The 72,089-nt window shown below is 33.6% G+C and overlaps 6 protein-coding genes and 1 long non-coding RNA gene across 8 annotated transcripts; 2 read left to right on the top strand and 5 right to left on the bottom strand.

Annotated features, from left to right (window-relative positions):
• Positions 1-1,458: 1,458 nt before the first annotated feature.
• Positions 1,459-2,853, bottom strand: LOC133036148 (uncharacterized). Its single transcript, XM_061112643.1, has one exon. The coding sequence runs from the start codon at positions 2,851-2,853 to the stop codon at positions 1,459-1,461; it is 1,395 nt and encodes a 464-aa protein (XP_060968626.1).
• A 5,464-nt stretch (positions 2,854-8,317) lies between these two features.
• LOC115709635 (calmodulin-binding protein 60 A) lies at positions 8,318-13,755 on the bottom strand. 2 transcript variants are annotated; one of them, XM_030637784.2, is made up of 7 exons: positions 13,153-13,755; positions 12,287-12,353; positions 11,154-11,206; positions 10,546-11,036; positions 9,858-10,018; positions 9,357-9,563; positions 8,318-9,276 (listed from the first exon to the last, which is right to left on the bottom strand). In XM_030637784.2, the coding sequence occupies exons 1-7, from the start codon at positions 13,245-13,247 to the stop codon at positions 8,662-8,664; spliced, it is 1,689 nt and encodes a 562-aa protein (XP_030493644.1). In that variant the 5' UTR covers positions 13,248-13,755; the 3' UTR covers positions 8,318-8,661. The 2 variants fall into 2 exon arrangements, with proteins under 2 accessions (XP_030493644.1, XP_030493645.1); XM_030637785.2 differs by lacking the exon at positions 13,153-13,755 and having other exon boundaries at positions 12,283-12,353.
• A 21,573-nt stretch (positions 13,756-35,328) lies between these two features.
• Positions 35,329-38,455, top strand: LOC133035785 (uncharacterized). Its single transcript, XM_061112038.1, has 4 exons — positions 35,329-35,925; positions 36,001-37,036; positions 37,194-37,702; positions 37,850-38,455. The coding sequence occupies exons 1-4, from the start codon at positions 35,608-35,610 to the stop codon at positions 38,294-38,296; spliced, it is 2,310 nt and encodes a 769-aa protein (XP_060968021.1). The 5' UTR covers positions 35,329-35,607; the 3' UTR covers positions 38,297-38,455.
• A 283-nt stretch (positions 38,456-38,738) lies between these two features.
• Positions 38,739-40,203, bottom strand: LOC133036149 (uncharacterized). The gene is made up of 2 exons (XM_061112644.1): positions 40,090-40,203; positions 38,739-39,823 (listed from the first exon to the last, which is right to left on the bottom strand). The coding sequence occupies exons 1-2, from the start codon at positions 40,201-40,203 to the stop codon at positions 39,116-39,118; spliced, it is 822 nt and encodes a 273-aa protein (XP_060968627.1). The 3' UTR covers positions 38,739-39,115.
• Positions 40,204-40,232: 29 nt separating this feature from the next.
• Positions 40,233-41,598, bottom strand: LOC133035472 (uncharacterized). Its single transcript, XR_009686673.1, has 3 exons — positions 41,247-41,598; positions 40,680-40,823; positions 40,233-40,554 (listed from the first exon to the last, which is right to left on the bottom strand). It is a non-coding gene; the product is annotated as an uncharacterized LOC133035472 (long non-coding RNA).
• A 1,220-nt stretch (positions 41,599-42,818) lies between these two features.
• On the bottom strand, positions 42,819-47,858 carry LOC115709633 (alpha-mannosidase I MNS5). Its single transcript, XM_030637782.2, has 16 exons — positions 47,732-47,858; positions 47,312-47,525; positions 46,974-47,016; positions 46,828-46,893; positions 46,676-46,737; positions 46,418-46,517; positions 46,047-46,229; positions 45,352-45,400; positions 45,086-45,265; positions 44,718-44,838; positions 44,530-44,611; positions 44,356-44,441; positions 44,135-44,235; positions 43,732-43,873; positions 43,481-43,631; positions 42,819-43,306 (listed from the first exon to the last, which is right to left on the bottom strand). The coding sequence occupies exons 1-16, from the start codon at positions 47,808-47,810 to the stop codon at positions 43,076-43,078; spliced, it is 1,890 nt and encodes a 629-aa protein (XP_030493642.2). The 5' UTR covers positions 47,811-47,858; the 3' UTR covers positions 42,819-43,075.
• A 19,914-nt stretch (positions 47,859-67,772) lies between these two features.
• Positions 67,773-70,412, top strand: LOC115710444 (peroxidase 65-like). The gene is made up of 2 exons (XM_030638809.2): positions 67,773-68,308; positions 69,861-70,412. The coding sequence occupies exons 1-2, from the start codon at positions 67,880-67,882 to the stop codon at positions 70,410-70,412; spliced, it is 981 nt and encodes a 326-aa protein (XP_030494669.2). The 5' UTR covers positions 67,773-67,879.
• The last annotated feature ends 1,677 nt before the right edge of the window (positions 70,413-72,089 follow it).

Here is a 72,089-nt window from a genome sequence, read left to right on the forward strand (position 1 = left end):
AATTGTACAAATATAGTGACATAGTTGTTTTTAGTACTGTACAGTTTTTATATATGGAAAAGTGTTCAATTTTAAAATTTTTACTTACATGTCGCTACAAAATCGTTAACATGTCGTTTAATGTCGAAAAAATTTAGTTTCTGAGTGTTTGGTTTCATGTCGCTAAAGCACCGCGAACATGTCGTTAAAATGTCGATAGTAAAATCATGTTTTGACTCTTCAGTTGATGTCGTCAACATGTCGCAATTATGTCGCGAAACGTCGATACGAAAGACGTTTCCACATTAAATGGTAATTAATGTGTGACATTTATTATCCCGCCTAACCAACTACTTCACTATATCGATAACATGTCGCCCTGTGTCGTGACATGTCGCAAAAATTGCCCAGATTGCTTTGTGCATGACAAACATGTGTACAATTGTGTAATTCAATTTTTACATTTATTATCCCACATTCCCAACTACTAGTTTTCTCTATAAAAGCCAATTGTCTATCTCATAAGTTACATATTTTCTTAATTTTTACCCCTACAAGATAATTCTCTTAGCAATGTCTACTAGAAGGAACAAGGGCAAATACCCGATTCTTACTCCTGAAGAGATCAAGCAGGAGCCTGATTGTGGGGAAATTACGCCTCAAATGCAAAAAGTGCTTGACGACATGAAACGTTTTGAAGATGAACGGCTTATGAACGAGTGGAGGTTTCTAAAACTTGAAAAAAAAAAATTAACAAAACAGGTGTATGGCCGGCTCCACCACCAGGGTTCCCCGAAGGCTGCCGTCGCTGCAAGTTAGGTTATTTAAATGGTAAACAGGTGAAGCCTGGATCTCTATGCAAATATTGCAAGGCTACATGTCGCTTCATGTCGCTAATGTAATCGTTAAATGTCGCTAGATATCGACTTTTCACTGAATGAATAAAAGTTCCATTAATGTCGCAAAATGTCGTAAAAGTAATCGTGAAACGTCGCTATTTTTAAATTTTTCCAGAATTGATAAAAGTTCTTCCTACATCGCACCATGTCGCTAGTGTAATCGTGGAAAGTCGCAGTTTTTAAATTTTTCCAGAATTAATAAATGTTCTTCCTACATCGCAACATGTCGCTAGTGTAGTCGTGGAAAGTCGCGATTTTTTAATTTTTCCAGAATTAATAAAAGTTCTTCCTATATCGCGACATGTCGCTAGTGTAGTCGTGGAAAGTCGCAATTTTACAACCTTGTCCAGAATAAAATAAATTTCCAAACATATCGTGAAAATGTCGCTACATATCGCAAAATGTCGTGAAATACACAATTATATACAAAAATCTGAGATAGTGAGAGTAAACAACCACATACACAGAAAATAATGTCGAAAAAATATCGATAAAACATAGTTATACATAAAAAAATACAAGTAACATGTCATAAACCATAATAATAATAATGCATGCAATTTAAAAACAAAAATGCTGCTCAAACCCTGGCCTTGTAAGTAGCTTTGTTGTGTCCCAATGCGCCACAGTTTGAACATTTGCGTGGTTCCTTAACTTTTTGACCGTTCGATGGAAATCGATTAGTCCGTAGTCTTCCTGCATTGCTCTTTCTTGGACGACCTACAGGTTTCTTCTCCACTGGTACACCGATTCTCATGTTCTGCATGTGTTCTGGAAGCACCCATTCATCCTCCTCGCCCACAACATTAATTGTTGCATCGTAAGTATTCTTCCACGTCTCCTTTGTGTAATAGGGGGATGACAGAGCGTAGACACTGACATTCTGAGTAAGCGCTGCGGCACATGCATGGGGACAAGGAATTTTCAACAATTGGAACATGCCGCAAGTGCATGTTCTCTCAACTAAGTTCACATCTCTGCCTTTTTTAAAGTCAGAACCGTCAGCACCTCTTCCAACATTAAACAATTGTGCACCGTTACGTAGGACACTTCTACGTCTACCATCCTCGTGTTGCTTTATCAAATCTTCCTCAAAATGAGTTGCCAAAGGGGTAACACACTTACTTGCCTTCTCGAGACGGTTAGAAAACCAATTTTGTAGTGTGAACCTTATGAACTCAACTAGAGTAGTTATTGGATATGCCCGGAATTCTTCCGTCACGTTGTTAAGGCTTTCTGCAGCGTTGTTTGTCATGATGTTGTACCTGTCTCCTAGACAATAAGGACGAGCCCATTTTTCTAATCCTATATTGTCAACATAAGCAGCGATGGGAGGATCCATCTGTCGGAGCACCTGCAAATGTCTATCACATTCCCTCTTCGACCATGCGTAAGCGGCCAGCCATATTTTCGTGTTACATACATCAGTCTTGAACTTGTGGGTGACATTCATAGAAATATGTTTGTAGCATGCACAGTGGCATGCTCCGGGGAAAATAACCTCGACAGCATGTTCAATGCTTTGATGCCTATCCGATACAAACACTAAGTTTTCAACCTCCCCAATCGCTTCCTTTAACTTCTGCAAGAAATACTTCCAAGAGTCATGATTCTCGCTGTCAACAATTGCAAAGGCAATCGGAAACAGTTGGTTATTTGCATCGTACGCTACAGCAACTAGCATTGTGCCTCCAAACCTTGTCTTCAAGAACGTGCCGTCGATACTAATCACAGGACGACAAAACTTAAATCCCCTCCTACAAGCAGCCAGTGACCAGAAACAGTACTTGAACCTGTTATCCTCTGTGATAATGTCTGTAATAGTACCTGGATTCTTCTCGTTCCAAGCACGTAAAAGTAACCAGTGTAATCGACTATAAGCCGCCGCCGGCGTACCCCTCGAATACATAAGTCCCTTCTCTCGGCACCTCCAAGCCTTCTCATAGCTCATCTTGATCCCATACTCCTGAAACATATCCCTTTGTATGTCTTTAGCTTTGTACTTAGTTCCATCTGATTTGAACTTGTTCTTAATGAGGTGGCCAACAACTCACGGTGCTGCTTGACGGTTATCAGCATGTCTAGAATCCAGGTTACATGTGTGTTCGTTGTGGAATACAGTAACCTCAAACATGTCACAACGTGCCCTCTTCCTCCCCCTCACTCTCCATTTGCAATCTGAACCCCTGCAAGTTGCATAAAAAACATCGGTCCCAGACTTCTTCACCATGAACTCAAAATTCATTTTCAATGCAAACCTTCCAACCACATTTTTCAATTCAGTCTTATTTGTATACAGCTTGCCAACATATATTTCCCCTGAATGTGTACCAGTAAAAGAAGTTGTATAAACATTATTTTCCTCTATGTCTTCCCTTGTCCACACAATAGGTTTGAATTTTGTACAAACTTCAAAATCAGATGGTACAGTACTACGAGGAGGACCTGGGAGGCTGCTACTGGTGCCTGGTGTTTCGTGATTTTCACTCTGAGGGGTTCTTCTTTCTTGGTCTTTCCTTTGCTCCCTTGGACGTGGTGGAGATGGTGGAGATAGTTCTAACCTTAAAGAAGGTACCTCTATAGGTTCATGAACTTCCAACTCCGCATCACCATCCTCGTTCAAATCTACTATAGGATCATTGTTGTAAAATGCACCATCAAACTCATTGAACTGGTCAAATCCATAGTCAACCCTATTATCCTCATCTATATTAGTAGGGGCCTGCTCATTCATCCCTACGGCTGGATCTGTTTCTGGGACAAAACTCCCAACAACACTTCTTGGGAGGACAGTTGGCGGAGTAGGCCCCAAAAGCGCATGCCTTTTAACCTTAGTCACAAACAGTGGCAGCAAGTTCTCCACACTCATTTTTGCCTTCATTCTTAAGAACAATCTTACTTGACTATCTTTCACTAAAACTTTTGGCGGTATCATATTGCCTTTCATGTACATATAACACACCTCTATTTTCAGTTCATACACAATAGGGTCTATATCCAACTCTTCATACAAAATATCATTCATCTTTTCTAAAGTAGTGTCAACCTCAAACATTAACATCTTACTTTTTGGATTATTGAATATCTAGTTGAAACCTTCAACTGCCCAAGCCCCATCATATAGTACAACTACAAACACATTTGAATCTGCAAACCAAAATGACCACAAATTATAACAAACCAAGATGTCGCAAGATATCGCGAACCTATCGCTACTTATCGCGAACCAATTACAAAAAAAAAGTATGTCGACAAACGTCACGAACTTGTCGAGAAAAATAAAAATATCCACAATATAACACAATAATTCTATGTGTCGCGACTTGTGTCGCGACATGTCGCGACATGTCGTTAAATGTCGTCCCTAACCTCTTGTCAGCTAGTAATCGCTAAATGTCGCTAACTATGTCGAAAAATATCGCTAAAATTGCAAAAATACCAGTAAACACGCAGACTTGCTGCATTTCGTGTTTCATTGACAAAGGGTGTCAAAAGGGTACATAAAAACCACGGATATGTGTAGATCTATTACTTTCAACATAAATACATCTAAATCAAACAATAATTACCAAAGAAATTACATACCCATTATTGTTTAAAGGAATGACTTTCTTAGAGCTTTGGTTGGGTTTCAAGTTCCCTTTGAGTAAGGCGGCCGAACACTAGCTCCGGTGGTGGCAATGTGTGTATTCTAGAGAGAGAGAGAGAGAGAGAGAGAGAGAGAGAGAGAGAGAGAGAGAGAGAAATGCGAGAGATAGAGAGAGAGAGAGAGAGAGAGAGAGAGAGTGTTATGAATATTTTTTATTTGTTTTAGGGGTAAAATTGTAAGGGAAAAATGTTTTAAGTATAGTTTGCATAATGTAAAAAATGCTAGCATAGTTTTAGTGTACCATTTATTTTTAAGCATATATTGTCAAATTTCCCTAATGAATTATATATTAAAAAACTCGTATTATTTTATGAATGTGTGTATATAATACGTAAATACATCAAATTATAATAAAATAAAACAATGAATAATTGAGATTTTAAATAAAAAAAATAAGAAGTAAAACTAATTTAATAAAATTGTATATTAAATATGTTCAAAAATAATTATATTATATATGTATAGTGTATAATATATATGTTCGGTCGGTTCTCAGTTTAATCGGTCAGTTTTCCATTGACCCTAAAATCGACCGTGTTAAGGCGGTTTTAACTGAAGACAGTTTTTCGGTTTTTAGTTTTTTCGGTGTTCGGACGGTCGGTGTACTCGGTTTGATCGGTTTCTAGAATTTTTTGCTCACCCCTAGTACCCATGGTATTTAATCCGAATAGTGAGAGGAGTAACCATTCAAATAGAAAAAATAATTAGAACGAAGAATAACCGCACTGCACATATGCAAGTATGGTGCTAATGCAGTATTAATATACTACACCCCATACATATATATCTTTAAGTTATTATATTTATTTGTTACCTTATTATAACTTTGATTTTCTGTTTAGAACTTTTTTAACTATAATTATTGTGGTTGATTTTTTTTTTAGTATTTTGATTTGTTCACCAAATATTTTTTGAATAGTAAATATATATAGTTGGATTTTTAGTTTAAAAAGCATTTAGAATGTTGTCTAATTAGATTTTATTAAAATTAAATTAACTAATTATAATTATTTTTAAAAAATCGCTACTTTTAATGGTTAAGTGTAACTATAGTTTTTCTTCAATATTCTATTGGTTAATACCTACACAATTACTGATGGTTATTAGAGCGAGTATGGTTACATAATTAAAGGGATGACAATAATAATTTAAAACCGTCCCCAATCCGTACAATTGCCATTCCTATTTAGTGATGCTACACATTTACTCAAAAAGAAAGAATGTATCATGTTGTTGATCATTCACACGAAGCAATCACCTCGAATAGATTCCAAATTAATATAAGCATTAATCAAAAAACTCAAACAAACTTTCACACACACAATGTTTAATTGAATCAAACCCGACCTTGAATTCTCTTAGGATACTCGTTCTCTTTTTATTGAGTTATGAATAAAAGTATTACAATAATGCATAAGTTACAAAAGGGTTAGATAGAGCTATTTATAGATGTTGTTATATCAGTCCTAAATAAACTTACAACAAAAGACTAAGATGGCATGGTATGTTTTAAGACACCTCAGCTTGGCCTCTCTAGTTTGCTACTGTCTTTCTGTTATTTTAAGTTAATTAATTATGCTATGTAACTACTTTTGTAATCAAGATTCTTAAGCTATATAAGGAGGTCTTGACTCATTTGTTATTAGTGCAGAAAATATATTGAGAGAAAAACAGAGAGACTTATGTATGGTGAGGTTTTATTGTATCTTGTAGCAAGAATGATAGATATGAATAAGAGAGGAGCAGAATTGAGAAACCAGAGGGAAGCAAGGGTGTTTCCTAATTGCTCTAAGCTTCATGCTGAATATTGCTCGAGGGAGAAAATCACCATTGTAACAGTTCAAGTTATCTTGAACAAAGTCTTGTAATCTGCCATTATTCATAGTGAAAAGGATTCTTTGAAGGGAGTTCAAGAGGAATAGGCTCTCTACACATTGTAGAGGAAAGTTCGAACCCCTCTAAAATTTCTTGTGTCTTTTATTGCTTTCTTTTCTTAATTTCTTGATGCATTACTCATATTCTTCTTGCTGGTTTTTATTTTTATTTTTCTAGTTTGAGTGTTTTGCTGGTTTCTTAATTCAATACAAACTGAGGTTGTTAATTGCAACAAATAGTATCAGAGCTAATGGTTTATGTTTCATAAGTTTTTCAGTTTGGTAACATTGGCATCAAACCAGAAGAAATAGAATAGCAAGTGTTTGAATCTTGGTCTGAACTGAAGCTTCAAGAAAATCAAGAATCAGACTTAAGGAGAACAAAAAATCATGTCCACTACCAAGATGGATATAGAAAAGTTTAGTGGGAAGAATGACTTCTTCCTTTGGAGAGAAAAGATGAAAGCTCACCTTGGAAACATGGGATTGGATGAAGCTTTGAAAGGAGAGGATAAAATGTCGGAACTTTGGAAAAATCCAAGAAGGAGAAAATTTGGAAAAAGGCAAGAAACACCGTAGTGTTGAGCCTTGAAGATGAGATCTTGAGGAAGGTGGTTCGAGAAGAGACAATAGCTGCAATGTGGAACAAATTGGAACAAACCTTCATGACAAAATCACTGCCTAGCAGGGTCTACTTAAAACAGAAATTCTATGATTGGATGAAGGTAAATCAATTGATGAAAATCTAAATGAATTCACTAAACTTTTATCTGATCTTTACAGCTTAAATGTGACTATTGAGGAAGAGGATCAAACCATATATCTCCTCAACTCTCTACCACAACAGTATGATCAGTTTAGGGATACAATCTTGTATGCAAAAGATAGTTTGGTGTTAGAGAAAATCATTGGGGCAATCTATTCAAAAGAAATGTCATTAAAGAATAGTGGAAAGCTTTCAAGCCAATGGGGAAGTTCACTTCACAAGAGGAAGGAACATACAAAGATCCAACAACCAAAACAGAAATTACAACAACTCAGGGTACAAGAAGAAAGGAAGATAATCTTCTAAAGATTCAAGTAGAGATAGCTCTAAAGATGACAATAAGTGCTATGTGTGTGGAAAGACTAGCCACTACAAAAGAGACTGTTATTTCAACAAATACAAAAATAATAACAGGTTCAAAAAAGAAGGTAAAAGTGGAAACAAGCATGAAGACCATGACTCAGCCAACTTCACAGATGGCTATAATTCAGGAGAGGTTTTGATGGTGACTTCCAAGTGTTCTAATGATAAATGGATACTGGATTTAGGCTGCACTTTCCACATGACATACCAGAAACCATAGCTAAAGAACTTCAAATCTACAACAGGAGGGAAAGTTGTTCTTGGAGATAGCAATACCCACAGCATAAAAGGAACTGGGGATATTAGGATCAAAATGTTTGATGGTATCATCAGAACACTCAAAGATGTAAGGTATATTCAAAGATGTAACTACTTTTGTTTTTTTTAATTTTAAAAATAGAAAACAAAAGTGTATTTTATTTTATTTTTTAATTTTATTCAAGTCGAATCTAAGTCCGTGGTCAGATTCGGGTCAGAGGTCAGGTTCAGTCCCAAGGTCGTGGGGGAGATTTGAGTTCAGGTCTAGTCGGAGTCTAAAATATTGATTAAGAAAAAAAAACTATTAAAAAAATATTAAAAGTGATTTTTTTTTATTTTTAAAATTATATGTTTTTAAAAAATATTTTTACTTTTATAATTTTAAAAATAAAAAACTGATTAAAAAAGTGTTACTAAACGCCACCTTAATGTTTTAAGATTTAACTTCAAAATAATAATAATAACAATGAAGAAGAAATAGAAAATAATAATACCAAAAAAATCAATGGAAGAGAATATAAAAAAATAATAAAAAAAAAAAAGTGAGATTTATTGTGCAAAACTTGTACAATAAGTTCCACCATGAAAACTAACTACTACCACTACTAAACCTTCAGCAACTCAGGAACCTGAGCTTGTATGTAAACAAATTTATATATACAGCTCAAAAAAAGACGCCAGAAAGAGGTTTACAAGCTCTTGCCACCATAGCCAAGATATTAATAATGAACTTGTCAAAGATGTATTTACGACTTATAAACCTCCAACTTTTTCCACTTCTATACCTGCACGCGAAATCTAAATCCGGCAGCACTCCTATTCCCTATTTCCAAACTTTAACTGGGCAGCTTTGTCGAACATAGCTAGCTATGACTAAAATCTTCGAATTTTTCCAACATGGGTTCTTTTCAGACTCATCATTATTAGAAACCACTTCAGCACACTGACTAGCTTCGTCCATCTTCTCTGAGCCTTGCCATTGGCAAGAGTCGAACGGGGAAAGCGAAAGCCATCTACTGCACTCTGTAAATCAGCTGGTGATTCCAAACTCATACTCTGAGTCTGAAGATCAGTATCAAAAAACTGTAGATGATCCTCGTCGCAGAAAGCTTGAGTGATTCGTTCCGAGTCACAGATCAGGGAGGTACTGACTTGACTTGGAAAATTTAAAGCCTGATCAAATCTAAGATCCATGCTGTCAATTGTGTGCAACGCGTAATCTTCCAAGCTACTTGTTCCGCCAACAGAATATATGGATGACATGATATCCGGTGAAGAGGCAGATGATGGTGGTATATAATCAAAGGCACCAATCTTATGTGAAGCCAAAAACTTGCTCCCAGCAGAACCCTCTATCTTGGGTGAGCTTGAGGTGTAAAGCACATTCGTCAAGAGGGCTGAGCCAGCAGTAAGCGAGGCCTCATCGTCAAAAGATACAACCTCCTCCCAGTGTTCAAATGCAGAAATTAACATATTATGTGCATCAGCCTGATCAAGAAGTTAGATTGTAAGAAATTAGACTACACAAAGTAAAAGAAAGAAATGTTTAAATCTGGTAAAATCAATACCTTCTCGGTTTCAGATAGCTTATCAATGGAAACATATTGGCCATCTGAAAGTTGTCCCAGTAATTGACCCACAATATTGAAGACAACCCCAGTTTTATGCTGTGAATTGGAAGGAATGTACAAGAACATACTCTTCTCAAGTACACATGTCCGAGCATGCTCCACAGTTACTTCCCACATCTTAGCAGACATACCTGTGCCAAGGATCTGTATTTTTCCAAATGAACCACCATTTAACAGCTAGCTTGTGAAATTTCAAATGCTAATTTTACTTTATGATTCACTAATTGCTTGTTTGAAACATTTTTGTTTTCTGTTCTAGAAGATAAAATGAAGTAACAGGCCAATCAACACCTCTAAATTACAAAACAGAGAAAACATTATATGTGCAGATCACAACTTTCTCTTTTTTCAATTTTGGAAAATGAAGAAGTAATGAATAAGAAATATTGGCAGAAAATTTTTTTTCAAAGGTAGAGGGAAAGAAGAGTTTCTATTTACATTTCGGAGTCTTTGAGGATCCAAAAAGAGTAAGGTAAGGAAATCCTTCACAGTAAGGATCTTTTCCCGAGTCAAACGCTTATGGAATGCTCCATCTTTCCCAATCTTCTCTAATCTCCATACTTCATCGTATAGAGAAGGAGGATGGTGCTTCTTGTACACTGCATAAGAACAAGAATCACATTTACCAAATTGTTTACAATTCTCAAGCTAGCAAGAAACCTCACAGAAAATAAGAGAGCAATTTGTTCAACATTCAATGATGCAGCTTAAAACTTATGATTGAACTTTTATATGATATATTCAGCTTCATCTTACAAGCATAATCAACATATATCAATGAAAATTATTTCTCATTGCAATTAAGAAAGAAAAAAGAACAATAAGCAAAAGGATTCATACTAAAGCAAAATTATAAAGGATGCAAATCAGAATTCAAAATTACGAAGAAACAAATCTAAATAATGTAAGGAAAACTAAAGAGTAATGATGCAACGAGGGGAAAGGTGAAAATAAATTATACCAACCGTTAAAGGAATGAGTGACTAAGGAAAGGTTCCAAAAGATTGAATACTAACCCCCACCCCACCCCACCCCATCCCATCCTAAAGAAATTGTAAAGGAAATAAATTCCAGCACTTTGAAGCAGTATACGATTAGACTAAGTTGGATAAAGATAAGAACTCACATTCTCCACGATGATCCCTGACAATAAAGGATTCTGTCTTCGCTTCTCTTATTTCAACTCCGTCAAAGTTATCCACAACTCTCACCCCTAGCCTGAATCTACGGCTCCTTGTCCAGCTTGAATTATCTGTAAAAGAAATTTCACCCACAGAACCTTCTCCGTCTTTAAGATTCAGAACTGCATCTCCAGTAAGAAGGGGTTTCTTCCCTTCCCTCTCTCTTACAATGTTATTCTTGAACTCTTCAACTGTCCAATTGTCTCCCTCATCACCATCAAAGTCACCCTCAAGAACAACAACTTCCACCTTGGCTGTGGATTCTGGCCCAGAATAAATAATTTGGCCAGTAAAACAATCAACTAAAGCTACTTGTAATGGGAAGCCTTCTTCTCCTTCAATTCGAGCTCCAGTGAATACAGGAAGAGAGATATTATTTAAGAAGCGAAGCTTTAAACTCTTTGCAACAGTAGAATGCATCTCTTTCACGCCATTCCTAACATAAACAAAATATTCACTGGTTATCAATTGCGACACAAGGTGGTCAACTGAACAACTTTTGTCGCATCAGCGAGGTGATGATATTTGGAAACAAAATATTATTATTCCTTACTGTTTCATATTGTTTAAATGTTTTTTTAAGGCTATCTCAACTTCCTCTTTAACCTGAAAGAAACATAAGAATATGTTTAGTAAAATTTAATAAACCTCCATTTGATATGGATATACAAATACAAGAGTTAAAAACGGCACATTATAGATGTAAAGCATAAATCAACAAAAATTCTAAGATTAAACAGATACAAAGACTATGATATATTCTATGTCACCAAACTCCTTTTCAAGTAAAGAAAAAAAAAAGAAAATTAATTGTTTGAAGTTACTTAAGGAGAAAGTTGAGTTATGTTATTTTATGAAAAGCGATAAAATTATTAATAAAAAGAAATAAACCCACTACTCTAATAATTTGCAAAGAGCATATTGCAAAATGATATAGAAGAAAGACAAAGCAGAGTAGCAATTATTTCCTTCACAGTTCTCTACCTTTATATCAATCATTCAACCGATGACGTTAACATAATTTTGACATTTTATACAAGGCAATCCAGCATACCCAAATGAACAAATTCACGATAACAACTTATCACGTCCTATCGCCAATGGACGTTGTCTCTTTTAGTGCATCATTACTCAAAGTTTACAACTTCTAAGTAGTTGCTTAACAAATTTAAGTGCGTTATAGGAATTATGCTAATGCCTGTTAAAAGATTTCCTATTAAAAGTAACAAAGGTCCTTGGTCCAAACTAGGATGATGAGAACTGATTACAGTAAAACATCATAACCATTTAACTAGGCTAGCTGGTATGCCAAGCAATAATATACATGGTATTACTATTAGGTGTATAAACATGCCAATAACATTCATGAGAAAAGCCATGTTCAGGACCAAGTGGCAAGTGGGGTTTAAGAAACGTTAGGTCTATTTCAATATTCTAGGGTGAAAAGGACTACTTTAAAGAAAACATAAACCTAAAGAAGTGAAAATGATAGCTGGTAACAGGCCAGAGGTTGTTCCACATGGGTTGAACATGCAATGCATTTCAAAAGTTTTTCAGCCTAACATTTAGAGTGTTGTTCTCTAGTTAGTTAGCAAAGACATAACAAATAGTCCACATGAGGATTTCACATAAGTGGATGCTGATGACCCCATGATCGCAAAGAGTTGAAAAATCGAAGATACCTACCACTCGACGAATCAAAGGCTCCAAGGAGCGTTCAAATGTATGCAACTTCATTACCTCCAAAACAACACTGAAAATCAATGAAAAGAAAATCATTAAAAAATAAACTCATTGTAGAAATTGTAGCAATTATGGTCTAAAGTGCAACACAGCCTTGAAGAGTTTTACAAAGAACTTCTATTAACTAATCATCCAATTGCATAAACCTCAAAATGCTCAAAAAAGTTATCCTACATTAAGATGAAAAGTAGTTAAGGTCAACTACAGTAATTGTCGAATATATATGTTCTTTTCTTCACTTATATATAGTATAAGATAAACAATTCATCTCTCCTTTTCACTATGTCAAGTAAAATAAGCTAGATAATATAATACACACAAACCGCACTTTTTTTTCCCTTGAAAACAAAATAACATTAGTCACTTCACTTTTCACAGCACATATTTTTTTAATCATAACTCTTTGCAAAGTAGACTTACTGACTCACTCTCAGTGGAATTTACTTACACTTGCAAAGAATCATCAAAGCAAAACCATTTTGCAAATTGACAAAATAAAAAAAAAATCAAATTTTCCCCCAATTACATATTATTATTCCCAACATGCCTCTTTTCCTAAGGTTATTAATGCTACATATATAATTTAACTCGAAGAAAAGAACACAACCTCAAAACCCACCTCAGCCTTTCAACCTAAGAAATGCAATTAATTTAAGCTAAGGAAGAGCAAAAAAGCCACAAAACGAACTCAAACCACTAAAACCAAACCTCATCGAAAATAAGAACAGAAGAGAGCCCGACCCAGTTCATTTCCCATCCCAGAAAATCAAAGTGGAAAGAAATAAAGAGAAAGGAAGAGAGTCTCTTACTTTCTGAAATTGGGAATCTTTCTACGCTTATCGTCAGAATTAGTTCCTTCTGGTCGAGGAGCTCGACCCTCATCGGGGTTTCTCTTCTGCGACATTATCGAAGCTCCCAACAACAAAAACGCTTAGGTTTAAAGAGAAGGGCGTTACAAATGAACATGAACGACAATAAAACCCAAGTACTAGACCAACATGCGGCGGGCACATCAAACGATAAGATTGTACAAATCCTCTTATTCATGTCCTACTAGTATACACACAAATATATATATATATATATATATATATTATGTAGAGAGAGAGAGAGAGTTGGAGATAACAACAAACTAGAAATAAATGGGAAGAATACAAAATTTCCTTTTAAAAGAAATGATGAAATGAAAAAAAAAAAAGAATAGGTGTGGTAAGGATGAGAGAAGTGGGAAATTTTAACTATCCATTAATAATTTGAAATTTGGATGTTTCATGTTGATAGGTAGGGGTGTGAAGCTTCCCCTCCATGAGTGGGTTTTTGGAAGTTTTGAGTGTTTTTGGAGCGATCACCATAAACAGAGGTTGGAGAGTCTCTCTTTCTCTCTCCTTCTCACTGGAACTAACTAGGTGTAGAAGAAAAGAAAAGAGAAAGAGAAGAAGATTAGTTGAGAGAGAAGTGATTTGTGGGGTCCATAGTAAAGCGCGTTACGGGACTAGTAAAACTGGGGTCCACGTCTTATGTTTTTATCTCCGCGTGTATACTGACTAAGCTTAATTAATCTAATCATAATTTTTGTTGAACCCCTTCGTCTTCCTGATGTCATCAATCTTGGTTTAGTAGGTTAATGAGAATGGGAAATTTTATTTTTTATGGTTACATTTGGTTAAAAAAAAATTTCTAAATAAATAATAATTAATATTTGTAGGATATGACAATTTTTATGATATCTCTAAAATACTCTTATTTACATCAATCTCATTTATACCATCGGACCATCCATCGGGCTACCCATCAGGTGACCATCGGACCACCATCGGCCCCATCGGACCAGATCTGCAACCAATTTTTTTTATGTTTTTGTACATACAAAAGTAACATCAGGTGACCATCGGACCACCATCGGACTATCAATTTTTTTTTATTTTTTTTTATGTTTTTGCACTAAAAAAAAGTATGGGAAATTTGAAAGGGATATTTTTGAGTTTTAAATAAAGTGGTCATATATTTTCAATGGTGATATGTATTAGTAATAAAATATTAGGTATATGTAAGTATAAAAAATCAAATTTCTCATAAGAATTTAGTATCATCTTTAGTTTGTTATTGCAATGAATATTAAGAAAGGAAAATTTTATTGATTCATAATAAAATACATTATATTAAATTTGACTTTCCTTATTAATTTGTACTAATTAATTCTTTTAATAATATAAACTTCTTATTTTACTCTTTTTTAAAATTAAAAAAAAAAAAAACTGAAATAGTTCATTCCTCTCTCTTCCCTCTCGTGTGGTTCTCTGTCTCTCTCTACTTCGACAAAATCTGAAAACCACCACTCCTCTCTCTCTCTCTCTCTCTCTCTCTCTCTCTCTCTCTCTCTCTCTCTCTCTCTCTCTCTCTCTCTCGGTGGTGGAAAACCAGACCACACCCCCAATCACTCAAGAATCATTCACTATTATAATGGGTAAGTTGTGTTTTAAGCATTTTATTAAACATTAGTAATAGTATGTAATTTACTTTCGTTATATATGTGGTATTTGTCAGAACTGGTATTTTTTGGTTTGAAATGGTAGATCTGGTTTTTCTGTCAGAATCTGGGTTTTCCAGAGGTTATCGACAGTTTGTCGATAGAATATCGATGAAATATCAATAACATGTGAAGGAAGGTCAGAGATGACCATTATCGACATGATATCGACAGTTTGCTGATATCATGTCGATAAAAAATTAATTTTAATAATTACATTTATTTGGCAATGTATCGACAGATTGTCGATATTATGTCGTCATTTTTTGACTTATGTTTGTCGACAATATGTCGATATATCGTCGACTTTAAGACAAAAATGAAAACTTTTAAACAGTTGACACGAAACAAGTGAAATTTTGTAAACATAAGTAAAGACTAAACAAACATTAAAACTAACCACTAAACAATCATATCATAATAATTTAAAAGTTTTTATTGTGTCGGTGAGACTCGTAATACGGGCATAAAGATCCAGGCTTCACCGGTTCGTCATTAAAATAACCTAATCTGCAACGACGACATCCTTCGGGGAACCCTGGTGGTGGATATGGATATTTCATCTAGGGGTGAAAGTCGGCCAGTTATGGTCGGTTTTCACAATTTTATAACCGACCGGTCGGTTACGGTTTTTATTTTATGAAAACCATAATCGACTGTTTAGAAATTATAACCGTATAAAACTGACCGTACGGTTTTTGACGATTTTTCAGTTTGGCAGTTTTGGCGATTTTTTGGTTTAATTATGTTTTTATTGCAAAAATCGAAATTGACCGCCATGTCAAAAAAACCAAAACCGAAACCGACAGCCAAATTCGGTGATGACGTGGAACTGAAAATTTGGTTACGGTCTGGTCGGTTTCGGTTTATCAGTTTTTATGAACACCCCTAATTTCATCCACTGATCATTTATTTGATTGCGTAGGAACCTCCATTCGTTCACCACCCTTTCATTTTCAAAACGTTTAAAAGTATCTATATATTCTTGCATTTCTGGAGTAATTTCGTTACTAGGTTCCTGTTTGATCTCTTCGGTTGATAGAAGTTTGTGTTTGTTCTCTTTGCTAGACATTTAGAAGTATAAGAGAAAAACACAATATGGTTTTATAGAGCAGAATACTTTTGAAGTATAAAAGAAGTATAAGAGAATAACACTTATGAATTAGAAAAGAGATTTTCTTTTATAAAGCAGAATACTTGTTGGGAAAGTAGAAAAAATTAATTAACATTAAATGTGTAATTGTACACGTGCAAGGCATGCAATGTGCATTTATCGATAAAATGTCGATAGGTTGTCGATAATATGTGGATAGGAGAAATTGAGGCTAAACATCGATGTTATGTCGATAGCCTCAACAGATAGAATAGAAGTTGGAAAGGTGGAAAAAATTAATTAGCATTAAATGTCCAATTGTACACGTGTATAACATGCAATGTCCATTGTCGATATGATATCGATAGTGTGTCGATATTTTGTCAATAGGACAAAAATTCCACAGCTTAATATTATCGACATGTTATCGATGATATGTCGATATCTGTCGGCGATGCTGCCACTTGAAATCCTAACAGTTCTTATCGATGAGATATCGATGGAATGTCGATAGTTTGTCGAATATGTTAAATTTTTGCTGTTTTTTATTTTTTATTTTTATAATTTTTTGGTACTTTTCCCTAACTTACCTTTTTTTTGTTTAAAATTGTAGGATCGACTGTGTTTCTTGTTGTATCGTATGATGGTGTTTGGTGTGTTGAGGGTTTTAATTGGGTTTATAAAGCTGAAGGTAGTTTGACGTTGACAGTTGGAACTGACACAACCATACAATAAATGCGTCAAATTTTATATGAAGAGTTGGAGGTTGATCCTTTGGCGTATGATTTAAAAGTGGAGATTTGTTCCTTGTACATGAAGGGACAAATGGTTCCGCCAGAGGTTATTAAAAAAGAACGCCAACTAAGAACGTTCTTAGAGATGAGGGCAACAATGTCAAACACAGATTTTATGCCATTATTTGTGACTAAGGTGAGAAAAGTTGGGAATTTGGAGCCTATGCCGCCTACTAATCCTCTCCCTCAGAGTGTGGTAGGGTCTTTCGTTCCTGAAATTGATGTTGGGATTGGTGTGAATGAGGAGGTTCCTACCAATGTAGATCAACAGTAAGAAGCGGCAGGATTTGATCAGTTTGAGGAGTTTGATACTCCCTTCTACAATAACGATCCTATTGTAGATTTGAATATGAATGATGAACATGATTTGGTAGTCGATGAAGCCGTAAAGGTACCTTTCTTGAGGTTAGAGTGTGGACCGAACAACCATGGTACACAGTGAGAACGACAATGTAAAGCCCGCTTAGTTAATTTGGAAATTAGCAGTTATTTATGTTAATCAGGAAATTATTTATAGCTATTTAAATAATTTATCATTGTTATTTATGGAATTCAGATATGCATAATTATGTCATCAGCAGTTTTTATATTTCGTATTTCCGGTGTCCGGTATTTTGGAACGCGGCGTTTGGCTCAGTAGAAATCACAACTTAGTATGTTAGTATTTTGGGGACGGGTTTTAGACATTGGGAATGTCGGGAATGGCCGGGAATTTAGAATGTCCCAAAAATACCCCTTTGGTATGGTTTTAGTGATTTTATGGTGGAGGGGCAAAATGGTCTTTTTGCCCCATTAGTATTTTTGTCTTTTATGACTTTATGAAATGTTTATTTATATATTATTTAAGTGTTTAATTGGCTGAAATGATTAAGTGTATATGTTATATGTTATTTTTCCCTTTTTATCAAAAAATCATTAAGTGTGGAAAAGAAAGAAAAATTCAAGAAAACACTCTTTTTCTCTCTCTCATTTTCGGCTGAGACTTGGGGGTTCAAAAGGCTGGATTTCTTTGGTGATTCTAGCCCTAATTTGCAACCTATTGATCTCTTGTTGTGGTATGTGTTTTCTAGTTCTTTTCTCTTTAAATTCCTTGAAGAAAATGATGAAAATGGATGATAATGCATGTGATTTTTGAGAGATGTTTCTGCTGTGTTTTGTTGTTGATTTAAGTTGTTTAAAGCATGATTATTGTTGTTGTTTAAGCTATGTTAGAAGCATGTAGGTTAGATTGTTAAAGCCTTGAGTTTTCTTTGCAAAAGTTATGAATTTTGAAAGAAAATGTGATGTTTTGTTTCTGTGTTGTTGTTGTTGTTCTTGTTAGTTTGCAGAGGTTATTTTATGCTTAGTTATGTTGAATTAAGCTAGTTTGATTGCTTGTTTAGGTGGTTTGCTCAAGCTTGAGTTTGGAACTCAAAGCTTGAGCTCCAATGGTGAATTTTGCATGTGTGATTTACGGGTAGGTTTGATGCTCTAGAATTGTTATTTGGGACCTATAGAGGAGGTCTGGAAAGTTTGGGATCAATTGGGTTCGAATTGGTCAAGTTAGGAGTTTTTTAGTTTGCTGCCTGCGAGGAACCGGAATTCGGTTGAGCATCCGGAATTCGGATGGGGTCCTGAATTTTCCCGAGCCGAATTCGGTTGGGCAACCGGTCTGTAGGTTGGGGATTTTTCGAACCCTAGTTTTCCTCGTTTTTGGGTTTTTAGGGGTATTGCCATGCTTTTTATCGATAGGGAAACTTTTAGTTTCAAGTTTTAGTCCCTGGAAGTGATTTAGCGTGTCAACTTATAGCGTTGTGATTTTTATGGTTTAGGAGCCGATGTCCGCCGTTCGGCTTCGGTTCCGGTCGGGGTGACGGCACACTGAAATCGGAATCCGTGTAAGATTAGTATAACCGTATGCATATGTAGATTACATGTTTAGCGTGCATGTAGGAAGCCCGTTAGATTACATTAGATATGTATTTAGGCTTCGAACCATCCAACCCCGTCACGTCGGTACGGTGGAGTATGACCGACGGCCGGAGTATGGCCCGGTTCGGACCGATCAGCCGACACCGGTTGGTGGTTCGGTGCTATTGACCTATCCCGTCGGTACGGCTTGGAGTATGACCGACGGCGGAGTATGACCGGTTCGACCGATCAGGAGGATACTTGTCAATAGTACCGTCCCCTGAACGTTCAAAACTCAGTACCATGTTGGACATGGCGGTAGTGCTCGGTACCATGTTGGACATGGCGATGGCGGGACTCGGTATCGTGTTGGACACGGCGATCGGTTTTATGTATGATGTTTTTATGCTTTTCTTGCGAGTCCGTCGACTCACGGTTTACGTTCATGTGTAGGTAAAGGCAAGGCGATTCTTGATGGACCGTGAGCGAGCTTATGAGATTGTACATGTCGGGGCGGTTAGGCTGGAGCGTACGATCCTCGGGACGACGGTCGAGATTTTTGTAACTGTCGTTAGACGACTTTCATTTTGATGTAAAAGTTGATCAGTAAAAACGTTTGTAAATATTTTTATAAATCGGGATCCCGAGACTTTTGTAAAATGGTTTATAAGTTTAATGAAAAAGCAAAATTTTAATTAATCACGTTTTTCCATAAACCTCGTTGATTAGCAACGAGCCGCACGAGACGTTTAAAAATCACGTAATACGCCTAAGATAGTTAGGGTGTTACAATTTGGTATCGTAGCCGCCAGTTGTCTTCCGAAGATCGTCACGACATGTACAATCATCATCAGCAGTTAGCTCGGTTCACGGTTCAGTAAGCCTTTATTGCTTTAGTAGTTTATTTTATTCAGTTATGAAAAAGAAAAGCCTGTTAGGAAGCATGTTAGTAGCCTGATAGTAGAATAGGCGCATGTTTCATTTTTAATTTCCAAATTAAGCGGCATTAGTAAGCTCGCCTTGAATACGACCTGATATGCCAACTCTTGGTTTCGCAGGCGGTTCTAATTAGATGGACGCCAGGCGGACTACCAGGAGTCGGGGCAACTCCGTGGGGTCGAATCAGGGAGAGGGAGCTCGGTTTCCCCCACCTGCTAGGGGCCGAGGTAGAGGTCCCCGAGGCAGGGCTCGTGGTCGGGGTGTTGAGGACCCGCCACGGGCCGCCCGAGCTCCCCGGCCGATCGGGGAGCCCGGGTGGGAGTTGCGGTTTGCGGAAATGCAAGCCCGGATCGAAGAGCAAGACCTCGAGATTCGGAGGTTGAGACGAGCGGGGGTGCTCCTGCCGGTTCCGGTGCCGGTAGTTCCAAAGGGCACCTCGCCCCCGCCGCCTGTGCCGAGATAAAGTGGTGGCGGCCCACGGATTGGAACCTTTATATGAGCGGTTCGGAAGCAAGCACCTCCGTATTCCTGGGAGGTCCGGATGTGTCGAAAGCCGAGCCGGTGGCTTACGGTGATCACCGAGTCGAACTTTATGGGTGTCACCGGTAACGACGCAGTGGTGTGCGCCACATTCCGGTTCCGGGAGGATGCCACGGTATGGTGGGACATGGTGTCTCGGATTCACGATGTCACCACCATGACACAGGAAAGGTTCCGGGAACTCTTCAACGCGAAGTACTACAATGAGGCGGTTAGAAGCGCCAAGAGGAAAGAGTTCGTTCACGACCCGGCGGGAGAACATGAGTGTCACCGAGTATACTACTCGGTTCGGCCGTTGGCGAGGTCGGCCTCGGGAATTGTGCCTGACCGACTTCGGCGAGAAAGGAAAAGTATCCTGACGGGTTGAATCCCAAGATCGGGCATGACCCGATGATTACCACGGACGACGGCCACCACCTACGCTCAGATGGTGGAGAAGGCACTGCGAGCTGAGGGCGCAGTGGGGTGCATGTCAGAATCAGCTAGTACTCCGATTAGTGGCGGAGCTCCTACCCCTCCTGCATCAGGATTTAGCAGGGGGAGTAGTGGTTCGGCCATTGATCAGAGGAAGAGGGCACCCACTGCTTCCGGCGGCTCGAGTCAGAACAAGAGGTTCGGGGGAACCGGAACAGAGGGAGTCGTCCTGGTGGTAATGAGACTCGCTTCTCCTATCCCGAGTGCCCTAGCTGCAAGAGGCACCATCGGGGAGAGTGCAAGGGGCAGGGATGCTTTCATTGTGGCATGCCCGGACACTTCAAGAGGGAATGTCCCCAGCTCCGGTCAGAGGCGCCGAGGGCTCCAGCGATGCCCACTCCAGCCAGGGTATTCGCGATCACGCAGGCTGATGCAGATGCCAGCCCATCAGTTGTTACAGGTCAGATTCTTATTAACGACTCGCTTTATTCAGTGTTGTTTGATTCTGGGGCTACACGTTCTTATGTGGCGGCCAGAGTCTTTAGTAAGTTGGGTAGACCCTTTGATAGATATGAGTCAGGGTTTGGAACCACATTACACAGCGGAGAATTGGTTATCTCCAATAGGTGGATTAGGTCTATGCCGATCAGGATAGATGGTAGGGAGTTAAGCGCTGATCTGATAGAGATGAGCTTAGTCGAATTTGATATTATTTTAGGAATGGATTTCCTATCTAAATATTCGGCGAGCATTGATTGCAAGAGGAAGATGGTGGTCTTCCAACCGGAAAGTGAAGAACCGTTCGTATTTGTGGGTTCGGTTCAGGGATCTCGGATCCCGGTGATCTCGGCTATGTCAGCGAGAGAATTATTGCACGGTGGGTGCTTAGGGTTTCTGGCCGTGGTGGTGGACACCACTCGGCCAGACACCATTCGGCCAGAGGACATCAGTGTGGTTCGGGAATTTTTGGACGTTTTTCCCGAAGAACTTCCAGGGTTACCACCTCAACGGGAGATTGACTTCGTGATTGACTTGGCACCAGGGGTGGATCCGGTTTCTAAAGCCCCGTATAGGATGGCTCCAGCTGAACTTAAGGAATTGAAGATTCAGCTCCAAGGGTTGCTTGACATAGGGTTCATTCGGCCCAGTGTGTCACCTTGGGGAGCCCCGGTTTTGTTCGTCAAGAAGAAGGATGGATCTATGAGGATGTGCATCGACTACAGAGAGTTGAACAAGCTGACGGTGAAGAATAAATATCCATTACCTAGGATCGATGACTTGTTCGATCAGCTTCAGGGGAAGACGGTCTTTTCTAAGATTGATCTCCGGTCGGGTTATCATCAGTTGAGGATCCGAGAGGAGGACATTCCAAAGACGGCTTTCCGCACTAGGTATGGACACTACGAGTTCCTGGTTATGTCATTCGGACTAACCAATGCTCCTGCAGCATTCATGGACCTGATGAATAGAGTATTCAAGGATTTCCTCGATATCTGTGTAATTGTGTTTATCGACGACATCCTCGTGTACTCTCAGTCAGAAGAGGAGCATGAGTTACATCTTCAGATGGTACTGCAACGACTTCGAGAACATAGACTCTACGCCAAGTTCAAGAAATGTGAGTTCTGGTTGTCTCAGGTGTCCTTCCTAGGACACATTGTGGGTAAGGACGGGATCAAGGTGGATCCCGGGAAGATCGAATCCGTCAGGGATTGGCCGAGACCGAAGACAGTGACAGAGATCAGAAGCTTCTTGGGATTAGCTGGATACTACCGTAGGTTCGTGGAGGGGTTCTCCAAAATCTCAATGCCCCTAACCGAGCTTACAAAGAAGAATCAGCGATTTATCTGGTCAGATAAAAGCGAAGCTAGTTTTCAGGAGCTGAAGCAGAGATTGATTACTGCTCCGGTACTAGCTTTGCCTTCGGACGAGGAGAAGTTCGTGGTCTACTGTGACGCATCCAAACAGGGTTTGGGGTGCGTATTGATGCAAGCCGATCGGGTTATCGCTTACGCCTCCCGTCAGTTAAAGGATTATGAACAGCGATACCCGACTCATGATCTAGAATTGGCCGCAGTGGTTTTTGCACTGAAGATTTGGCGGCATTACTTGTATGGTGAGAAGTGCGAGATCTATACCGACCATAAAAGTCTCAAGTATTTCTTTACTCAGAAAGATTTGAACATGAGACAAAGACGTTGGTTGGAATTAGTGAAGGACTATGATTGTGAGATCCTTTACCATCCCGGGAAAGCCAATGTGGTGGCCGATGCCCTGAGCAGAAAGGGTCCCGGGCAAGTGGCTAGCATGGTTCAGATCTCACCTCAGCTAGCAGAGGATATGGTTAGGTCCAGCATTGAGTTTGTGGTAGGTCAGCTACACAACTTAACGCTGCAATCTGATCTGTTAGAAAGAATAAAGGTTGCTCAGACGACAGATCCGGAGTTAGTGAAGATCCGAGATGAGGTATTGGCTGGTCAAGCCAAAGACTTTTCGATGACGGACGAGTGGGATGCTTTTGTATAAAGCCAGGGTTTGTGTCCCGAACAGTGTGGACTTGAGGAACGAGATCTTTGAGGAGGCTCATTCTACTCCATATTCTCTACATCCCGGCACCACCAAGATGTACCAAGATTTGAAACCGTACTTCTGGTGGAGCGGTATGAAGAAGAATTTGGTAGAATTCGTTTCGAGATGCCTCACGTGTCAGCAGATCAAGGCTGAACATCAGAGACCAGCAGGGTTATTGCAGCCGCTAACCCTACCAGAATGGAAATGGGAGGATATTGCGATGGATTTTGTGGTCGGGTTACCTAGGACCACGGGTATGTATGACTCCATCTGGGTAGTGGTGGATCGATTTACGAAATCCGCTCATTTTCTGCCGGTCAGAACAACATTTACAGTGGATCAGTTGGCAGAACTGTACGTCAAAGAGATAGTGAGACTTCACGGGGTACCGAAGTCTATAGTTTCGGACAGGGATCCGAAATTCACCTCCAAATTTTGGCAAAGTTTGCAACGGGCAATGGGTACGAAGCTAAAATTCAGTACAGCATTCCATCCTCAGACAGATGGTCAGTCCGAAAGGACAATTCAGATATTGGAGGATATGTTGAGAGCCTGTGTTATGGACTTTGAGGGTTCATGGAGCAAATATCTACCGTTAATAGAGTTTTCATACAACAACAGTTATCAGAGTACGATAGGGATGGCACCCTATGAACTGTTGTACGGTAGGAAATGTAGATCCCCTATCCACTGGGATGAGACAGGGGAGAGGAAATATCCGGGTCCGCAGTCGGTTCGGCGGACCAATGAGGCAATAGAGAAGATTAAAGCTAGAATGCTTGCCTCACGGAAGCGGACGAAGAGTTACGCGGTCCGAAACGTAGAGATGTTGAGTTCCGAGTAGGGGACCATGTGTTTTTGCGAGTATCTCCGATGAAGGGGATTAAACGTTTCGGGAAAAGAGGCAAGTTATGCCCTAGATTTACAGGACCTTTCGAGATTCTCGAGAAGATAGGTCAAGTGGCATATCGGTTAGCATTGCCTCCAGCTTTATCAGCAGTGCACAACGTATTTCATGTCTCAATGTTGAGAAAATACGTTTCAGATCCCTCTCATATTCTCAGTTATGAGAGCCTTCAGCTTCAGTCAGATATGTCTTATGAGGAACGACGGTGCGGATCCCGGATAGAAAGGATAAAGTCCTTCGGAATAAGACCATAGCGTTGGTCAAGGTTCTCTGGAGAAACAGTAAGGTGGAAGAAGCCACCTGGGAGCTAGAATCTGATATGCGAGCTCAATTTCCAGAGTTATTCAGGTTAGATTTCGGGGACGAAATCCTTTTAAGGGGGGGATAGTTGTAAAGCCCGCTTAGTTAATTTGGAAATTAGCAGTTATTTATGTTAATCAGGAAATTATTTATAGCTATTTAAATAATTTATCATTGTTATTTATGGAATTCAGATATGCATAATTATGTCATCAGCAGTTTTTATATTTCGTATTTCCGGTGTCCGGTATTTTGGAACGCGGCGTTTGGCTCAGTAGAAATCACAACTTAGTATGTTAGTATTTTGGGGACGGGTTTTAGACATTGGGAATGTCGGGAATGGCCGGGAATTTAGAATGTCCCAAAAATACCCCTTTGGTATGGTTTTAGTGATTTTATGGTGGAGGGGCAAAATGGTCTTTTTGCCCCATTAGTATTTTTGTCTTTTATGACTTTATGAAATGTTTATTTATATATTATTTAAGTGTTTAATTGGCTGAAATGATTAAGTGTATATGTTATATGTTATTTTTCCCTTTTTATCAAAAAATCATTAAGTGTGGAAAAGAAAGAAAAATTCAAGAAAACACTCTTTTTCTCTCTCTCATTTTCGGCTGAGACTTGGGGGTTCAAAAGGCTGGATTTCTTTGGTGATTCTAGCCCTAATTTGCAACCTATTGATCTCTTGTTGTGGTATGTGTTTTCTAGTTCTTTTCTCTTTAAATTCCTTGAAGAAAATGATGAAAATGGATGATAATGCATGTGATTTTTGAGAGATGTTTCTGCTGTGTTTTGTTGTTGATTTAAGTTGTTTAAAGCATGATTATTGTTGTTGTTTAAGCTATGTTAGAAGCATGTAGGTTAGATTGTTAAAGCCTTGAGTTTTCTTTGCAAAAGTTATGAATTTTGAAAGAAAATGTGATGTTTTGTTTCTGTGTTGTTGTTGTTGTTCTTGTTAGTTTGCAGAGGTTATTTTATGCTTAGTTATGTTGAATTAAGCTAGTTTGATTGCTTGTTTAGGTGGTTTGCTCAAGCTTGAGTTTGGAACTCAAAGCTTGAGCTCCAATGGTGAATTTTGCATGTGTGATTTCTGGGTAGGTTTGATGCTCTAGAATTGTTATTTGGGACCTATAGAGGAGGTCTGGAAAGTTTGGGATCAATTGGGTTCGAATTGGTCAAGTTAGGAGTTTTTTAGTTTGCTGCCTGCGAGGAACCGGAATTCCGGTTGAGCATCCGGAATTCCGGATGGGGTCCTGAATTTTCCCAGAACCGGAATTCCGGTTGGGCAACCGGTCTGCCGGTTGGGGATTTTTCAGAACCCTAGTTTTCCTCGTTTTTGGGTTTTTAGGGGTATTGCCATGCTTTTTATCGATAGGGAAACTTTTAGTTTCAAGTTTTAGTCCCCGGGAAGTGATTTAGCGTGTCACTTATAGCGTTGTGATTTTTATGGTTTAGGAGCCGATCCGCCGTTCGGCTTCGGTTCCGGTCGGGGTGGCCGCACACTGAAATCGGAATCCGGGTAAGATTAGTATAATCGTATGCATATGTAGAGTACATGTTTAGCGTGCATGTAGGAAGCCTGTTAGATTACATTAGATATGTATTTAGGCTTCGAACCATCCAACCCCGTCACGTCGGTACGAGCCGGAGTATGACCAAGCAGGCGGAGTATGACCGGCTCGACCGATCAGTGACACCGGTTGGTGGTTCGGTGCTATTGACCTATCCCGTCGGTACGAGCCGGAGTATGACCGGCGGCGGAGTATGACCGGTTCGACCGATCAGGAGGATACTTGTCAATAGTACCGTCCCCTGAACGTTCAAAACTCAGTACCATGTTGGACATGGCAGTAGTGCTCAGTACCATGTTGGACATGGCAGTAGCGGGACTCAGTATCGTGTTGGACACGGCAGTCAGTTTTATGTATGATGTTTTTATGCTTTTCTTACTGAGTCTGTCGACTCACAGTTTACGTTCATGTGTAGGTAAAGGCAAGGCAGTTGCTGATGGACCGTGAGCGAGCTTATGAGATTGTACATGTCGGGGCGGTTAGGCCTGGAGCGTACGATCCTCGGGACAGCAGGGCTGAGATTTTTGTAACTGTCGTTAGACGACTTTCATTTTGATGTAAAAGTTGATCAGTAAAAACGTTTGTAAATATTTTTATAAATCGGGATCCCGAGACTTTTGTAAAATGGTTTATAAGTTTAATGAAAAAGCAAAATTTTAATTAATCACGTTTTTCCATAAACCTCGTTGATTAGCAACGAGCTGCACAGTACGTTTAAAAATCACGTAATACGCCTAAGATAGTTAGGGTGTTACAGACAACCTTGTAATGAAAATCGCAATACACCTGGATCTAGCAGTAGTCGACAAGGTAGGTCCAAAGAACATGCTCCTCCTCGTCATGTAACCTTCTCAACGTTCTCGTCTGTTAAAGTTTGTACCAAGTTCAAAGGTCCTACGTGGATAAAGGAAGATATAATGGAAAATCATGAGCTAACTACTTGTTTACAAAGTAAGGAATCAGGGGAGATACAACTTGACAATTTTTATGAAAAGAAGGAAGAATTGAGACAAGTGGTGGGTAGGTTTGCACTTAATAATAATTTTGAGTAGATAGTGAATAAGTCATCCCCCGACGTGTTGTACGTTACATGCAAGACTCTAGATTGTAAATGAAGATTGAGGGGGAGGAAGAAGATTCATTCTGACAACTTTGAGGTTACTGTATTTCACAACGAACACACATGTAACCTGAATGCGAGACATTCAGATTACCATCAAGTAGCCCCATGGGTGGTTGGCCACCTTATTAAGGGGAAGTACACCCAAAATGGAACTAAGTACAAGGCTAAAGACATACAGAAGGACATGTTTAACACCTATGATATCCAGATGAGTTATGTGAAGGCGTGGAGGTGCAGAGAGATGACACTTACGTATGCTAGGGGTACGCTGTAGTTTTCATACATGAAGCTCCCTAGATACTTGTACATGCTAGAACAAAAGAATTCAGGTACTATTACTAAATTTTATTTAGAGGATGAGCGGTTTAAGTACCGTTTTATATCACTCGGTGCATGTAGAAGGGGATTTACTTTCTGTCGTCCTGTTTTGAGTATCGATGGCACATTCTTGAAGACGAAGTATGGCGGTATAATGTTAGTTTCTGTGGCATACGATGCCAACAACCAATTGTTTCTGGTTGCTTATGGTATTGTTGACAGTGAGAATAACGACTCTTGGACGTATTTCTTACAAAAGTTGAGGGTAGCAATTGGAGTGGTTGAGAACTTAGTGTTTGTGTCAGATAGTCATCAAAGCATTGATCATGCTATTGAACTTGTTTTCCCCGGAGCAATCCACTGTGCATGCTATCACCACATTGTTATGAACATGAACTCCAAGTTCAAGACTGATGCTTTTCACAACCAAATATATAATGTTGCTTACTCATGGTCGAAAACTGAATGTGATAGACAGTTTGAGAAGCTTAGAAAGATGAATCCTGCCATTGCTGCATATGTGGAGACTATAGGGTTTGAGAAGTGGGCTCACCCTTATTGTTTGGGAGATCGATACAACATCATGACCAGCAACGCTGCTGAAAGCTTCAACAATGTGACAGAAGAGTTCAGGAAATATCTAATAACTACTTCAGTTGCATTTATTAGGTTCACACTGCAATATTGGTTCGATGATTGTCTCGAAAATGCAGACAAATGTACAACCCCTTTAGCCACGCTCTTTGAAAAAAACTTGGCAAAAAATCATGAAAATGGAAGGTTCAGGCGCGTCCAACGAAATGGAGCCAATTTGTATAACGTTGGTAGGGGACCTAACGGTGAAAGAGGTGGTGATGTGAACCTAGTTGAAAGGACATGCACCTGCGGTGTTTTTACGTTATTGAAACTCCCTTGCGTTCATGCATGTGTTGCGGCATTAAAAATGAATATAATTGTGTACACGCTTTGCTCACCTTATTATTCAAAAGATACGTGGAGGAAGACTTATGTGTTGAGGATTATTTTACCAGGATTTAAATATACTACATTTATGTTCTTTAATATCGTAAATATGAATTTCTAAAACAATAAAATTTAAACACATATAAACTTCAAGAAACCTTACATTGGTTGCAGCGAAATTAAATGACTCCTTCCGGTCAAATCTCTAACCCTTGTATCCTTTCTGTAGTAGAGTATCACCAAGATCTGAGCCCGATTCTCCTTCAGTTGAATTGGATTCTTCACAGTCTTACATACTATGATTGAGTACCAACTTGCTATGCGTGGGCATGTACTCTATCACTAAGGCTCAAATTTTGATAGTGAAGAAGACTAAGAATTTTGAATTAGAAGAGAGAAAAGAAGAAGAAGAAGTCTCAAAACTCTAGTTGTCCGTCAGATTGAAAACTAGGTTTAAAGCTTTAGAAGCATTAGTTTGGATAGTGAGACCTTACTCTTCTTTTTATACTAATTCTACTAGGGTTAAGATTGAATTATTTGGAATAAAAAAAATGATAAAAATAGAGCAAAAATAGAGTTAAGTGGCCGGCCCCTTATGTGGGTCCATCACTAGTTAGATTTTTGCTATTTTTTTCAATCATTTATCTATTTTTCACAAATACCACTTTTTGCACTTTCAATCCTATAAATGACAAAACTATTTATTTAATAATTAAAATTAATCATCAAATAGAATTGTCATTTATATTATTTATTAATTAGACTCCATAAAGTCTCTTAATTAACAAACAAACCCTAAAACTCTATTTCTTCACAATCAAGCCATAACTTAGTGAAAATTCATAAATAAGACATAATCTAATTTTAGAATTATAATTGGTTAATTAAAATTAATTAATTGAGTCTTACAAGCAGTATTGTCTCAAGTAGTATGGGGACCATGGGCCTATATAACTGAGCTTCCAATAAGCAGATCTAGAATTTACTAAGTAAATTCTTTAACTTATTAATTCCTCCTTGTACCACTATAGATTTGGAATTGAATACACTCTCAATTACATAGAACGCTCTATATTTTTCACGATATAGATACGTTATGAAAATTAACCTCGTTCTAATCTCAATAATCAAAGATCCTCTATAGATGATTTACCCCGAGTATGAACAAATTTACCGTTTTACCCCTCAATGTATTTTATTCTTAAAACACTTAGCTTCCTATAAATGATATTTCAGTAAACTAATATAATCACTGAAATAAGAGCTCTTCTATTTATCTCTATTAAGTCAAGCTTGAAGGAAATCATCATTTCACTTCAATATCCAGATAGAAGCTATAGATTCCATATCTATGTTTAGCGCTCTCACTCAATTGTACTATCATGTTCACAAAATGTACGTTCGACCTGAACCAAATTTATTTCCTTAAATTTTCATATTCTCTTATTATGCTTTCTCTCGTTCGAATTTACATTATTGTAGTCTCACAACCTAATTAATATAGGGTGCATTTGATAGTATTTTTTAATTAATTTTCTATTTTTTTAATTAGGAAAGTAAAAATATTTTTTAAAAATAGATTCTATAAAACTATTTTCACTTTTTAATTTTTTAATTAAGAATAAAAATTTTAAAAATTTAAAAAAAATTCACTTTCCAATTTTTTTTAAATAGTTTTTTTAATCAATATTTTAGCTCCTACCCCAACCTAGACCTTGGGATCTGGACTCCGACTCCAGCCCCAATCCCAGACTCAGACCACGGCCTCAGCCCCAGACCCGAACCTGGACCCTACTAAAATAAAAATAAAAATGAAAGTTATAAAACACACTTTTATTTTCTATTTTTAAAATTAAAAAATAAAAATGGTTACAGAACACATTTTTATTTTTTAAAAACAAAATTTTCAAAATACAAACTTTACTTTTAGTTTTGTGATTAAAAAATGAAAAATTAAATTATTACTAAATTCCCCCATAGTTATTAAATTATATATAAATCACTATAAAAAATATGCATGTTATATTCTTTTTTATATACATAAGTTTTTTAAAAAATATTTGCCCTACTTAAATAATGTGGTTCATATTAATGTTGCAAATATGGGTCGAGTTTTCAATACTGCACGTAATCGGTACGAATCTAAGAGACACGAGTACGATTTGACACAAAAAAATATATGTTTAAACATGACATGAAAAATATAAACTTAGGCACGACACTACACGAAAAATATGGGTGGACTTAGACATGACACAACTCGACAAGCCCAAAAACACGACATATAAGAACGAATAGATTAGCTCAAAACCATAACACATTAAAAAGCTCAATAATTTGATAATAATAGTGATAGATAATTATTTTTCAATTAAAATGATAGTAATGCTCAAATTATAACAATTATAGTTTTGTTTTTTTATATGATTGTGTGTAATTATTAAAAAGTATAAATGTAATTAAAACTATAATATGCATATATTTTAGTATGTAGAGTTACCCCATATATCATTTTTTAACTTTTTTTTTGCTTTTTAATTTACGGTTTGTGTTGCCCCAGTAGTTTTTATGTAGGTTGCTATGTGGATTTCAATTGTGATTTAGGTTGTTCCGTTGATTACTATGTGAGTTTTTATGTAAATTTCCGTAAACATGTGAAAAAAATTGTTTTGAAGTGTGAAAATAAAAAAAAATAAAAAAAAAAATCCTTTTTAGCATTTGGCTCATCCATTGAAATAAAAATACAAAAATATGGAGCCCGATTTTGAGCCCGTATCAGAAAACAGGTTGGTCTATTTAAGAAATAAAACAGGCCAACTCGAATAAAGCACGGTACGAATTTGAGCACGACACAAAATTATCAAATTTGCAAGTCATGTTGGGCCTACCCTATAAAATTGTTGCACAGAATGACAAAACCGTATTTTTTATGGCACGACACGACCCATATTTTAAAAAGCTCAAAATATATGGGTCTGACTAGTATGACACGCACATGTTTATAACTATAGATCATATATATAAATATATATACTATGTGTAATGCACGTATAATTAATTTTATTTTTTAATTTTTATTTTCGTTATGTATATTTTTGGCTATATAATTAGTTTTTTTTATTGTTATTCAATAAATAATATTATTTTTATTAAAATGTATTTAATTTAAGTTTAATTTTTTAAAAGAAAATATAACAATATTTGAAATTTATTGTTAATTATAATTTAATTTAAACATGAATATTGTTTTTTTTTTATGAATAAGTATTTTTGTATTCCTCAAATTAAAACACTTACAACCTATTGAAGTCATTATATTTGTATATTTATACAATATATATTTATAATCTCATAAATCAATCTCTATCTTTGGTGTTAGCTTTACAAGGTATAAAACTAAGAATCCTATATTTACAATCACATTGAATCCTAAAAATAGTTTGTTCAATCATTTACAATTTTTGATTCCAAAAGACATCATTCAGAACACGTCATATATGGTAGATCACAGCTGCCATCACAACAAATAACATGTTTTGTCGATTGTTGCTGAAATTTTTGGCTCAAGAAATACATCGCAATATTGGTTGAAGTTAAATGCTTACATCCCAATTCAGTCAATGTTTTATCCTCTCCAAGCATTTCCTCCTATAAGCACATTGAAAAAACAAATGCTCAATGTTCTCCTTAGTATTATGAGAACATTATTATCTTTTCAAGTATTTTCTTTTTTTTCTGTTTTTTTTTTTTAATTTTATTATTTAAAAATATGTGAATTGAGTAAAAAAAATAATAATAGAAGGATACTTAGATATAAACAATGAATTTAAATTAAAATGTTATAAAAATATTTTATATTATATAAACACATTTATAATAAAAAAGATAAACAAATATATAATAAATTGAAATTTAAATTATAAAACAACTTTTGGTTATATATTAAAATCTAATATAACATAAATATAAATATGTTTACAAGAGATGTCACGACACTTTTATAAAAATATCCTAAAATAAATAATATATATAAGGCAACTTTCTCAACCTCTTTCCTATCAAAACGATCAACACTTACTTCTTTAAGTCCATTAACTAATTATATATATAATGACTGCAAAATTAAAAGTTTAAAAAAATAATGTTACGAATACGATAAGAAAGAGGAGCTTTTATTTTTGAGAATAATACTTTGATATGTGAGGTTGTGTATTCTTTTGAGGAATATAATTGCTTTGATATTGTTTGTTTTTTTGTTCAGTTGGTTGGAAAATGTAAGTTTCAATACAGATATTCCAAATCCCATAAGGCTACAACGGCATCTAACTTTTTATAGCCTTTTAGTTTTTACGTACCTTCCGTAGTTAGGGCAAAAAATGATGCTGTTATTGTAATTTGTTTGTATTACAAAAACGTGGAAATCACAAAGCTTATAATGAAATTACGTTGTTACCCATGCTCTAATAATTAACTTCGTCTTAAATTTGTTGTGTTACAGGCTTTTTTACTTGGATGTATTGTATGAAACCTTAGGTGCTAGTAGTCAAAGACTCAAAAGAGAGTTCATGGGTTGTTTCGATTATTCATTCATTATTGAAAGCTACATATATAATATATATTTATATATTTATGTAATATGTATAGTTTTTGCTGATATATATATATATATATATATATAATTGAGTTGAGAATATAGTACTTTTAAGTGAGACTGATGTAGCAAAGGAAGATTCGTGGAAGATGGTATCTTATCATTTGTCTGTACTTTTTTCTTTTTCCTTTCTTTCTTTTTTTTTTTTTTGTATCCATGCATACAGCATACTGATTCTTACACTTCTTTTTTTTTCTTTTTTTTTTCAATGCTGTTTTATTTATTATTCATGAGATTCTTAAATATGGACATTTAGGACAAGGATCCGTCAGTGTTTTTGTTTATGTTACATTTTAAGTTATGAATAAGTTTTATCATATTTTTGTTAGGTATAGCGTGTATCAGGTGGAGTGTATATTTTTATATATCTTTATATATTAAAAGTACCTATCTAACAGCATTTCTTGTTTAACAGAATATACTTAAAAATAAAAGAATATTTTGTTAAATTTAACGTTTGATCTCCCGTTAACAAATAAACCCAATAATTAAATCCAAAAAATTAAACAATCTTTTAAATATTAATATTCTCTTTTTAAATTAAAAAGAATATGTGTTGGTTTAGAGATTTTTGGGCTTGGGCATAAAAAATAAAAAGAAGATAAAAGGGAATTTTTTATAAATATGGAATTTCTTAAAACCATTTTGAAAAATATGGACATTTATAAAAAAAACTTAAAATCTGGAAAAAAAAAATAAAAAACTTAAAAAATGGAAAAAATAGAATACCTATAAAAGGATATTTCCATTTATAAAAAACCCACCCTAAATATCCAAATTCACCAATTCTTGTAACTCTGAAATTCTGTTACGATTCATCTTGCACTCTGTTACGATTTCTTCCCTTCTCCTTCGATTTCTCTCTGAAATTCTTGGTGCTTTTGTCTCTGTGCAACTCATATGGTTGATCTTAGGTTTCTTAATATATGAAGGTCAATGGAATTCTCATGTTCGGCATAGCAGCTCAAGGGAATTCTCAAGTTTCTTGCGATTCTCATCTGATTTCTTTCCTTCTCCTCTAGTGTGATTATCATTCTTCATCTTATTGTTCATGATCCTACAGCCGCCGATGACGAAAATCAATAAAATCTGAAGTCAAAATAGACAAAGGTAACAAACTATTGAATTTGATTACATTCTTGATGTAGTTAACATATTATTTAGGAAAAATGATAAGGAATTTTCATTTTAGGTTTTTATTTTGGTTCTCATAGTAATGTGTTGTGCTGTGATTGTAATTTTTAACAAAAGAACTCTCATATCTTGAAAAAAGTCACCTGCTAGTTCAATCTTAGGGTTTTTTGTAGCCTCTGAATGTAACCTGGAACTTTAAATTTGAATATGGTTGTATTTGTTGTGTTGTGGCTGCAATTAATAGCAGAAAAATACCATGCCTTGAAAAAAGTCACCTGCTAGTTCAATCTTAGGGTTTTTTATAGCCTCTGAATGTAACCTGGAACTTTAAATTTGAATATGGTTGTATTTGTTGTGGTGTGGCTGCAATTTATAGCAGAAAAATACCATGCCTTGAAAAAAGTCACCTGCTAGTTCAATCTTAGGGTTTTTTATTGCCTCTGAATGTAACCTGGAACTTTAAATTTGAATATAGTTGTGTTTGTTGTGTTGTGGGTGCAATTTATAGCAAAAAAAATACCATGCCTTGAAAAAAGTCACCTGCTAGTTCAATCTTAGGATTTTTTATTGCCTCTGAATGTAACCTGGAACTTTAAATTTGAATATGGTTGTATTTGTTGTGGTGTGGCTGCAATTTATAGCAAAAAAATACCATGCCTTGAAAAAAGTCACCTGCTAGTTCAATCTTAGGGTTTTTTATTGCCTCTGAATGTAACCTGAAACTTTAAATTTGAATATGGTTGTGTTTGTTGTGTTGTGGCTGCAATTAATAGCAGAAAAATACCATGCCTTGAAAAAAGTCACCTGCTAGTTCAATCTTAGGGTTTTTTATAGCCTCTGAATGTAACCTGGAACTTTAAATTTGAATATGGTTGTGTTTGTTGTGGTGTGGATGCAATTTATAGCAAAAAAATACCATGCCTTGAAAAAAGTCACCTGCTAGTTCAATCTTAGGATTTTTTATTGCCTCTGAATGTAACCTGGAACTTTAAATTTGAATATGGATGTGTTTGTTGTGTTGTGGGTGCAATTTATAGCAAAAAAATACCATGCCTTGAAAAAGGTCACCTGCTAGTTCAATCTTAGGGTTTTTTATTGCCTCTGAATGTAACCTGGAACTTTAAATTTGAATATAGTTGTGTTTGTTGTGTTGTGGGTGCAATTTATAGCAAAAAAATACCATGCCTTGAAAAAAGTCACCTGCTAGTTCAATCTTAGGATTTTTTATTGCCTCTGAATGTAACCTGGAACTTTAAATTTGAATATGGTTGTGTTTGTTGTGTTGTGGCTGCAATTAATAGCAGAAAAATACCATGCCTTGAAAAAAGTCACCTGCTAGTTCAATCTTAGGGTTTTTTATTGCCTCTGAATGTAACCTGGAACTTTAAATTTGAATATGGTTGTGTTCGTTGTGTTGTGGGTACAATTTGAATATGATTGTGTTTCTTATACCACAAATCTGTATAAATGATTTTTATTTTTTCTTTTTGCTTCAGGAAGTGACCTGATACTTGTAATTTTCTTGGAGAATGAATTTTGTTAAAGCATTAATTCATTATGGAGGAGAGTGGAATGAAAGTAACTGCTACTCAAATTACAAAGTGGCTGGTGTACATATTCCAGAGAATTGTTCATTATTTGATCTTGGAAATTTGATCAAAAATGAAATAAACACTACTTGGGACAATGTTGAGATCTCATACCAAGTAACTAAAAGTGAGCCACCGATAAAGATGTTGACTAACAACTCGGTGCTTTTTTACATAGACTTGAAGAAGAGTTGCAATTCTATACTTGAGTTACCATTGTGCATAGAAGAATGTTATTATACTTCATTCCAAAATACGGTAACAATTAAACATATATGATTTTGAAATAATGTTATATGTTAATTAAAAGAATAACTTTAGTTTTTGTGACAGGTTACTAATCATGAATTGATCCAAACACATTACCAACATTCAGAAAAAAATCAAGCTGCAATACACAACATGGGGATTGGTTCCTTGGTACTACAAGCAAGAACAATAATTGAAAGTGAGATATTTGAAGATGGTACCTCAAGTAACCATAATTCCAGAAGACTTGCTGATTATACTAATGAAGTTGCTGACTTCATCATTGAAGAAACTACAAGAAACAAAAGAAAAAGGGAAGAAGATAAGACAATCATTGAAACTCACAAGTTGCAAACATTAGTAGAAGGACAACTTTTCAAAGATAAAAAAATGTTCAAATCTGGACTTTGCTACTATGCCATGATCAACAACTTTCAATTTAGAACAAAGAGATCAGAACCAAGAGAGTATGTTGTCACTTGTGTGGATGAGAACTGTAAATGGTATGTTAGAGCTTCTACATTCAAACATACTGAATATTTCAAAGTTAGGAAGTATGTGAAAGAGCACACATGCTCATTGGAAGTCATCATGGAGGATCATAGACAAGCAAATTGCAATGTCATTGGAGAGCTCATCAAGACAAAATTTACGACAATCAAGAGAGTGCACACACCAAATGATATCATGAAAGATATGCTTGATGATTATGGAGTATCTATGAGTTACTCAAAAGCTTGGAGATCAAGAGAAAAAGCTATAGAATTGGTAAGAGGAAAGACAGATGAATCATACCAACAGTTACCAATGTATCTTCATATGTTAAAAGTAGCAAATCCTGGAACCATTACTAGCTTGACCACAGATGACAAAGATCGATTCAAATACTTGTATCTAGCCTATGCACATTCCATCAAAGGATGGCAACATTGTAGACCAATTATTGTCGTTGATGGAACCTTCATGAAATCTTCATATCGAGGCACATTGTTCACAGCATCTACAATGGATGCAAGTAACAATATTTTTCCATTAGCATTTGGTGTTGGCGATTCAGAGAATGATGAAGCTTGGGAATATTTCTTCACAAAGCTCAAAGAAACATATGGAGAACGTAAAGGTAATCTGTTGTATTTATCTTATTTTTGTTTCTAATTCTTGTAAAATGTCACCTATTTAATTTTTTTTGTACCAGGTTACTTTTACTTTCAGAATAAAATTATTATTTTGTCCATGTTACCAACAGTAAAATCCTAACACTAAAATTATTTTTGCAGATCTAGTAATCATATCTGATAGACATCAAAGCATCGAAAATGCTGTTCAAACAGTATACCCTAATGTCTTCCATGGAGCATGCATTTTTCATCTACTTAACAACATTAAGGCCAATCTTCATATCCATGGAGATGATTTGACTATAAACTTTGTTAAAGCAGCAAAAGCATATACATTGGTTGGGTTTGAGTACTATATGGCTGCTCTTGACAAAATAGATGCCCGTATAAGGCCTTACTTAGAAAAAGTAGGTTACCATACATGGGCGAGATCTCACTCACCAAAAAGGAGATATACCATGATGACATCAAATATAGCGGAGTCTATTAATGCAGCAAATAAAGCGGCAAGGAATTTGCCAATAACCTTAATGTTGGAATGCATAAGAAGCGTTGTACAAAAATGGGTTTGGACTAATGGAAATGAGGCGAATGGAACCTTTACAGCGATATCATCAGAAGCTGAAGCTGTATTGAGAGAGAACTATCTAAAATCTACTAAATTTGAGGTATGTTGTTTGCTTTTAATTGATTAATACTATATTTTGAAAACTAAAATAAAGTAACCTGATATATTAATATACTGAACAAATTTGTACCAGGTGACATTATTTGTAATACCTTTTTTTTATTGTTATTTTACATATGTTTGACAGGTGAGACAATGCAACACTATTTTTTCAGAAGTGATTGAAGAAAGAGGAACTTATATAGTCAATATTCAAGAGAAAACATGCACATGTAGAAGGTTTCAAGAAGATGAAGTACCATGTTCACATGCACTTGCTGTCATTGCAAAAAAAAGGCTAAATTGCTATGAGTTTTGTTCTGCTTACTACAAAACTGAAACAATGAAAGCAACTTATGCAGAAACAGTTTATCCTTTGCCACATGAGGATGAATGGAGTCTACCAGAAGAATTGGACATACTTGTCCTACCTCCAAAAGGAAAAATTCCTCCCGGTAGACCAAGGAGGAGAAGGATAAGAGCACGGGGAGAGCCAAGAGTGGTTATGAAGTGTGGACGATGTGGCAAATCAGGTCATAATAGAAAAACGTGCAGAAACCCACCTATGGAGAAGCCACACAAGCCAAGAGAATGATTCATTTACTTTTACTTAAGGATGTTGCTCGTTATATTCATTCATAAAAAAGGAACAAGTTACTATGGACACCATACTACATAAGGTTGTAATGATTTGTTACATTCTTTACCTTGGGAAAACATTAGTTCTTTTGCTTAAATGAATATTGATCAAACTTTGAATACTTTTTTTTTAAAACAAAATAATAAAAAAAATGAAGAAGAAAAAAGTAACCTAGTGTGTTTGTCATGCTTTACAAAGTAACCTAACTACATAAGAAAGTAACCTAATATCAGTATTTTGAAATTCAATTAAGAAAATTAATTAACCTGGTACCATTAAAATTTCAATTTATACAGATTTGTTTTTGTTTCAAGTATAATTTTAATTTTTTTACTTATAAAATTTGATGTCTTGATTTAATAAAAAAAAAAAGTAACTTAGCATGTCTATTATGATTTATAAAGTAACCTGGTACATAATACAGCTCATCATTACTAAATCCAATTTTTATTACTGAAACAAGAATTAGAAGACACCTATTCATTGAAAAAGATTAGGAAAAAAAATAACCAGGTGTGTTTGTCATGCTTTACAAAGTAACCTAACAATATAAGAAAGTAACCAGGTGTGTTTGAAACAAAGTATGAAATCTCAAAGAGCCTGCCTGAGACATTAAGAATAAGAACTCAATTTATGTTCACACAAAAAATATAAAACTACTACATCTTTTTCTTCTCGGGTTTTTCAGGTGCCTCTTGAACAACCTTCCTTTTCTTCTTCTCAAGTTTTCTAGGTGCCTCTTCAACATCCTTCTTTTTCTTCTTCTCAGTCTTTTCAGGTGTGTTTGTAGGAATATGGTTGAACTTTTCCTGTTTCCTCATCAAACATCTTCTCAAAAATCTCTTCTTTTTTCATGAGACTTAATCTCATTGAATGACGAGATTTTTCCCATAAAAGTTTACCATATGGGAATTGTTGAAAAGTGGCATCATCTGAATCAACAATATTCCAAAAGAAATTGCTCACTTTGGTTTCAGGAACAGTACCAAATAAAAAATTAGCAAGAAAATGGACCAAACCAAGTTTGACCATATTAACATCCCCTTTTGCTCTCTTCCGAATGAAAGCATTCCTAACTTCTTTTTTTGTTATCAAACCCTTGCTTTCCTTAAAAAGTACTTTCCTTAAACTCTCATCCTTCTCAACAAAGATAGAATCATCATCGTTACCATGACATTTCAGTCCAGTAATCAAGGAAAATTCCTCTATCGAGAACCTTACCATAGTCCCATTTATCTTAAACCAAAACTCAACATCTTCAGACATCGAATAGACCTCTCTCAAGATGATGTGATGTACTAACTGAGCTTGAAATTTAAGATCCTTTGGAAATTTTAAAAAATGTCCAAAAGGTGTTGCTTTAAACAGCTCCTTCTGTTTATTAGTGAAAGTAGTGTTCAAGTCAGAAATTACTGAGAGATCATTGAAAGGTTGTACTTTTGTTCCAAATCGCTTTGTTTGGGATATCATATATTGAGGAACCTGCATAAATTAATAAAAGTAACCTGATAAATTATTAAAAGTAACCTGGTAAATTATTAAAAGTAAGCTACAATAATAGGGAAAAAAAGATTAGGTAAATTTAAATCTAAATAAATAAAAGTTTCAAATTAGTCTAGTCTAAGATGAACTAATATTAAATTTCAATATAAAAGATCATTGAAAATAAATCATGAATAAACTGATATTAAATAAAAGAGCATGGAAAATAAGTAGCCTGGTACGTTAAGAGAATAATTAGAAAAAACCTTGTTCCATTTAGATGTTTCACCAATGCACTTTCTTTTCACACCACGAGTAGAAGAAGGGGATTGCGTATTTTTAGATGTTTTCTTCGGAGATTCAAAATCAGATGAATACATTCTCTAAATATGATTAATGACATGAAAAATAAAGAAGACACAATAAAGAGCTTAGTTTAAGGGAAAAATGATTGCTTAGCAAAGGTCTGGAATCAATATTTGCACCTTTACCATAAAGATATATACTGAGCTTGCTGAATGACACATGAATTCCTCTACTTGTTTTTAGGAAAAAAGAAATATAGCATAAAAAGAATGCAAAAACCAATCAATATGAAACTACTGTAGAGAAAATTATTAGTTATATCCTACCGTCTTTATAGGCTCTTCTGGGCGCCCTGTGGCACAATCAATAACAGTGTGAATGCCAACCAACGTTACAGGAATTGTCTCTGGTTTGCTAAGATCTGCCTGCTCCAAAAATACTTCGCAGTGAGTAATTCAACTTCAGGTTACCAAAAATGCTACACAAATTTATCATGTGTATAGGAGCTCAAAGAATAGATAAGCACACCATATTGTAGATAGATACATACCCTTTCATCAGCAATAACAAAAATTTTCCCAACTTCATCAGCAGCTACAGAATAAACATCTGAAAGAAACCCAGTGACAGATCTAGCAGACAAGAATCCTCTTGCAAAGGTGGGATCTCGGGTCAATTGTAGTGTTACCCAACCCTGAAATAGAAACATTCAGATTAAAAGGTATAATCAAATGCTAATGGCATGACTTGGAAAATCACAACCTTACATGTTGGTTACCCAACAAAGGGAAGGTTACATAATAAAAATGTTTTCGCGATTAAATGATTGATAAGTGTGCTCTACAAGCTATAAACTAAATCCTGTACACCTATATTGAAAGTTAAACTCAGAGAAGCTTTAAATTTATCATGGTTATGAAATGTTAGGTACAAAATGCAATTTAAATGCAAAGACATGAAAGCGATGGCTTGGGTCAACTTTGAGTAGAGAAGAAGGGATATTCAATGCAGAAGCATATTATTTTTCTTGGGTCTTTTAAAACATTTTATCAAACACTTGCAGAGCATTAACTAATAGTTGAACAGTTCCATGAAAAGTAGAAGCAAGAAAACTAACCAGAGGAGAGGGCAGAGGTGGCTGTCCGAAGAAAAGGGGTCAGAGGACGTAGAGGGACGACGGGACCTCACGATGTTTTATAGGCTCCTCTTTTCGCTTCGACGGCGTAAATCGATGCCTCCTCTTCAGGTAAGATGGAACAACGGTGAAGAGAAATGGTGGAGGAGAAGACAAAGAGGTAAGAGAGAAAACAATGGTGAAGATGGAACAATGGTGAAGAGAAGACAGAGAGGTGAAGAGAAACAATGGTGGTGGAGAAGACAAAGAGGTAAGAGAGAAAATGATTTTCTGGAAAATATAAAAAAAAAAAGTTAAAAATATGGAAAAGAAAACCCACATAATAATTTAAAATAGAAAAATACCATAATTTACCTAAAATTAAAATTTATCCATATTTATCTAAACATTTAATAAAAATCCATACTACAGGTAATTTCCACAAGATAAAATGGGCTGTAATTAGTATTTACCTTATATGTTTGTGTTTATTTTTAGTTTTATTTTTAATTTTACCACCAAGAGGAGAAGGTTGAAAAATATTAGAATATGAAAATATTATTGGTGCTTATTAGTAATTTGCAAAGAATGTGAAAGTCTATAAATATATAGTTGTGTAGCTATTATTAGATATGAAATGAGATAATAGAACTTTTTTCAATTAGAAAATTAATGTACATTTTACTATTAATAACATACATTATTATAACACAACTATAGTTTACTTACTAAATATACTGAGACATATTTTATTTTTATAAAACAAATCGTTCAAATAATTATACTATTTTAATTATTAATTAAAATAAAAAACTAAAATATTAAATAAAACTAACACTACGTGGCTTGGCACGTAACAATCACCTAGTATATTTATATGGGTATACTTTTAATGGTTACATATTTATGGGTATTACCCATGAATAGGTAATATTAGAAAAAATTGAGTTTTTATAATTAATTTTTTTATTTAATTAGACGAATTTCTTATTTTTACATTGTATGGACCGGAGTTGTTCCATCAGTTGAGAAAAAATAATAAAAAAAAAAGCTTTCGGCAAAAAAATGATAAAAAAATTGAGTTTGACTTAAATATTTTTCATATATATAATAAACATATTTTTGATATAGTGTAAAAATAAGTATTTTTTTGATATTTTCTTTAATTAAGTAGCTAAATCAAGCATAAATATTCAAATTTCTCTTTTATTATTCGCTATCGGACTAAAATTTAATAGTTTAATATATTTAAAATTAATATTTATAGTTAAATTTGTTTAGTACCGATCAATAAGTAATACCCATTAAGAAGTGTTCCTATATGTGAAAAAAATAAACTATGTAAATACTTTAATATTTAGATTTAGATATAATATTTATTATTCAGATATTCTTTTTCATCTTAAAAAACAACAAATACACCCATAATTAAAATTAAGTTGTTAAAAATGAAAATATTTGAATAATAACATTTGGCACCATTTAAATAGAGTTGCTTATCACTTCTCAGACACCATGTAAATGTAACACGATGGCCTTTCTATCACCCTACTATTGAATTGGACTTCATGAAACTGTCACTCAAAATTCAAAGGCAAAACTTTTATTTGTCAAACTCAATACCAATACATGATGTTAAATAATAAATAGCAAACTGCATTGTTAATGACCTTCAGATACATGTATATTCCTATACTCTTTTTCCCTTTGAAGTTATCCCAGTGAGAAATTGGTAACAGATTACATATGTGCCAATTACAGCTTTTTAGTATTATGTTTGTGTCATTTATCTATTATTCTGCTTGAGAAAGAATTTCTGATTTCTATCCTTGTCATATGAACAACCATAACCCACAATAACCAGCTATGCTACAAGATCTTCGCCTACAATTGGTTGAATCAACTCCACAGTCTTCATCACTTAAACATCTGTGGTCGTTACGAGCATCTGCAACATGACAAGCACTCTCGATGTGTTGGCTACCATACTCTCCGGTGTTAAGCGTGTTAGCAGGGCATACTTGCATAGACATTGCACTTGCCAGCCTCACATGCTTTTGTTTCTGCAAAATCAATTCAGACATCAGGTGCAGTCGAGAATAAATTTTCCAGGGAAAAGTCCAAGTGAAATCATCTCATGCAGGGAAAAGAAAATTTTGCAGGACAGACATTTTATTAGAGCTTAGGTACTCTATTCTAATAGATTTTGGTAGAAAAAAAGAAAAAAGAATAAACACCTTTACAAAAGTCCAGTTGGTAGAGATGTAAGCCTCCGGAAGTCTCTCGTGCCAAGCACTTAAAACAGGTAAGGGGTGACCCTCAGTCGTGAAAATATAGTTCTGATTAACCAGAAATGAATCATCGAACAGAAGATATAAATACTTGCACCTACAGAAAACAGATGTGTTAATCCCAAAGGCATGCGAATATCGTAAACTTTTGTACCATGTTTACTTTCTTGTACTGGAAGGGTGAATACAATGCTTACGTTTCAGCGAGGAAGAAACTGTGTTGATGATCCTCCAACTGCATAGTTGTCACATCTCTAATACTAGCAAACCCTCCTTCAACTTTGGTGTATAAATTAAGAGAATTTACTATTGATTCTCCCACCTCTATGTACCATGGATCTGAACAATGCGAAGGGCAGTACTAAGTTAATGAAGTCAAAATCAGAGCAATAACTAGGAGTTGTAAACAATGTATGTACATAATAGGCTTGAAAGTTGAAAGCATGCATGGTCAAAATAAGTATGGAGTAATAATGTCCACAGCACTAATGTTCTGCTAGCATCTTCATTGCTAAATGGCCTTGATATCAATAAATATCATCTCAGATTACTAAAATGATTAGATTTAAGCTGGACTCAATATTATAATGACAACCGTACCTTTGGTGGCTTGATATAAGTAGAAAGTTGACTCTGCTAATTCAGGGCGCAAGGGATAATATTTTTCAGTAGGGTGCAACATTTGATGGTCTAATAAATACCTGCATGGTTTTAAAAGTAGTATTAGGAACTGTTTTTCTTCTTTCTTCTTAGATTAAGTGTTACCATAGCTGAACAGTTTATTGAATACAGAGTTTATAGCAAAAACAAAGGAACACTACCTCTCAGGAAGCACTCCAAACTTTTTCCAAACGTAAAAGAACTCCCGATGTGATGAATTTGCTGCTGCAACATCCCCAACAAGAACCTGATGATCAAATTTTTATATAAAGATTAGAATATTCGTTCTGAGGTTTCAAATCTTCAATATGTATAGACAGGTCTCTACTACTTGCCTGTAGGCCAGGCCAAAACGCTTGAAGGCTAGTAAGCTGCCAATAAGTTGCTTTTCCTGTCCTCATATCAGCTTCGTGGTACCTAATTTGTTGTTACAATCGTTACACTATAAAAGAGCTTTTATATTGCAGAGACAGTGTGGCAAGTAAAGGATAGTATTCAGTAAAGATGGAAATGAATGGAGTACCATGGACCATGTCTGAAATATTTCTGCACAGCGACATAAGCAGAGTGAAACATTTTCCAAAACTCTTCCTTTCCGAAAACAATGTGAGCCTTGAATAGATACTCATAAAAAGAATCAACTCCTGTATGATAACACATAATTGAATATCAGAGACTTACCACATTTATCCAGGTCCATTTAAAAATTGAAAGGTTCTGGGACAGAATACTCTGACCCATCCACACACCTTTCCTTCTTCCACCCACTATATATTTGAGCTAATTTTAATATATTGAAACTGCATATTCAGGTCCGCAACGAAGCACAACCAGTTATCTAAAAATTAATTAAATTATAAATAAAGAGATCGATGTCCAAGTAAGACATACCAGCCCCAATACCGGATGAATGTTCAATCCATTCCCCAGTTATCACATCCAGTGTTGTTCCAAATAAATTTAATGAGCTTCTCATACTCCACAGCTTGTGGAGAGCACGTAAAGCAGCAGATTCATATCTGGGGTTACCGGTTAACCGTGATAATGCTCCCATTTCAAGAATTAGAGAACCTAAATCGACAACAAAAATCAGTACATCTCAGGAAAGCATATCAGAGAATGTCCTCATCTTAAAACTCAAAGGATAAGCCTCTCACCACACCCTGAAGTGCTTGTCTCAGTGGTCTCATTCTCCATCACTCCATACTGTCCACAGAATTTCGCATTGATGCAGAGAGTCATATATCCTTCTTACAAACAAAACAACCAAACGTTTTTATACATTTGGAATTTAAGAAATCTTTTGTTTGAGAAGAACAAAAAAGATGAAATAACGCAAACATAGTTTTTAGTGTCAGATTTCTCTGTGTATATACTGAACAGACACAAGACAATTTGACCATGCATTAGCTTATGTGCTCCATGAAAGATACTTACTGCAACAAAATTATATTGCCGTTTAGTCAAATTCAGCAGTTAATACATCCTCCCATAAAAATTCAACTTCTATTCCACTCAAACAATAGGCATCAAGTATGATGCAAATTACAGTCAATCAGTGGCCATTGGTTAATTTCATTACACACATGCTATTTGAACCGGTAATCTACACAAACATAAAAGAACAACTCGAAACTAAATTTATGATATGGCTCTACTGAGGGAAGTCATGAAAGTTAACTCATTTTCTTACAATTAGATGGCACATAACAGGACAAGTGTCTCCCAATCCAATACCATCCTTTTGCAAATTAGAGGTAGCAAAGTCATGTTCAATGGTGTGTGTATCCAAATGTCAGAATAAAATTTGGATCATGATAAACAAAAATGACAAACTACAATTGGGTAGTACCTTTAAGTTGATCCATGCATACGGCAATCCTGTTGGCGTATTGAAAGCTGGTAGCAAACGTTTCCCTAGATCTTCAGCCAAAATGAGTAGTTGATTCTTATAAGCTCCTTGAACCAACCTGTTTGTAGAATCAGTTGCAAGCATATGAGCAGATACAAGTCCTCCAAGAACTCTTATGTTGCACTACAAGTAGACCAAGTGACATGAGCATCATTAAACACTTCAAACATAACTTGCTTGTTCACTCACACAAAAATAAAATAAACTACAATTATTGTCACCCTTGCCATGGTTTGAACAGTCCTAAATGAATTTTTCTGTTTGGGATCAACCAGATCAAAGCCTTTTTAGAAAACTCTATGACTAAATACCTCAAAAAGATTTATCCTTGCATCAACGTTGAATTTCAGATTTCCAGACAGCCAAATAATAGCCCTTTCGAATTCTGTATTGTTTCCCATAATAACAAGGCTGTCAAAGAATTTGTTTACATCAGATTGGCAATCCAACAAATTGGTATAAGTGGCCTAAAGAACGCTACAAGGTGAAAATAAAAGCATTGCATTTACTGGAGCAAAACTACTTATATTGAAAAGAACTCTGTATCCATATTGAGAACTATCTCGTACCTGGACAAAGATTCTATTAGTGTAAGGGCAGATCCGCTATAGTCTTGTGGTAGGTGTTCAAGCTGTAAATAGAAACGGTGAACAATTTACAATTATATTCTTTTAAATCTAATCAGAAGCTATATAATATGAACTTATAACCATTACATTACCCTCAAATTTCCAAGCTCACTAAGGGAATCAGTGAAAGTTTTCGTAAGAGGCTTTAACTCATCATGCTGCAAACAATATAGAAAACAAACATCAACACGCAATGATAGCACGGTTAGACAAAAACCTTGAGAATGAGGATTCTAACCGGAAACGCATGGTTCATGTAGTTGTCATATGCATGATAGAACCTGAAAGGAGAAGAAACAATTAAAGTCATTCTGTAACCCAATTCATTAGTTGCAAATGGGAGATGTTTTCTCATGGCGTTATGTGATCAAAATCTGAACTTTTCTTTGACACTTTCATTAAAACAAGGTTTCATGAAGAACAAAATCAAAGCATCAACTAACGCAACCAACCATACACCATGAAAAAGAAAGAAAAAAATGATTTTTCTTTTCATGATGAATACCCAGAACGTAGATGAATCAAATAAATGAGAATTAAGGTGGTTGGATTCAAGAAGCGTATGAATTAGCTTACATTCTACGGACTTTCTCTCTCATTCGTCTTTTTTTAGTTGCATAAACGTGGTTTTGATCGGAGCAAGAAACTTGTAAGAGAGAGATCGAGATGAGGAGAAGAAGTATAACCCATTTTAGAGATTTGTTGGGCACCATAGTTGCATTTAATTTCGAGGTGAGCGAGTGAGATAATATTAGATCACAAAACCAACCCCAAAGCCGGTGTTCTGGACCTGCGAATGCATCCACGAAAGGATGAGGTGTGTTTGATATTCTATTTAGGATTTTATTTACATGTAATATATAATAATTTATTTATATTTAATTTATGCGTTTTATTTCTTTAAAAAAATTATACATTTTATTAAATTCATAAACAGAATTTTAATGAACATGATATAGTTATGCATATTGTCGTAATTGAGGGGCTTTTTCTCACCTTTCTTAGTGTGACTTCCGGTATCATTGAGGAGATTGTTGGACAATGGAATCTGTTGTTTGTGAAAAATAGACAACATCAAAAATTGCGCAAAAATCACGAGTATTCAAGTTAACAAGAGCACTCATTTACACAACTCTGAGTTTTCACTTAAAAGTGACAATACTCAAAGTATAATAATGAATAATAAAATGAAAATAACTATATAAAATAGTCTCCTTAGTTTATATAAGAAGCAAGTGATCATTTGAATTATATATTGATCAAACAGGACCGTTATAACATTAATCACATTTAGTTAAAATAGAAAATATTTATAGGATAAATGAGAAAACAATTTCGACCGTTCTTAGTTAATATCGGAACGTATGCAACTTTAGAAGTTGCATATTAATTGTTCACTTTCTTCAATAAGATATTAACTTGCGGGTTCTCTTGTGTTACTCGCATATAAAGTCGTTGGACCACAAAACCTCGAGGTCATTTATAAGATAGAACACATGGGACTATACTAGTCACATATTGAGTGTTCATGCATAGACAACATTAAACTCACAGGTTCAAGATGAATTGTCGCACACATTAGTCATTCGAACAAGATGCTTGTAAAGATGCGATATTTACGTGGGATGCAGGGAAGAATCATTTAGTCCTCGCATATAACTAATATATGGGCGACTCGTGGTGACTTCTCTTGATTCTGCTTCCACTTTACTATGCTGCGCATAATGTGAAACTAGACCTTGTCTTGGTCACACCTTCTCGCAAGTTTCGGTCATGTGAGGATAGCTCTACTGGAGCAGTTATTAACACATCATATTTTTCCAACTGGAAATTGGGTCCACGTGTCAAATATATACGAGATTGTGCTCGTGTTTCTAGGAAAAAATTTGCACTATAACACATGCTCCTAGTTTCGCGATGATAGTTGTCTATCACACGGCGAAACTATCTCGAGGGATAGTCGAGTTGAGTCACATCATGGGTGACATTTGATTACCTTCTCGAGGTTTATGAAATGGCAATTGGTAATTATGATGTTAATCTTTCCAAGATGTCATGACATCAAAACCCTTCGGCGTCTCTATAGGCTTGTCTCGTGACAATCGTTCGATGAGGCAACTATTGGTTTTCCAACACCATGTGTCACGATCATAATGTGGGACCACAATTCCTATAAAAGCCCCAAGTACGAAAAATGAGGGTTTCATTTTTCCCTCTCATTTTCATTTTACTCTGAAATTTTTTCAAATTTTTACTCCACTTCTAGAAATTTCTCCAAGGATCATTTGTTGCTCAAACTCTCGGAATTGGATTCAAACTTCTTTTCAGGAAACAAAACCAGGCTTTCAGATTCAAAGGTTGTTTTCTCTATTTCTCAGTTTTTTGTAAAATAATTTTGGATAATTAAATGCATTCTGGGTCTTATTGATTAAAACTGCATGAAAATAAAAGACGGTATTCTGGGTAATGGGAATTTGTCTTTATATGGACTAAAATAGGTCATTTTTTTGGGGGGGGGGGGGGGATTTACCTTTTTGTTGAATAATCACATCTTCTTTATGAAATTTTTGAATGATAGCATGTTTCTTTCTAGAACACTTTGAATGTTCACAGTAGGCAGTAGACCACTTTGAATGCTCGCACATGTATGTAGGATTTCACCTTAATAGTCCACGAATAATTGCCTTATTTTCTGGGGCAATTTCCAACTGGAAAAAGCCTTAATAATATTAGAAGTCACACTAACTTACTAACAACGCACGAGTGAGAACACTCGTTTTAAATTGCATGCGCGATGTGGAGGAGGTTTTCCTGTATGCCTCACTTGTGGTCGACACCATTTGGCGCACTCAAAATGAGAAGGTTCATAATAATCTCACTTTAGATGTGAAGAAGTGCATTGACTCTATTCGATTTTCTTTTGCAGAATTACATGCTACTATTTTCCTTTCCCCTGACCCTTGCCTGAAGGAGTGTTGGTCTCCCCCCTTCAAGATTGGATCAAACTGAATTGCGATGTTAAAGTGGGGTTTGATAGCATGTGTATAGCAGTTGTTGCCAGGAACCACTTAGGCGAGGTGGTTCGAGATCATACGTCTTGTCTTGACTTTTCTGATGCTCTTTGTGGGGAAGCGGGGACGTGCTGTTTGGCTATTTCTGCTGCTTCGGATTTTGATGCCAAGTTTGTCATTGTGGAGAGCGACTCGAGGGTAGTCATCAATGCTCTCAATGGGAAGGAGTCTCATTGGGTTATTGGAAACTATGTCTCTTTTTGTAATAGTCACTCTTCTTTATTTTTGAGTTGTATTTTCTCTCATATTAGCAGGACTTGTAATTTTGTTGCCCATAATGTGGCTAAGTGGGCGTTTACCCACAAATTATTTGGTGATATCCCACTATGTACCATCCCGTTAAACTTATTATGTAATGACCGTGAGGTCTAACTTATTCTATTAATGAAATACGTTTTTCTTCAAAAAAAAAAAAAAAAAAAAGCCCAATCATATATGTATATCTCTTTCTTTTTTATTTTTCCCTTTATTTTTTGTTTAATTTTTTGTATAGTCAGTCAATTATTATTTACAATAATAATTTTTTTTGCACATTATTAGAAAAATAAAAAAAATACATTTTGATAAGCTTGAAATTTATTTTAAAAATTTATTAGTTGTCATATAATAGGATAATTTACCATATTCTATTTTGTATACTATAGTAACATTTTTTTTTTTAAATTAATACATATTTTCAGTCATTTATAGTATTTATATATGAATTGTTATAAGTATTTTGATTGACCAAGATAAAAAAAAAACATAAAAATTACTTTTAAATTATAACAAAAAATGTTTATTTAAATATTTAGTATACTATTGAATAACTTTTTAGTATAAAATCGTAAAATAATTTATAATAACACATAAAGTTTGTTTGTAATTAAATTTTGTTTAATTTATAGTTCAATTACTTTTTGATAATAGAATATAAATAAAAAATTAAAATGTTGCTTTTTAATTTCAATCATTTTTTTTCATTGATGATAAAAAATAGGGGAATTACCCCATATACTATTCTTTAAATTTTTTTTTTTTTCAAATTTACTGTTTGGATTTCTAAAGTGATTGCAGCGCTAGTTGCAATAGGGGTTTCTATACGATTTTTTGTTGCAATTCAGGTTGCAGAGCTAGTTGCAATAGGAATTTCTATGTAGAATTTCGTAAAAATGTAAAGAAAATTATTTTGAAGTGTAAAAATAAAAAAACTCCTAAAAAATATATGTTTCTCACATATTAAAATGATCATCTTAAAAAATAAGACCCAATAATACTACTTGTGAGAAATAAATGAGTATTTTTTCTTTAGAATCTTATCAAAATTACTCTATAAAAAAAGTTTATATTTTAGTTACTTTTAAATATAAATTAACACATTATTTTATAATAACTTATCAAACTAAATGGTATATTAAATTTTATTTTACATTGAAGTTTGATTATTATTTTCTTCAATAAATATAAAAGAAACTAGAAAATTACTTCAGCAAATAAATCTATACTTCACTGTAATAATCAAAATATTTAGTTATTATTTTCTATTACGTTAGTCTAGATGACTCGATGTGGAAATAGTGATTGCATAAAATAAGTTAGCTTCTTAAACATAATAGTATTTTTCAGAATTATATAAGATGTGTGTTAGTCTCAAAAATAATAAGAATACGAGTATTATTAGAAATGAGTTATTTTTGGACTTTCATTAATTATTATAGGTTTTGAATTATATTCTTTACGAATTTGGCTTACATAATTAAGAGTTATTTTGATTATTAAGTGATATTTAATTGTGTAAATAATGGTAAATGTTTTTAAAATTTTATTTATGTTGCATTAAGAGTGAGAGAGTCGGTAGATAGATCCTAAGATACTAGATGTGTGTCTTATTAAGTGATAAGGTTGATTGACATAAATTTGAATTATAATATAGTAAATATTTAGCTAGGCTCATACGTGAATTATATGCCATGTTTAGTTAGATTAATTCAATGATTAGAGTGAAGATGTAATTTGTATACAGCTAGGCACATTAATTAGGAGTCATAGAGAGAGAGAGAGAGAGAGAGAGAGAGAGAGAGAGAGAGAGAGAGAGAGAGAGAGAGAGAGAGAGAGAGAGAGAGAGAGAGAGAGAGAGAGAGAGAGAGAGAGAGAGAGAGAGAGAGAGAAAATTTTGGTAACAGAAGAACCAAATCTTATCGTAGAGGACCTAGAGAAAATTTTCTAGTGAAGTGACAAAAGATTTATTCCTTAAACTTTGGGAAGTAGCCATATATGTGTAACTTGAAGAGAAAATTTAGTAAAAATAGTTGATAGTTTGAATAGAAGAAAAGTCAAATCAATAACAAAGGTGTACTCTTCTTGGCTATTTGAAACAAACTCTCCACCTTTGAACAATTCTTTAACCGAAATGGTATCTAGTAAGTTCTAGGATACCATGTGTCATCTAGTTTATTTCTTCATATATTTAATTAATGGTTCAACTCTAAGTTAGCATATTTAGTGGGACGTGTATGTAGTTAACTTGAGCCTTATAAATACCACTACACTCAACACAAATATTGCATTTAAGCTTTGTATCATCACTCTAATTCTCTCGTCCCTTTGGGCGTTGCTACACATTACTCTACATCCCATATCTTATTCCTTATAAGCTCTATATATAAGTCATCCATACTGTTGGGTTTTATGCCCTAAATAAAACTCATTTCAATATAATCAGATTTACTTATTAATATAGATCAGAAATAACATTTAATGTTTCATGGTTCACATGATTTATTTCATGATTATATGTACATAATGTATGAATTCATCTGAAACCCTTTTCACATACTTGATCCTGTTTATTGTGCCGTCAACACATTGGAAAGTAAACATGACTATGTGAATAAAGTTTCCTAGATTTATCAGACATAGGGTTTTACTGATATGATAATCTACAACATAGTTTACTTGCATTTGGAGAAGTGCTATGTTCTTTCCAGAGCATTGGTTAAAGTAAAGCTCAGGTTGGATGCATGGAGTATGCATCGGAAGGGACCGATATTGAACTTTGACTTAGATTTATTAAACTTACCGTAATATCTATTCAAGTCAATATCGCCTAGTTGATCCAAGATCAAATGTTCTTAATCGTGTTATGATTAGGCTCAATCTTGAAAGGCTATTCGTGTTCTTTGATTTGTTAGTTAAGCCTACTTTTAGGTCAGGGTGATACGTACATTTTGGGAACACGGTAGTGCAATTGAGTGGGAGCGCTATCATAAACATGGAATCTATAGCTTCTATCTGGCGAATAGTAAGCAAAGGATGATCTCCTTCGAGCTTGACCAAACGAACATAAATGGTGGAGTACTCATTTCACATAAGCTGAAATATCATTTATACGGGGTCAAGTGTTTTAAGGATAAAATACATTGTAGGGTGTAACGGTAATCTAATCCCTTTACAGTGTAGATCATTCATATAGAGGATCATTGATCACATTAGGATTATAACAATGGATAACTAATGATGTGTCTATATGGTGGAACATATAGAGCATTCTATATACTGAGAGTGCAATTCTAAGTTCTATGCGTGGATTCAACGAAGAATTAATAAGTTAGTGAATTTTAGTAATAAATTCTTGATCTACTTATTGGAAGCTCGGTTATATAGACCCATGGTCCCCCCACTAGTTGAGATAATATTGCTTGTAAGACTCATGTAATTGGTTTTGATTAATCAATTATAATTCTCAATTTAGACTATGTCTATTTGTGAATTTTTCACTAAGTAAGGGCGAAATTATAAAGAAAGAGTTTTAGGGGCATATTTGTTAATTATGATACTTTGTATGGTTCAATTAATAAATATGATAAATGACAATATTATTTAATAATTATTTATAGTTATTAAATAGTTAGAATTGGCATTTAAATGGTTGAATTAGAAAATTGGCGTTTTTGAGAAAATCAGATGCAGAAAAGATAAAACTGCAAAAATTGCAAAAAGTGAGGCCCAAATCCACTAAGCATGGCCCAGCCACTTTTGTAGGCAATTTAAACTGATATTTTCATTATTTTAATGCCAAATAATTCAAACCTAACCCTAGTGGAATGCTATAAATAGATAGTGAAGGCTTCAGGAAAATTACACTTAAATTTTCTATTTTTCCTTCAGAGAAAAACCTGAGCCTTTCTCTCTCCCTATCTTTAGCTGCTACTTCTTCTTTCTCTTCCCTCTTGAATTTCGAAATCCTTAGTGTATGAGTAGTGCCCACACACAGCAAGTGATACCTCAATCATAGTGAGGAAGATCGTGAAGAAAGACATTCAACAAAAGGAGTTTCAGCATCAAAGATTCAGAGAAAGAGATCCAGGTTCAGATATTGATAATGCTCTGCTACAGAAAGGAATCAAGGGCTAGATATCTGAACGGAAGGAGTCATTATATTCCGCTGCACCCAATGTAAGGTTTCTTAAACTTTATATGTGTTTAATTTATCGTTTTAGAAAGTTCTTATTTAGGATGTTAATAAACATACTTGTGAGTAGATCTAAGATCCTGGTAAAATAATTTCCAACAACTGGTATCAGAGCCATGGTAATTGATTTACTTGCAAGAAATTTGGACTTTAAAACGATTGTTTGTATGTTCTTTGGATGGTATCATGTTGTATTGAGTGTTATTTGATGATTGATTGATGTTTGTAAATTTTCGTGAAAAATAATTGCGATTTTGTTTCTGGAATTATTTTTAATGGATAGTATGGGAAAAATTAAGCAAGTTAGCCTTTTACAGAACTCAATTTCGATTTTATTTGAATTAGTTATGAATTTTTGAAGATTTGAAAAAATCGGGGAAATCTTTGAAATTTTCTCATGATCGCGAAACTGTCCGTACAGTTCACAATTTTTTTTTGTTTTTCTTCGATTTTTCATGCTTTTTCATGGAATTAACTTCCGATTTTTGGTATAGTTTTGTATTTATACTATTACTATTCCTAATTCAATTCTAATTATCTTTTTGAATTAATTTAATATTTTTAAATTTAATTCAAGATATTAGTGTAATTTGAATTTGAATAGAATTAGTATCTATCTTCTTGCTTAAAAAAATCTATCTTATTTTAAAATTTGATTATATCTTATCTTATTTTAAATTTAAAAATAAGATATTTATAATCATGTAATTTTTAAATGATATAAGATATTTTGCTAATTTTAAAATTTTGTTATTTTATTTATATAAATTACATTTAAAATTTGAAAAAGATATTTATTTATCTTTTCTAATTTTTTATTTAATTTTTATTTATAAAATAACATTTAAAATTTAAAAGTAGTTAGCAAATTTTTGAAATGATATTTAGGTTGGTTGAAACCTAATTTTTCAAAAATTGTAGGTTTAATTTTAAATTTAATTTTTTTTTAAAAATTTCGAATTTTTCAAATTTTTTTTAAATTTTCGAAATTTTTTTTATTTTTATTTAATTAATTATTTTCGAAATTAAATATTTAATTTAAAATTAAATAAATCCTACATCCAACTATCCAACTAACCTTGTTGCAGGAGTATGTGTTTTAACTTGTATGTAAGTTTTCAAAACCTATTATTACTTGATTGCAAATAGCCATGGTTACTTTTTGCCAGATCTAATGATCTGATGGCTCCCTTGGTCAAGATAATAATTTGTAACAGGTATATTTACAATCTTCTTTCATCTGTGTATGACCTAGCAACATGATAGGACCCATCCAAAGTGTGCCTGTGTGAGCCTATGTTTTAATTTCATTATAGATGCATATAGGTTGTTGTTGCTAAAATAAATTATCATAGTTCTTGATAGAATTTATTTAGGCCCATTTAGTTTTTGGGCCTATTCAATTAATAACAGTTGTTCTTATTAAGGTTAAATTCCTCTCTTTTGGGCCTTGTGTGAGAGTTGGGAGCCATAGAAGTGGGTACGACATACTAAACCCAGCACCCCCTCACATGAACCACCCCAATTGTGAAGGCCCATTTGCCTAATTTGAACAACTGTACTAGGTTAATTACACTAGTTTAACCTAATAAAATTGATTAGCAACATAATTAATTTCATTTATTTTGAAATTAATTTAAGAAAATTATAGTTTAAAGAATTTTTTATTCTAAGCTAAACTATATGTATTTTCTTGTATTTAATTAAATATAGAATTATAACCATCTAGATTCTTTGTGGAACTTAATTTAAATTTTTCATTAAATATTCTTATTTAAGTTGATATTTAGTTATCTACAACTAACCAACTTAAATCTGAATATCTTTTGAATTTCAAATTTCAAAATTAAGTTGAGGAATTTTAGGCATTGGTTATTAAGATTCTTTAGATATTTTTTAAGTTAATATTTTTTCGAATATTAACTTAAAATGGAATATTTTCAAATTAAGTGGTTATAACTTAATTTTTGATATTTAATTAAATTTAAATTTGAAAAAAAATATATTTAAGTTCTAGATTTTTTCTAATACAACTTAAATTAGATATTTTTTTTTTTTTAAATTTTGTGGAAAAGATACTTCGTCAAATAAGATATTTTCTAGATAGTTATTTCTAGACTACTTATTATTTCTAATATTAAATAGGAAAATATTTTACATTGTGAAATTAATTATTTAAATAATTAATTTTGGTACAATTTATTTTTTCCTAGTATTAAAATAGAGATTAATAATTAAGCCTTCTCTACACTTAATTATTTATTTCTTGAATTTAATACATTTAATTAATTTGAAAAATTAAATATCTAAGTTGATTTTCATCATGATACTTAAATATTTCTTTTTCATGACACTTAATTAAATAGAAAATTATTTTTAGTTGAAATTTATTTTTTCAACTAAATTTAAATAATTTTCAAACTATATTTTTTCTTTATTTTATTAATCAAACTTCGAAATTGCATTTCTTAAATGCTAGAATTTCGAATTTTATTTGAAAAATAGATTAAAGTTGTAAATTATTTATTTTAATTTTGGACCAACTTAAATCAATAATTTTTTCATTTAATGATTAATTAAAATAAATTGAATTAAAGTATATTATTAGAAATTGAATTAATTAGTCAAAGGAAAATCTAGATAGGTGATATTTTTTTGCTTGAAGTATTTTTCTAGTGTATTTAATTAAATAGAAAATTAATATTTAAGTTGATTTTCATCATCATACTTAAATATTTGAAATTTTTTCTTATATATTTAATTAAATAGGAAAATTATATTTTTTTTTGTAAATTAATTTTATTAATTAATTTTGGGCCAACATTAAATTAGAATAATTTTTCCAGGATTTATTTTTTATTTTAACATGCATTTTCGAAAATTGTATTCTTAAATACTTTAATTTTTCGAAATGCAATATATATTTATAGAAAATTAAATTTGAGTTGTAAATTAATTTAAATTAATTTTGTAACAACTTAAATTGAATATTTTTCTAAATATTTATTGGAAATTATTACTAAGATGGAAGAAATACATGTTATTTTCATATCCATCTAAGTAAAATTTATAAATATTAAATTAAAATTTATATTTAGAATTTTTCATTCTAAATTGGAAATTTTAAATAAATATATATATTTAAAATAAATAAATTAAATAAAGAGAATCAAAGAAAATACAACTCACTTTAAATAATGAGCTTTTAATCAAGAGACATTCGATCTCCATTGTGGGTTTTACACCGCGTTTGTTTTAGTGAGTAATCCTCCCTAATGGAGGAACATTCATTAGCAATTTTGCACCGTTTAACCTCGCATGATAAGTAGTTTGTAAGTGTTTTGTATGGTATGGATCACCCTAATGGTGGCGACCATACTTGACTTGCAAATTATGAAACAATGGTGGAAGCTCATAAGATAGAATTGCCTTGACTCTCGCCTAAACGGGACAACGCTGAATTCCAATCTTGATCGAATAAAAGGTTGCTAGAATGTTTAACATTTTAGACGAGCTGACAACTCTATTCAATGAATGGTAGCTTTGACTCTCGCCTAAACGGGACACTGATATCAGTTTGTTGAAAACCTTAGAAATTATTTAGGATTGTATGTTTTAGTATTTTCACTTGTCATTCCTACTTGCTATATGCTTATAATTTCTGAATTGTGTATGAATTTATATTGAACCATGTTATTTTCTGTTATTAAGTTGTAGTTTAATTTCGAATCTTCATTGTTGGTCTAACTTGGCTTGTTTATCTAATGAGATAAATCCCTAGTGGATTTTCACCATTAGACATACATAATAGTGTTAGATCTCGAAAGATAAATATTGTATATGCGACATCTAGCTGTTCATCAATTGATGAGACCTTAGACTAGTATTTTTACGATATGAAACAAGAAGATTGTATAAATAAGATTACTTTGACTTTCGCTAATCGAAGCATCGTTGGATTCTTATTTTAAACGAAATTATCCTAATTCCTCTTAGCTTATTCATTTTGAATTAGCTCAATAATATATCATTGGATGAATGGTCTATCAATCATTTCATGTCATTTTATATGACGCATATGATTATAATCCCGAAATTCTATTTCCAATTGATATAAATCCTCAATCTTAGAAATCTCCTACTTGTATGGGCAAATCTGACTTAGAGTTTGTATTAGTAGTGGTGGTCCAAGATAGAATTACTCATTATATTTGGTATAAATTTAAGTCTTTGACTTTAATTTTAGATTCCAAATAGAAATTTTCTTATATTTCTAATTCCAGAATACAATACAGTTACACTTTCTCAAGTGTTTAATATCCATCTTCTATTAATGGATTAAAACTGTATGGAATATGAGTTAGGTATTCTGTGACCAGGATCCACTTGCAGTATTCTATGAACTCATTGATGTAACTACACCTAAGTCATCAAAAGACTCAACCACATTTTTTTTATTAATCTATGGCATTTGTATCTTGTTCATAGTGGATTTGACAAGATCAAGCTCTGCAAAGAGTTAATATGCCTATATCCACTGCAGATGGATGTACATTCAGGGGTGGATATGAGTTTTTCGTTGTATTCTTAAAACGATAACTCAAGATTATACCTTTTAGCAAGAAATTTGAAATGTGAGATTTCATTAATTTCTAGCAATGGTTAAAACCATTAAGGTAAGTGGTTAAAGATCTTGCGAACTGATAGGGGTGGAGAAATAGTTAGTAGATATGCAGTTCAAAGATCATTAAATTGATTTTTGAATTATATCCAAACTTACCTCCCCAGAAATTTCGAGTTGCATATTGATGATTAGTTACTAGTCGTTGCCTAATTCCTTCTATGGTAATAGAATTTCAGATTGATGTAATGGTTGTATACTTAATGTAAATCATTACTAGATTCATGGATGACCTAATCAAAATCTTAAGAAAAGCTAGAACTATTAACCATGGTTTGTTAGCTATTCTAAGTAATTAGGGGTGGACCATCCCATTGTCAATAGATAAGAAAGTGTTTGTTCAAACAAATACTACTTTTCTAAGAAAATGACTAAGTCTGAAAATCAAGTAGCAAATAAAGGAGATATTTAATTCTTGATTCTAAAAAAGTTCTATCATCTTACATATTATAATCCCACTGCCTCTGTTGTCTTGTCACAACCAAAGAGGTTAATACCATTTAGTTTTCTTAGACATAATTCACAGTACCTTGTCGTAGTGGGAGAGTTTCTAGGAACTCACCTTCTTATGACTTGGGAGACACTAGTGATTAAAATCCATTGTGAGTTTAAACAAGTAATGGATTTTCAAGATAAGAAACTAAGAAGAAAGCCAAAAGAACTATGGTTTAATCCATTCACATGGAATAACCTAAAGTTTTCTATTACAAGGACATAAAAGGAAATTTTCGTTTATAAGTCCATTCAATAGACTTAACAAAACTTCATGTTCCTAGTATTATAGGTTTGAGTTTATCTAAACCTACGGCTTGTGGTATACCTGGTAATTACTTACTCTAATGCAAGCAACTTACTTTAGTAAGATGCTGAAGCATTTTCTTTCTAATGGCAATCTATAGAAGCTTCACAACTTCTTAGGCATAGATTTTATTTATCTAAGGAAAAGTCTCAACTATTCCAGAAAAGATAAAGCCATGAAAGAATTTCTTATATCAACAGTGATAGGTCTTAGATATGCTTTTGTATGCCTTAGACCAGACACCTGCTGTTGAGTGGGAGTAATGAGTAGGTATCAGATTAATTCAAGAGAAGAACATTGGAAGACAATCAAGTAAATCCTAAGATTAAGAAGATGAACTATATGTTAGTCTATAAGGGTGTGTTTAAAACTCTTAGACTACACCATATCAGGTTTCGAAATTTGCCTTTGTGCTAGTAAATTTTTCTGATAAGATGGTGGTTACTCTGGGGGTGGAATAGTGATTTTGGAGAAGTGTAAAAACCTATTTGAAGTCTCTAGGTCTACCAGAGATAGACTGAATGTTAAAGCTGCAGGAAAGGTACTTATTCAGTCTAAGAAAAGTTCTATACATTTTTGGCATCATTCCAAATTGCCTTAAACTACTAGTGTTAATTTCCTGATTAACCAAAAGTAGTTGCCAAAGATATAGAATCCAGTATCCCAAGAGAGTAGACATACAGAGAGGAATTTCACATTATCAATGATTTTGTGATTAAGGAAGAGTAATGGTGGAGAAAAGGTTGTGGTTAATTCAACCTTTCAGATCCTATTACGAGGAGTTTACTACTACTACACTTGATTTGTATATCAAGGTGTTGAGATTATTTGAAATGCACATTTTGTTTTATATTAGTGCAAGTGGGAGTTTGTTGGGTTTTATGCCCTAAATAAAACTCATTTCAATATAATCAGATTTACTTATTAATATAGATCAGAAATAACATTTAATGTTGCATGGTTCACATGATTTATTTCATGATTATATGTACATAATGTATGAATTCATCTGAAACCCTTTTCACATACTTGATCCTGTTTATTGTGCCGTCAACACATTGGAAAGTAAACATGACTATGTGAATAAAGTTTCCTAGATTTATCAGACACATGGTTTTACTGATATGATAATCTACAACAGAGTTTACTTGCATTTGGAGAAGTGCTATGTTCTTTCCAGAGCATTGGTTAAAGTAAAGCTCAGGTTGGATGCATGGAGTATGCATCGGAAGGGACCGATATTGAACTTTGACTTAGATTTATTAAACTTACCGTAATATCTATTCAAGTCAATATCGCCTAGTTGATCCTAGATCAAATGTTCTTAATCGTGTTATGATTAGGCTCAATCTTGAAAGGCTATTCGTGTTCTTTGATTTGTTAGTTAAGCCTACTTTTAGGTCAGGGTGATACGTACATTTTGGGAACACGGTAGTGCAATTGAGTGGGAGCGCTATCATAAACATGGAATCTATAGCTTCTATCTGGCGAATAGTAAGCAAAGGATGATCTCCTTCGAGCTTGACCAAACGAACATAAATGGTGGAGTACTCATTTCACATAAGCTGAAATATCATTTATACGGGGTCAAGTGTTTTAAGGATAAAATACATTGTAGGGTGTAACGGTAATCTAATCCCTTTACAGTGTAGATCATTCATATAGAGGATCATTGATCACATTAGGATTATAACAATGGATAACTAATGATGTGTCTATATGGTGGAACATATAGAGCATTCTATATACTGAGAGTGCAATTCTAAGTTCTATGCGTGGATTCAACGAAGAATTAATAAGTTAGTGAATTTTAGTAATAAATTCTTGATCTACTTATTGGAAGCTCGGTTATATAGACCCATGGTCCCCCCACTAGTTGAGATAATATTGCTTGTAAGACTCATGTAATTGGTTTTGATTAATCAATTATAATTCTCAATTTAGACTATGTCTATTTGTGAATTTTTCACTAAGTAAGGGCGAAATTGTAAAGAAAGAGTTTTAGGGGCATATTTGTTAATTATGATACTTTGTATGGTTCAATTAATAAATATGATAAATGACAATATTATTTAATAATTATTTATAGTTATTAAATAGTTAGAATTGGCATTTAAATGGTTGAATTAGAAAATTGGCGTTTTTGAGAAAATCAGATGCAGAAAAGATAAAACTGCAAAAATTGCAAAAAGTGAGGCCCAAATCCACTAAGCATGGCCCAGCCACTTTTGTAGGCAATTTAAACTGATATTTTCATTATTTTAATGCCAAATAATTCAAACCTAACCCTAGTGGAATGCTATAAATAGATAGTGAAGGCTTCAGGAAAATTACACTTAAATTTTCTATTTTTCCTTCAGAGAAAAACCTGAGCCTTTCTCTCTCCCTATCTTTAGCTGCCACTTCTTCTTTCTCTTCCCTCTTGAATTTCGAAATCCTTAGTGTATGAGTAGTGCCCACACACAGCAAGTGATACCTCAATCATAGTGAGGAAGATCGTGAAGAAAGACATTCAACAAAAGGAGTTTCAGCATCAAAGATTCAGAGAAAGAGATCCAGGTTCAGATATTGATAATGCTCTGCTACAGAAAGGAATCAAGGGCTAGATATCTGAACGGAAGGAGTCATTATATTCCGCTGCACCCAATGTAAGGTTTCTTAAACTTTATATGTGTTTAATTTATCGTTTTAGAAAGTTCTTATTTAGGATGTTAATAAACATACTTGTGAGTAGATCTAAGATCCTGGTAAAATAATTTCCAACACATACACCATCAAATTTCTCTTATAACCATCACAATCATCCTCTCATAAACATATATAGATATATATGTATACATATCTTTCATCATATTGGCATCACCATCTCCATCATTTTATAGTGTTCAACTAGATCTCATTTGAAAGCAAATGTAATTTTATAATTTTTGGGTTTGTAGATATTTAAAGTTAAGATTTTCATATATATATACTATTATGACAAGTTTTAATTAATAAGTGTGAAATCTAGGTTTGTCATAGAATAATTATTATTTCTCAAAGATTTCTCTCATTGCAATCAAGGTTAAGACTCCACATCCGAGGTAAGGAAATTAAGTAGAAAAACATAATTTTTCTGTATGTAATAACATTCATAGGAAGAGTGGGAATAGTAAAAGAGAAGTGAACTAAGGTCTTCTGCCTGACTCTTTATTGTTTGTTATTTAATGTACTGTATAATATATATTTAAATATGTGTTTATAAGATTCATGTTATTTATGTATGTTTACAGTATTAGAGCATGGCCATTGCTAAAGGTATATATTTAAATAATATGTCTATAAGATTCATGTTATTTAAGTATGTATGTAAATAGTGTGTTTATAAGATTCCCATTATTTAAACTAGTTATGTTGTTTGGATAATGGACGGTACAATGGATTCGCATTATTTAAACAATGATATGATTATGGAATGATTATGATATGATTATGATATAGTTATGATATGATTATTATGTAGTTATGATATGGTTATGATATGATTATGACTTAATTATGATAGGATTTATGATATGCTATTTAAATAATGTATAGTAGTTAAACATTATTTAAATTAGATTTATTGTAGATTATGTGACATGGTTTGACCGAGAAGATAATGGTTAAATACTTGACTGTTGGGTCTATATGGTAGATAGGGGGCCATCTAGTAGTGGGTACGATTTTACTGAACCCAGCCCTCCGCCATTTAGTCTAATAGCTCGAGTTTATTTGCCAAAGTCGAACTCCGGCATAACCATTATTATGTGACTTAGCTTAGAAACTAGTGCTTAATTAGTTAATAGTGATAAGATTAAGCTTATATGTATTGCTATTTGTCTAAATATGAGCATCTAAGTTTTAGTTATATGTTTTTCTTTTATTTTATGTGACTACGTGACAAGCATTTCCTTACTAAGTTTAGTAGCTCACCCTTATCAAACTTACCATGTGTAGATTAAGGTTATAAAACTTAGAAAGCCGGTGGCAAGTGAGACCTTGGAGGCTTATGTGTGTACTCGCTGAGGACCATATAACTGAGGGTGGTCTAGGGCACGCTCCATTTATTTTATTTAGTGTTATTAAATTAATGTCGCAATTATTTTTATTTATTAATTATTATGTCTTTTAAGTCCAAACTGAGCTCAAATATCAAATATTTTATATTTATAAATAAAAGCGACATTATAGATTTTTCCGCATTTTAACGCTTGCAACTAAATTAGTAATTTATGAAAAGTACGGGCGTTACATTCATACACATTAAAATAATTATTTTCAGAAAATGTATAGCTTTAGTGCACTTTTTAAGTCCAAACAATCATTAATATGGTTGGAATTTTTTCTTAAAATTTTGTAGAAAAGAAAAAAAATAAGAGAGAGAAAAATATACATTATAATAATAGTTTATCTTTTTATGTGAAGAAAAATAATATTAAAAAAAAGAAGAAGAAGGGAAGAAGGGAAGCAAATTAATGAGAAAAAGTATAAATATATAGCTGTCAAGAAAATCGGTACTTGTACCGAACATTGAAACACACCCATTTTATATTGATGATATTAAAATGTTTAAGGCTATTGCTAAAAATATTTTGAAAATTTCGTCAATTATTGTAATTTTCTTTATTTTAAATTGGTTACTTTTTAATATTAAATTATTTAAGATTTACGAAAAAAAATATTTTTTTTCTATATAACTTGCAACAAAATAAAACAAATTATAATTATTTTATGTGTTCAACAACAAATTAAAATAATAAAATAATAAATAACAAATTCAAAGGAAGAAAAAATTGTATGTATAAAGAAATATTTAATTTTATTTTAAATTGTATGTAGAAAAAAAATTATATGTAAGAATAGAATATACATTTGATCTATTAAATTTTGAATTATAATTATATTATTTGTATTACACTTTTAAATTACTATTTTCTTTACATTAAAATGTTATTTGTATATATAATTTTTTAATTTTCTTATAAATAAGTGTGGATTGGATTGAATCTGTTACTTTTACATGTCAATCAACATCCAATCCGCACAAGTGTGGTTGAAATTTTCAATCCAGTGGAGTGGGCTTCTCTCTATTAGGACTGAGCATAAAATCTAGAAAACTGAAAAAATCGTTCAAAGCAACCTGCCAAACACTGTTGGAACCGAAACTGATGGAACTGAAAACTGAAAAAATCGCTAACGGTTAAAACTGCCATTGAACGGTCAAGTTTTTTTTTTGGTAATAAACTGACCGAAAAACGAAAACCGAGTGTTATACATACATATTAAGTTATGAAGTTTTTTTTGCTTTATGTATAGTAGTTACTAATAATATATTATTATTTTATTAATATTAAAGTTAAAAGAATAAGATAATTAATTTTTGAACCATTAATTTGTATGTTTGTAGTTGTAAAATGTAGACTAATGTGTTTATAGAATAAATTGGATCATATTTTAAAGAAAAAAAAAGAAGTTCAGTTTGAGCGGTTAAACTGGCCAAACCGAGATTCAAAATGGTCGGTTTATAGATAGGTTTCTGGATTGGTCGGTCGGTTTTCGAATTGCACCAATCCAGATTTAAAACTGAATTGTTGATTTTTATATAGAAAAAAACCGACCAAACAGATCGATACTCAGCCCTACTCTCTATCGTGGTCCCAAAGCCTCATAAAGGAAGTTTTCTTCTTTAATTCAGCAGCCGTCAAGTGTCCAAAAAAAATTCAAAGTTGCTATCTTTTCATCTAGTTAAGGCCCAACTTGTGGCACCAACTCACAAAAGCCACCAATAAGCAAGTGACATGTGGCACTCCAATTTTAACTCTTGGATAATTACATTTTTACCTTATGTAATTTGTAATAAGTTTTAAATTAGGCATTAGTCCTTTTACCTTTCTATAAATAGAAGTTTAAGATTTCAAAATTCAATACAGTTTTAGATAGAAAAATCTCGAGAAAACGTTCTAAGCACTCAGTGTTAGTTTATCACTTTTTTTAGTTAATTTTTTTTTTTATAGATTTCTAAGTTTCCTTATTATTAAGGTGGACGATAAAAACTAGTGTATTTAATTAAGTATTTATTTTTATTTTGATTTTCAGTGCAATATATGCTTATGATTTTTGATTCTTTAAATAATTTCTTTCATCTTTAATATCACATATTTTTAATAGTTAGAAGTTATTAATGCTTCGTTCTATATTTTATTAAAAATAATATTATTTAATTTTATATATTTACATTAAATTATTTCAAATTTAATGTTTAAAGCGAAGAAAAATTGATTTTGTTAGAAAATAATTAGTTTGATTACTAATTAAAATATGAGAATCAACATAATTATAAATATTTTTTATTTACACTTGGGTAGATTTTGAAATTTTAATAATTTCTCCAAATACCATTAAAAATATCTATTACTGTCATTTTTACGGCTAAATATTTTATTTTATTTGTTACTAAAAATCTCATCATTTTCGAAACTAGGTTAGAGTTTTAATAATTTAGATTAAATCAGAATTTTCTTCGATCTCATACAATTCCCATGGACTCGACATCATTCTTTACAATCTCTACACTACAATAATAATTCGTGCGCTTGCAAGTTGATAAATATAAAACGTACCATTTTGGTACCAACAAGTGGCGATGATTTGTTGGGCCTTGTGGCGTGCTTGTAATGGGTTAATTTGCCAAGGTAAGAGTTCTGTTGCTAATGAAGTTGTTTCATCTACTATTGCTTATCTTAATCAATGGAAGGATACTCAAAAAGGTGACCCTAATGTAGGCGAGACTACTTCTTCCTCTGTTCTTAGTAGCGAGTATTGGATTTTACCTGTTAAAATTATGATTAAGATCAATGTGGATGCTTCTGTTGTTAGTGGGATTGGTAGCTTTGAGATTGGTTGGGTAGCGCCTGACAGTAGAGGAAATGTCATTGAAGTCGATTCAAAGTTGTTGCCTGGTTGTGTACAACTGACTATGGCAGAAGTTGTGGGAGTCAAAAAGGTTCTTAGCTAGATCAAACATCATAATCTTTCTCACGTTGTTCTTGAAACTGATTGTCAAGTAGTTGTTCATGTAATCTGTCATACTCTCCAAATGTTTTCTCCATTTAGGCTAATTATTTCTTATTGTAAACGTCTACTTTTTTGTTTAAACAATGTCTCTTATCTTTCTTAAATAATTTGCAAACAAGGCGACCAATTGTTTGGCTCGTACTGCTTATTCTTTTTTAGGTCGTTGATTTAGTCGGAGATTTGTCCTGGCTAGTCTTTATGCTATTTTATTAGCGGATTTGTACTTTAGTAATAATACAACAAACTTTTAGCCAAGAAAAAAATATTTATTTATTAGATAATAGTATATATATTTTTGAAAGTAGATTCAAAATTGTGAAAACTGTAGTATATAATACTAGCGTATTCAAAATTGTATATAATACTAGCTCAATATATATGTATACATATATATATATGATCACATAACTTCTTGCATATTTAATTTTTATAACATATATTATAGTTAAATATATATTAGATAAAATGTGATTAACAATGAGTACTTTTATTGGTGTGACGTATTCCTCTTGTTCCTATTGTCAAGCTATGTGGGTTCTCATCATTGTCTCTATTTCTTTTAGTTTTCTTTTTTGAAGATCCTAAGGCACGGTAGTTTTTATTTTCAAGAAATCTTGTTCTTGAAACTAATATATGCCAATAATTTGTTATTTATCTTTATAAAAGGATTGTGAATAATTATCTAATGAAATATGGAAAGCTTAATTTTTAAATTTATTTGGATCTGTTTTTATTATACGACCCTCCTTATTAATTGATGATTAAGACAAACCTTACCCTCTAAACTTTGAAGAACGTTTATAAAACATTCCATATAAAATGTACCTTAGTTTAGCTATAAAGGTTAAGATAACAATCCTAAAATCTCTCCCACTAACAAAATTCACAACCTTAAATACTTTTGATCACCTCACATTTTCTAACGTATTACATGTTTCACACTTTTCTTTTTAAACACATTTCTTTTCTATATAATCATATTAATTTTATTTCTACTGAGAGTTTGGCAATTCTCTTAACCCAAACTCAAATTCCTCCTTTCTTGTTCATGGATTTTCAAGCTCTTCTCATAATTCTCATTGTTCTCTTCATAAGTTCATTTGTCATCGTCGAATCAACAGAACTCTCTCTTGCCTATTATCGCAAAACATGTCCGGAATTTGAGAAAATCATTCATGACAACATTGAATCAAAACAATTATTACATCCCCTTAATGCACCAGCCACTCTCCGTCTCTTCTTCCATGATTGCATGGTCGAGGGTTGTGATGCCTCTATACTAATATCTCCAAATCAAGCCAAGGACACTGAACGTGATGCTGACATTAACCATTCCCTCGTAAGTGATGCATTTGATGTTGTTGCTAGTGCCAAGACTACTCTTGAGAAATCTTGCCCTGGCATTGTCTCTTGTGCTGACATCCTTGCTCAGACAACTAGGGACCTTGTCACCATGGTTGGTGGCCCTTTTTATAAGGTATAATACTATACTATAGTCTAGCTACACAATTAATATTTGTGTGCACAAATAATAAGTCTAAAAATACATGCAAATAAATCTAAATGTAATTATAATTAAGAATATTAGCGGTAAAACTATCTAAACTTTATAATTAGTGACACTTAATTACATAAATCGATTTTTTTAGTAGTAAAATCTTCCAAACTTCACTTCTTTTAGCTATTTACCTCTTCTGTTTAATAGACTCTGTTAAGTGACAGTGTACATGCCACAATGTACACAAGTATATAAGTGGCCATTTTTAGTAAAAGATATTGGCGGCAAAACTACATAAACTCTATTATTAGTGACACTTAACCACATAAATTGATTTTTTTAGTGGTAAAACCTTCTAAACCTCACTCATGTTACCTATTTACCCCTTCCGTTCAAAAAGCTCTGTTAAGTGCTCTGCGACTGGAACCATCAGATCTCCCCTTCTCTCGTTCCTTCTTCTTCTTTTACGATGAACCCACCAGACCACAATGAACTTACGGACGAACCATCGAACCCCTCCAACTGTAGTGGTATTAATGAAGAGTTGTGGGAGAGGGAGAATCAGATCCAGCGAGGTCAATGCAAGGCGAGAAAGAGAAACTTCAAAGAAGGGTTGGGTCTTGGGTCTTAGATCGAGGGAGGCTGAAGGGTTGGGTTTGTAAGCTCAAAAGTTAATGTTGGGGTTCGTTAAGGTTGAAGGTGGCCGGAGGTGACTTTCCAGTACTGTGCGAGAAGGAGAACGGAAAAGAGAGGGCGTGTGGGTGGAAATTAGGGTTACAAGGAGAAAAATGTAAAACAAAGAGAAGAAGTGAACAAAAAAAGAAAAAGAAAAAAAGAAAAAAAATTATTTTTTAAAAATATTTAATCAATTAAAATTATGTGGACCACTAAAAATTTTTCACGTGTACACTTATGTACATTAATGTGACATGTCCACCGTGACACTTAACAGAATCTTTTGGACGGAATGGATAAATAGCTAACAAAAATAAAATTTGGAGAGTTTTACTACCAAAAATTAATTTATATAATTAAGTATTCTTAATCATAAAATTTAAATCGTTTTGCCGCAAATATCCTTTATAATTATATAAAATATTGGATTGTGAATAAATGTGTTATTTGCGTTAAACATGACCTATGTATTATTTGTATTACAAAAGTGCATATCAACTCAAAAATATTTATTAAAACAAATGTTTATTATTTCAAATTTTAGTCATTATCATATGATTCAATAATAATAATAAATAAATAATAACCTAGGTATAATCATTTTACATGTATGTTATATAGTAGTTATTGATTTTTTCTTTTAGAAAATACTAATGATTATTTATATCATTAAATATATATTCTACTACCCATATTATTCGTATCAATTTTTAGTCATTATCATATTATTAAAAAAAAATTACCTATCTTATACCTGGTATATATACAATTTTACATGTGTGTTGTATACTAGCTGATTTTTTTTTTTTATCAATACTAATTAGTAATTATTGATTATATCTTTAAATTAATATAGGTCCTACTTGGACGTAAGGATAGCCTAGTGTCTAAAGCTTCGAGTGTAGAAGGAAACATTCCAAGGCCGAATCAAAGTATGGACCAACTCATCAAAATTTTTGCAAGGAAAGGTCTTACAATCTACGACATGGTGGCATTAAATGGTGCCCACACCATTGGATTCTCGCATTGCAAAGAGTTCTCCGACCGATTGTTCCATTTCAACAAAACCACTCCCACCGATCCTGATCTTAACCCCTTATTCGCAAGCGCATTGAAGATTACATGCGAAAAAATTGTAGACCTAGGAGTCTCAGTTGTTAATGATCTGGAATCACCAACAACCTTTGACAATGTGTACTACAAAAGCTTGAGCAAAGGTTTGGGGCTTTTAAAGTCCGATAATGCTTTGTTAAAGGATCCAAGGACAAAACCAATTGTCTTATCATTTGCAGCTGATCAAACATTGTTCTTTCGTGCATTTTCTAGAGCAATGGAGAAGTTAAGTATCTATAATGTCAAGACTGGCCAACAGGGACAGATCAGGAGAGTTTGTGATGCTTTTAACTAATAATTATTATCAAAGCTTTAAAGCAACAAGTTCTGAATTTAAGATTAATATTGTTTGATTGTTGGTTTTTTATGAGTGACTTTATGTATTCATGTATATTGTACGTAGTAGTGGGTTTGATATATTTGAGAGAATTCAAATATATGTAAAGTTATTATTTATTTTTGTTATAATAATAATTGTTTTGATAAAAGGAATAGCGCTATATAGCTTTGGTAAAAAAAAATTAAAATATAATACGCAATTGATAATTTCAGTTTATAAATTCTCAATTCTCAAAGCCTTAAACTCTATAATAAAGTTTTAGTCTTAGGGCAATGCTATATTTGACGTTCTTTTTTTTTTTTTTTTAAAAAAAAAAAATCTTAATTAAGGATTCAAACTGGTATTTATGATTCCTTTGATGAATAGTAATGATTGATGCCTTTAAAATTTAAAATAAAAAAAGACATATTTTATGATCTATTTTTAATATATAATGAGATTGGGATCTTAAAGTTTATTAATTTGTAAAAATTACAAATCGAATTCTAAAAAAAATCATAAAAAGCACGTATTTGATCATCTAATTATTATTATTGAACGTAAAATTTAAATTACTTGTTATGAAAAAGTGTCACGTATAATTAAAATATAATCAAGCTATTTTTTCAATAAGATTGAGAATGGAGTGGAAAATTAGTGATGAATGTTCTTTCATTCATGTTTCGCCTTTGTTTACTTTTGTTTGGTTTGTGTAAGAACGTAAGAGCAAATACAGAGCATAGAGAAGAAGAAGCAGAGCAAGGCAAAAGCACATGACTCTGTAAGAGTGATTTATTTACAGTATTGGGTTGTTACAAATTGTACAAAAGAGAAGAACTAACAACTTTTTTAACTAATAGCAGTAGCACTAACTAATTAACTAATCTGTTAACTGAGTACAACTAATTCTCATGGTTAACATCCCCCTCGGACAAAAATGAGTGATAGCCATTGAAATTTGGACTTGAGGTATGAGAATCTTGCACTAGACAAAGACTTAGTAAGTGCATTTGGCACTTGATCAAGTGCAGGAACATATTGAACAGAAAGTGGTTTCTCCATTATCTGGTCTCGAACAAAATGAAGATCGATCTCAATATGCTTGGATTGAGCATGAAAAATTGGATTATCTGCAAGGGTTGTAGCACTTTGATTGTCCATCCAAATTATTGGTGGTTGAACAAGTGGAACTTGAAGTTCTGTTAGGAGAGAAGTAATCCATTTGACCTCTGATGCATTGGCTAAAGCCTTGAATTCACTTTTTGTGCTAGATCAAGCCACCAGTATTTCTCCTATCATCAACACAACTTGCCCAATCAACATTCAAGTAGCATTCTAAAGTGATTCCAACAACAGGTTTAAGAAGTAATCCTTTAGAAATTGTGCCTTTCAGATACCACAGAAGCTTCTTCCAGGCTTCTCAATGTATTATTGTAGGAGCTTTGAAAAATTGACTAAGCTTATTGACAATGAAAGCAAAATTTGGTCTTATTAGACTTAGATACTGTAAAGCGCCCAAAAGGCTTCTGTACAGTGTAATGTCTTCAAAAGGATCTCTTCAGTAAGGTGTAGTTTGGTTGTGGAACTACTAAGATTAGAACAGGGTTTAGCGCCTTCCATTTTTAGTTTGACTAGAAGATCAATGATGTACTT

The sequence above is a fragment of the Cannabis sativa genome, chromosome 3, assembly GCF_029168945.1.
Source record: "Cannabis sativa cultivar Pink pepper isolate KNU-18-1 chromosome 3, ASM2916894v1, whole genome shotgun sequence".
Taxonomy (NCBI): Eukaryota; Viridiplantae; Streptophyta; class Magnoliopsida; order Rosales; family Cannabaceae; genus Cannabis; species Cannabis sativa.

Excerpts from the sequence above, each read along its gene's own strand:
- LOC133036148 (XM_061112643.1), bottom strand. The coding sequence starts at position 2,853 with ATGTTTCAGGAGTATGGGATCAAGATGAGCTATGAGAAGGCTTGGAGG.
- LOC115709635 (XM_030637784.2), bottom strand. The coding sequence starts at position 13,247 with ATGTCGCAGAAGAGAAACCCCGATGAGGGTCGAGCTCCTCGACCAGAA. Across the intron at positions 12,354-13,152 it reads AAGATTCCCAATTTCAGAAA|TGTTGTTTTGGAGGTAATGA; the intron begins GTAAGAGACTCT and ends ATTGATTTTCAG. Across the intron at positions 11,037-11,153 it reads CATTTAAACAATATGAAACA|GAATGGCGTGAAAGAGATGC; the intron begins GTAAGGAATAAT and ends TGTTTATGTTAG.
- LOC133035785 (XM_061112038.1), top strand. The coding sequence starts at position 35,608 with ATGAATTTTGTTAAAGCATTAATTCATTATGGAGGAGAGTGGAATGAA. Across the intron at positions 37,037-37,193 it reads AACATATGGAGAACGTAAAG|ATCTAGTAATCATATCTGAT; the intron begins GTAATCTGTTGT and ends TTATTTTTGCAG. Across the intron at positions 37,703-37,849 it reads TAAAATCTACTAAATTTGAG|GTGAGACAATGCAACACTAT; the intron begins GTATGTTGTTTG and ends TATGTTTGACAG.
- LOC133036149 (XM_061112644.1), bottom strand. The coding sequence starts at position 40,203 with ATGTATTCATCTGATTTTGAATCTCCGAAGAAAACATCTAAAAATACG. Across the intron at positions 39,824-40,089 it reads AAACATCTAAATGGAACAAG|GTTCCTCAATATATGATATC; the intron begins GTTTTTTCTAAT and ends TAATTTATGCAG.
- LOC115709633 (XM_030637782.2), bottom strand. The coding sequence starts at position 47,810 with ATGTTGTCTATTTTTCACAAACAACAGATTCCATTGTCCAACAATCTC. Across the intron at positions 45,401-46,046 it reads ATGCATGGATCAACTTAAAG|TATGGAGTGATGGAGAATGA; the intron begins GTACTACCCAAT and ends TTCTGTGGACAG. Across the intron at positions 44,236-44,355 it reads TTTGGAGTGCTTCCTGAGAG|GTATTTATTAGACCATCAAA; the intron begins GTAGTGTTCCTT and ends AAAACCATGCAG.
- LOC115710444 (XM_030638809.2), top strand. The coding sequence starts at position 67,880 with ATGGATTTTCAAGCTCTTCTCATAATTCTCATTGTTCTCTTCATAAGT. Across the intron at positions 68,309-69,860 it reads TTGGTGGCCCTTTTTATAAG|GTCCTACTTGGACGTAAGGA; the intron begins GTATAATACTAT and ends AAATTAATATAG.